At 37.5% G+C, this 72,089-nt stretch overlaps 5 protein-coding genes across 5 annotated transcripts in view; 4 read left to right on the forward strand and 1 right to left on the reverse strand.

Moving 5' to 3' along the window:
• The first annotated feature begins 641 nt into the window (after nt 1–641).
• Nucleotides 642–1,989, forward strand: LOC123658856 (B-cell receptor-associated protein 31-like). The gene has a single exon (XM_045594149.1). It carries the CDS (start codon nt 969–971, stop codon nt 1,596–1,598), a length of 630 nt encoding a protein of 209 aa, XP_045450105.1. The 5' UTR covers nt 642–968; the 3' UTR covers nt 1,599–1,989.
• Nucleotides 1,990–7,348: 5,359 nt separating this feature from the next.
• On the forward strand, nt 7,349–45,974 carry LOC123659195 (ral GTPase-activating protein subunit beta). Its single transcript, XM_045594447.1, has 31 exons — nt 7,349–7,384; nt 7,540–7,698; nt 7,975–8,212; nt 8,768–8,797; nt 9,001–9,235; nt 9,398–9,558; nt 9,784–9,926; nt 10,371–10,494; nt 12,890–13,051; nt 14,399–14,488; nt 18,830–18,955; nt 19,040–19,117; nt 19,203–19,368; nt 20,243–20,452; nt 20,971–21,137; nt 22,100–22,195; nt 23,100–23,234; nt 23,327–23,338; nt 25,394–25,615; nt 25,867–25,973; nt 26,219–26,381; nt 26,898–27,069; nt 36,749–36,878; nt 37,204–37,305; nt 37,622–37,827; nt 38,909–39,059; nt 39,610–39,734; nt 40,605–40,708; nt 41,820–41,906; nt 44,642–44,864; nt 45,519–45,974. The coding sequence occupies exons 1-31, from the start codon at nt 7,349–7,351 to the stop codon at nt 45,628–45,630; spliced, it is 4,272 nt and encodes a 1,423-aa protein (XP_045450403.1). The 3' UTR covers nt 45,631–45,974.
• A 1,322-nt stretch (nt 45,975–47,296) lies between these two features.
• Nucleotides 47,297–54,278, forward strand: LOC123659258. Its single transcript, XM_045594506.1, has 8 exons — nt 47,297–47,405; nt 47,710–48,711; nt 49,483–50,329; nt 50,422–51,530; nt 51,614–51,722; nt 51,841–51,971; nt 52,373–52,971; nt 53,203–54,278. The coding sequence occupies exons 1-8, from the start codon at nt 47,297–47,299 to the stop codon at nt 54,214–54,216; spliced, it is 4,920 nt and encodes a 1,639-aa protein (XP_045450462.1). The 3' UTR covers nt 54,217–54,278.
• A 13,001-nt stretch (nt 54,279–67,279) lies between these two features.
• Nucleotides 67,280–70,136, forward strand: LOC123659259. The gene is made up of 4 exons (XM_045594508.1): nt 67,280–67,303; nt 67,386–67,758; nt 67,855–68,067; nt 68,772–70,136. Exons 1-4 carry the CDS (start codon nt 67,280–67,282, stop codon nt 70,088–70,090), a joined length of 1,929 nt encoding a protein of 642 aa, XP_045450464.1. The 3' UTR covers nt 70,091–70,136.
• A 1,154-nt stretch (nt 70,137–71,290) lies between these two features.
• The window catches only part of LOC123659026 (mitochondrial import inner membrane translocase subunit TIM50-C-like), a 10,598-nt gene continuing 9,799 nt past the window's right edge, over nt 71,291–72,089 (reverse strand). Inside the window, exon 8 of the mRNA XM_045594306.1 lies at nt 71,291–71,413. The gene's annotated coding sequence lies outside the window, so the exon portion shown is untranslated. The remainder of the gene's footprint in view (nt 71,414–72,089) is intronic.

Consider the following 72,089-nt stretch of genomic DNA (forward strand, 5'->3'; position numbering starts at 1 on the left):
TTTTTAATCACATTATTACTTGTATACTTCTTTTAAACCTTTTTTAAACTTAAAAATTACAAATATTATCGGTCGTGTTGGCTCGATTTGTTTACCAACACAGGCCGCTCGCCCTCATACAATATGCGGATCGGTCGAGCGACTGATCGGAGTCTATTTCCGAGAAGCCACTGTCGCCGAGCGATAGTGTTGTTACCGGTTTGTTTGTAGATGGCTATCGATAAAAACGGCAAAGGCAAAAGAGGAGACAGACATTTTTGAGATTTTGATTTATTTAAAATATTATATTGCTAGCTTTTTTTAATAAACATAGTTATATAATAAAATTGCATTAAATTAAATATAATACACGTATTATGAGTATTAATACATTTTACTAGAACTACTTAATGTGAACTTCGACCATAATTTTTTTATATAAAAATTTGGCAGGTTTTCTAAAAATCCAAATTTAAGGGATACATGGAAAAAAATTCGAACTCATGATGACTTTGAATTATAAAGAGCTTCGAATTATCGCAGGTTTGAATTAATGAAAGTCGACTATATATACTTTTTGATGAGTACCTCAAACGAGGCACCTCATGAGTGAGGGACGCATCTCTGCTCTATAAGCTCTATTCCTCAAATGGCAATTCTTTAGTGAAATGTCAATCTGTTATCAAAAGAAAACTTTCCGAACTCGTTTACTGCAATTGAAATTCGATACGAATTCGATAAAAGTTGTCAAAGAGTAAAATACAAGTTGTACTTGTATCGAAATGGTAATGTGAATTGGGAAATATTTACGTACGTGTTCCAATCGCAATAAGTGAAGTAATAGATGTAGTACTTTCAATAAAGATAAAGTGTACAAATAAAGAGAAGATTGTGCCGAATCAAGTTTAATATCCGATATAATAAAGAGTATATAAAGTGCCGGTCGGAAAATTTTAATTAATTGTAATTTTTTTTATATAAAAGTCACCATGTCTATTCAATGGACATTCATTGCCGGATATCTTTACGTCGAAATTGCCATTGTTATTATTTTAATAGCTCCTATATTTAGTCCAAGAAAATGGTATCAATTCTTTCGATCAAGACTCTTTTCAGTTTTTCGAGAGAGAACGGCTATGTACTTTTACGGTCTATTGGGTATCTTGTGCCTGTTCTTATTTGACTCCATTAGAGAAATGAGAAAGTACTCTCATCCAAGTGAACCCGGCCACAACCAACTAGCGAGTGAAATGAAAGGAAGTGTAAAATTATTTCGATCTCAAAGAAACTTCTACATCACAGGATTTGCAATATTCTTATCATTTGTTATCAGAAGATTAATAACAATGATAATAATACAATATGAATTGCAATTAAAGGCAGAAGCAATAATAAAAAAAGCTGAGGATACTGTAAAATTAGCAAAAACTACAGTTGTAACACACAGTATTCAAAGTGATGACCAAAACTATGAAGTAAGAAAGCTAAAATTAGAAGAAAATGAAAATTTATTGGAGGAACAAAAGCTAAGGGTAAAAGACCTAGAAGAAGAAATAATTAAATGGAGACTTAAATATGAAGAAGCTATTAAAAACTCATCGGGACAAGGAGATAAATAAAAATAAAAAAGGTCATCTTTTCTATTACTAGTCGATTAATTTTGGTGCTGTAACTACTGAAAAAGATATACTGATATACTACTGAAAGAGACTTAAAATTATTGTGATACAGAACTGATATTGTAAATTTTTAGTTTTTTGTTACCTAGTTAGATGTTATGAACATAATTTGCTGTGTGATATTTTTCATTTACAAAAATTGTTGTTGTAATTTAAGTTGCATTCATGTATACTTTTACAGAAGTGTAAACATTAAAATAATTAGTGATTGTTAAATTCTTACATCTAAATAACTAAAATGTAAAACTTCAAATGTCATATATTTGCCTATGTTATAATTTGTATATTTAAGGTTAACATGTACTAGAAATATTAAAAGTTTTATACATTACTAGCTGTGTCCTACTGTTTCACGCCAGTTCATCTGAGAAAAAAAATAGTCTACTGCTATCCTTGGTAATTAGCCTATCCAACACAAAAACAACTCAAACCAGTAGTTCCTGAGATTAGTGACCTTAAATAAACAAATAAAAAAAAATAAACTTCAGCTTTATAATCTTATAAAGCTGAAGATCTAATGTATAAAATTCTCGTATCGCCGTGTTTGTAGTTAAACTCCTCCGAAACGGCTGTACCGATTTTTATGTAATTTTGTGTGCATATGGGGTAGTACCTCGACCTTACAGAAGATCACAGCAAAATAATACTGTTTTCAAGCAGTAGTGTGTTCCTGTTGGTGAGTAAGGTGACCAGAGTTCCTGGGGGGATTGGGCATTGGGTCGGCAACGCGCTTGCGATGCTTCTGGTGTTGCAGGCGTCTATAAGCTACGGTAATCGCTTACCATCAGGTGAGCCGTATGCTTGTTTGCCGACCTAGTGACATTAAAAAAAATATATTGGGTAGATCTGAGAATCGAACAACATCTATTTTTCATCCCCCTAAGTTATGAGGGGGGGGGGAGGGATTTAGGGGTTAATCACATATATGGCAAAACAACGTTTGCGGGGTCAGCTAGTCTCTATATAAAATTGTCATGTCACAATGTTAGTAATCATACCAGAACAAGTTATGAACAACACAGACATATCATCAGCACTCATATGTAAATTATACAATAATGTAGATAATTTAAAACAATTAAAATAGAGCAAAAAGGTTATTCGACATCACAGGAGACCGAAGAGCTGGCAGCTACTTTGGACTAAGAATTAGTCTAGCTATTCAAAGGGGAAACGCTGCCAGTATCTTCGGAACCTTGCCTAAAGGGACTCCTTTTAATAATATTTTTTAGGTATTATATAAACTTATGGTTTAGAAATTATGATTTTTTTTTAAAAATCGAAATTTCAATATTTTTGACACAAAACCACTCTGTTATGAAATGTACTGGACTGAATTGAATGAAATTTGGTATAGGTATAGCGTAATAACCTACCTATCGCGCTATATATGTAAATATGACTGCATTTTTTTATTTCACTTTTTCTGAAGTTTTTCTTAACTTTTCGGCAAAATATTGATTTTCGAAAAAATCCTGTGAACAAAAATGTACCGCTAAGGTGGTTGTTCTTCTTCTTCTTCTTCTTCTTCTTCTTCTTCTTCTTCTTCTTCTTCTTCTTCTTCTTCTTCTTCTTCTTCTGTTACAATGCGAGTGGCTTCCCACTATCCGCCACCCGGGGACGCGCCCAGTAGGAGGATCCAGCAGCTTCCCCTGGGTCGAGTTACCCGCCCTGCCTAATCAAAATAATAAATAATATACTATGTAACAATTAATTCGTTTGCACGAATTAACTATTGTAAGAGTCTAGGTTAAGTTAGTAGCAGAATACAACATGCACTGTGCCAAGCCAAAGCCAAGACTTAGCCGCGGTTGTTTCGGACGTTATACACGTCAGAATGACTCGAGTAATAGAATGAGTGAGGGTAGGTGAGTAGCGAACGATGTGTTAAGTGGCGTGATCGGTGCATCTGTTGTTTATAAATATCTTGCTCATTACCTACGACAGCACAAGTGCCGACATACACAAATCTTTTTCTATTTATACTGTTAGTAGTTTAGTATTACTAATTTTTTAATTACATAAGCTTACGGTCCTGATGATAATTGGTTATCATAGTCTAGGAAAGCTTGCAACATTAGGTAACAAGGGCGTTGCCAGCCTTACTCACCACAGGAACACACGACAAACACTACTTGAGGTAAATTTATTTCTTTTCTTCATCTACAGTTATACAAAATTCTCGAAGACAAACTCATCAAACCAAACAGTATTGAGGCCGGTTATACTTAAAGCATTCGAACATTTACAAGAATTAGAAATAATAAAGCCATTAAAAAAACACCGACTCCATATCGACCGACATTTTTACTGAAATTGTTTTTTTGCGCCATCTGTTAGCTTTATATCGTAATGATAGAACTGGCAACTTATTTTAACCAACAAAATTCACTAAGCATCCAAAAAGTCATTACACAAATACCTACTATCTACAGTGAAATAGTGTTTGGACCGCAATACCTCCTATTAGTTAATATAAAACTACTGTAAAAATAATAAACTTTGATTTTGAGTTCGTAAATACCATCCATCATCTTCCTGCCCTTATCCCACTTATGTAGGATCGGCACAACATGTTTTTCTCTTCCATTCCTCTCTATTATTCGTCACTTCAGTGCTTACTCCTTTCTTTCTCATATCCTCACACACAATCCATCCATCGCTTTTTCGGTCTCCCGATCTCTCTTCGTCCTTTGACTTTCATCCCTAACATGCTTTTATCAACATAGCGTTCATCCCTCCTCATTACATGCCCATACCACGCTAACCAATTGCTCCTCATTTTCTCTGTGACGGGTGCTACTTTCAAACTTCCCCTTATATCATCATTACAGCCTATACAGTCCACTGCTGGACATAGGCCTCCACAAGTTTACGTCAAAAATAACGTGAACTCATGTGTTTTGCCCATAGTCACCACGCTGGGCAGGCGGGTTGGTGACCGCAGTACTGGCTTTGTCGCACCAAAGACGCTGCCCTTATATACTCATTTCTAATCCGATCTTTCCTCGTTACTCCACACATCCATCTTAGCATTCTCATCTCGGCTGCGTGCACTCTTCTTTCATCTGTCACTTTTGTTGCCCAACATTCTGATCCATACATTACGACAGGTCTTATGATCGTTTTATAGATTTTCCCCTTAAGTTTAAGGGGCATTCGTGGATCACAAGCTGTTCCAGAGACCTGTCGCCATTTCATCCATCCCGCATTTATTCTATTTTTCACGTCTATAACCATCCGTAATTTTGTTAATATTTAGTTTTAATACCTATGTGGCTACCTACCACATCGAACTATTATTACTTAAGTAGTAATAGTAATTCAATGAGGCTACTACAAGACAACTTACCTGATACCGATACCTTTACCATTTAACCTTACCGATACCTTTACCGTAAAAATACCTTCACTGTTCATAACCTTAACCATTACCGTTACCAAGATACATTGACGTGTTCGTGAAACAGAAACTACATAGCTCTGAAAAGAACTGTTTTAATGTTCGTGAAACAAGATTGTTAGCTCTGAAAAGAACTGTTTGAAAGTAGCACAGCACACCATGCAAGCGGATGCACCAGCAATCACATGCACAGATCTTCACGGAAGTCTTCAAGCTAACTTGCACGTATTCTTCATGTATATTTTCACGAAGCACAATCACGCCGCCGCCGAGTGAAGTACACGTCAGAGATCCGTTCGCCGCGCCGATCGCCGCCGAAAAGAGCGAGCCGCGGGAACGTATGTTCTATATATAGATATCGCTCTGCGCTACCGTGCCTCCGACTCGCGACGAAGCGCATGAGTAATCGACAGCGGCACGCGCGGAGAAAGAGATAGCCACGTGCGGAAAAGAGACGCAAGGCTTACTAATAAAGATCTCTGATTGGTTATACAACTTCTTTACTATTGATATACTTAGTTTTTTAATGCTAATAATTTTATATAAATATTACCATTTTTTGTTTAAATATATTCGATCGACACCTTCTGAGAAGACTTTTATTCCGACACTACAACAGTCCCTAAACCTATCTCCTGTAAACTTGACCTCAAAGCACTAAAGAGGTATTGGCAGCTTACGGTCGTTAAACAATACAGATACACTTTTTATTTAACTGAGGTAGGGCACAGCAGGAATTTCCTGCTCAAAATATAGAGCAGCCCGACTGGGGTAGCACCTCGACTTTACAGAAGATCACAGCAAAATAATACTGTTTTCAAGCAGTATTGTGTTCCTGTTGGTGAGTAAGGTGACCAGAGCTCCTGGGGGGATTGGGGATTGGGTCGGCAACGCGCTTGCGATGCTTCTGGTGTTGCAGGCGTCTATAAGCTACGGTAATCGCTTACCATCAGGTGAGCCGTACGCTTGTTTGCCGACCTAATGACATAAAAAAAAAATACAACAACCAGTCGGGTACTTAAAGAATTGTTATATATTTTAGCGGTCCCGGTTGAAGATATAAAGTAAGCGGTGAAAGGGTTTAAGGCTCTGCCGACTGAAATCAATCATTGGTTCAATAATTCAGTTTTGTAAATAAATTTTTGTTTGGTATTTGTGTTTTGGTATGTGTATTGTATTTGGTATATGTGTTTGTCATAAACGTGAAGGTGTGCAGAGAAAGATATGAGTGAGTGATAGCAAATAGAAAGAGAAAATAATAAAATATGAAGAGTAGATAGTGAATGAACTGAGAAAGTGGACACAACCATTAACCGGCAGCACCGTAATACTACGAGTACATTCAGCTAAATTAGTTCAATTATTCAATTCAGTACAATTCGTTAATTGTAAATAATTTTGTGGTTGGTTACCAAAACAGAAAAAAAACGAATGTCCATTTTCAAGGGTGAAATATCGATTCATTGAATCGAGTCAGTAGGTACAACATATTGCTTTAAAAAACCGCTTTATTTGGTTTGAAAAATCGATTCTTCAATTAATCGATTTCAGATCGCTATGTATATTATAGTCAAATGGTCAAGAAGCTTATACTAAACACTTTAAGCATATTATAAGCTTCTTCTTCTTCTTTTACTTTGGCTCCCTGAAGGATTTGCCAATATCTGAGTGGAGCTTAGCTTATGTTATGAGAATCGTTAAGTTAGGGCAGAAAACTTTGCTTTGTGTAAGGCTTTGTGGGAGTGCAAGTCGTAAGAGCAAAATAAAGACTAAGAAGTGAATCAGAAAAAACGTCGGAGTCGGTGCCAGTTTTTCACAATTTTAAGTGCCGTTTAGTATCTGAAACAAAAGACAAACAAACATATATAAACATTGGTTAGTAGGGTTAATCAAGACAAACAGTGCTACAATCTAATGTTATTTTGATTAATATATGTACATAAAATGTCATTAAAACTGAGAGTGAACTAATGATAAAAGAGACCTCAGGTTATAAAGCTTCTTGATTATAGTCGACACTCGTCACCGTCAGCTTTGACGGTTTGACCGTCAGTGTTATTCTCATGTTATTCTGTCAATGTCAATAGGTGGGTGAATTTGTGAATTCTAATATATGTACCTATCTCGTTATAGTAAACTTGCGTTAGACAAATAAATAAAAAGTTTTTTTGACGTTCTTAGAAAATAGAAAAGCATCCTAACAAGTCGTTTAATACGTTTTACTACTACTAATTGTACGTAGATTCCTGATTGGAAAGTGTTGTATACCGTTAGGTATACCTTATTTATGAATGTGGGAATCTTTAACAGAGTCAACAGCAAAGTAAGTTTTTCTTTGTATACGTATTAGTATTTTAATGATAATGTAATCGAACTTGATAACTAAGGACGTATAATGAAATTTGGGTGAAATTATGTATCAGAGTATAAATGCTTATGATGAAGAATATAAGTGTGTAACTAGAAATGTACTTTTAGATCAAGGAGGGTGACGGAATGTATTCAGAATGGAACTCTCTACCACTGGAGGGTGGTGGACGTGGAGTGCTCGGTGCAGTGGGTGGCCGAGATGTGGTCTTAGCAGTTGTGAGGCAACTTGCCTCTCATCAACCTAGCCCACTTACTACTGATGCTGAGGTAAATTAAGGTTTAGGCCATAACATTGGTAGTAATATAGTTTAGAGATAGGTCTAACATAGTCCCGACTAGACAATATAGGTAAACATAGATAAGATTATAAAGTATAATTTTTTTACATCTTATTTACATTACAACTTCAATAAAAAAATTGAATTTTGCTTTAAAAACTTATGCATAACACATAAGCAAACTTAATGTGTAACAAAATGCTTTTGTTTTAAAATATTCTTTTACAGGTAAAAAATTCTATTTGACCTTTTTTATATATTTAAGGTTGAGTGGGTCCTGGAAGTGATTCGTTATGGACTCTCACTGCCTCTCTCTGAGCATGAAGCTCTTAGAGATTGTGTTCGTGTGTGCTGCTCATGGCTCTCAGCTTTGCTGCCTCCCGCTGCTCCAGCACAGCCACCCCCTCCTGCCGTGCCCCCACCCTTAGCTGCAGAACCACATCGATATGCCAATAAAATTCTCAACCACCTCCATAATTTGTTTGTGCCACGGCCAAATGAAAGTAAGTAGAACTAAAACATGATACTTTTGTGTTATTGGAACGAACTTCCTTACGGTAGGCTTGACATTTGGCTGGGCGACCGAACTGAAAAAAATATGATACTAAAACCGTAAGAAAAATATATAACGGAAGTGAATATCAGTCACACGACTGTATAATATGACGTTTGTAAAACTAAAATATTACTACTAAACTTTTTTTTTTAAATTATTTCATACTGTCGACAAAAATAAATAAAGACTTTTTTTTATTTCATTTAATAGTTTGATTTATTATTATTATTATTATTTTGTTTGATTTATTTTATTTTACGGTATCTGTTATTTTCTAAAATACTAAATTTCCTAAATACTTTTATGTTCTAAACTAGAAACCACACAAAAAAAAAATCAAGAACTAGAAAATATATATAAAATTCAACATTTTTATTTTCTAATTGTGTTGCTTCTATACTATCTGAAGAAACTTCGCTTCTACCTGGTGTCCCATGACAACACATAATTTTTATAAAAAATTGAGTAGATCATAAATATATAAGTATTGTTTTTTTACAAGCTCTCACATTTATTTATCAAACGGAATTAGGTGAGTATGATGTAGTATGTAGAATGTGTAATGCGTTATGTTAAAGAATAAACAAAAACCATACCTAGCATAAGTAGTATCATTTTTAATTTGCACAATTATTGATTGATGTCAAATAAGATTTTTTTCTTGTTTCTATTAAAACTATTCAACACTCAATAAATACTTTACTAGATTGTAAGTTAAGAATTTTTTTTTTGCAGGCGGAAATCTCATAAGCAAACAGGCCGTACTTTGCCACCGGGTTCTTCGTCTAGCACGTTCGTTAGCCGACAGTGCATCCCTTGGGCCACGAGAGTGGCGCTCTCTATTGCTACTATTGTTAGCCGCTGCAGCAGCACTGTTAGCGCCCCCTGCGCCGCTCTATGGCGCCGCCGAGCAGCTCTGCGAACGAGTCCTCTGTGTGCTCTTCGAAGTGTGGATACTAGCTTGCCACAGGTAATTAATTTATTTAATAGGCGCGAGGAAAGAATTTTTTTTAGTTGAAATGTGACAATGAATTTTAACATTTCTAGGGCTTGTTATTACAGACAGATCTATCTGAGAAATGGTTTTATTTTTAAACCCTTTTTTAAAATACTGTTCGTAAATATCCACCAGATGCTTCCCGTCGCCGGCGCTGTGGCGCACCCTGCGCGAGCAGTGCGTGCGCTGGCGCCACCGCGCGCCGCTCACCGAGCAGTGGGCGCGCGTGTCGCTGTGCCTCACGGCGCGCCTGCTGGCGCACATGTACGGCCCGCTCTACCCCGCCATGCCCATCGGTCGGTGCACTCTCATGTACTCTCATGTCTCTCGTACTTTGTCATTGCTTCATATATTGTTGTCCTATGTTTAATGGCTCATAAAATAAAGTGCGTGCGTACGGCTCACCTGATGGTAAGCGATTACCGTAGCTTATAGACGCCTGCAGTACCAGATGCATCGCAAACACGTTGCCGACCCTATCCCCAATTCCCTCCAAGAGCTATCTATATAATTTTCTGCAGGTGAAGAGGATGCGAATTTAGTCCCAGCGGACATGAGCGCTGAGGCGGTGATGCAGAGCTGGTACCGCATGCTGCACACCATTGGTAACCCTGTTGACCTCACCAAACCACACCTCATTAGTCAAACGCCCGAATTCCTACAGGTGTGTTATATTACAACGACTTTATACATTGATATTAAAAATATACTTCTTTGTTTTATTATTATTCGATGACGCGTTGGCGCAATGGTCACAGCACTGGTTTGTGGCTGTTACACTGGTGGTTGTGAGTTCGATCCCCGCACATGACAAAAATTTGTATTGGCCATACAGATATTTTCCGTGGTCTGGGTGTTTGTGCAGTCCTAGTGGGTCTGCCTATGTTATGCTGTCGGTCCCGGTTGTTATCATGTACACCTGATAGTGATTGTTACTCATAGTAGGGAATATATCTGCCAACCCGATCCGACCCGATTTGACACAGAAATTCTTTATTATTTTTTAACCCCAATGATTTTGGATTTTTTGATTAAATTGAAAATCAATTAAAAGTTATCTTGTGCGTCAAATGATAGTTTAGCTAAGCAATATTATTCCCTGGTGTAGTACTGGATGACGGCGGAGGAGGGGCGAGAGGGTCGGGAAGGGCGGGAGGCGTGGGTGGGAGCGCTCGCGCACATCTTCCACCGCGCGATGCTGGGTGTGGCTGCCCATGTTGATGCCTTCCTCGGTGAGTCATGTAGAAATATTTGTCACCTAAATTCTCTTAAACGGCTATGGTTGAAATTTTGTGTGTACATTTCAATGGGTTCAGAACACAATTGGACTAGGAAAGTGGCGCTCCTATCGGTATGTCATCAATGAAATTTGATAGCTGCTATCCTAGACAGCACTATACAATCTACTGAGTCCGTTTGTCTATTTATAAAGGTTTTTTTTTTATTTCCAAAAATTATCTTTAAAACTGCTGACAATCAACAGAATATATAAAGAAAATAACTGGGTAAAACTTTTTTGATAAATTATTTAAACGCAGCGAAATAATAACATATTTTATTAAACTTAAAGCTGAAATGAACACGTTTCGTTGTTTGGTGTGTGTATTTGGTAACTATTCTTTCGATTTAATTTTTCCCTGTGTGGGTTTTATCTTAATAATAATACTAATATAATATTTGTCTGTCTATATTGTTTCACGTAATGGTTCTGCTTATCGACTAAGGGTTGATTTGATTTGAATAAGTTTTCTTAATAGATATGCCTAATATTTGACAATTAACAGTTATTCAAGGTATAGATGAGAATCAAATCACATAATCTGTGCATTATTTCTAAACTATATACGAACTACCAATAGAATAGAAGCAAAAGTTTTAGTTTAAATTGAATCTTTTTTTTTGCCTAATCTACTTCCATTTATTTTTTTTATATTTTTGGTAAACCTTTAAAATAGTATCTAGTACCTGATTTAATTTAATGTTTCTCTCTTGTAACCAACCTGTGTTCACGTTTTGTTCGAGGCTGTTTCAAATTATACGAAACTGTATGTAGGTACATGTAGTTTTATAATCGAAAAACTTTGTTTATGAGTCGATAGTTAGTTGAGACTCATTTCAATCTGGATAATCTACACAACAAAACTAAGCTAATATTTACTTTGTTTTAATCATTAATCAGAAATATAGCATGATATCCTTTTTTTGTCGCTCGCCTCTTAATCTGTTTTCTGCAGAGGTTGTTAGATATACTTAGAATATTTTAATAATGTAAAATTTATTTCTATACTTTCAGCTAAATATTACGTACAACTATACATACTGTTTTATAATGCACACTATTTACTTAATCTTGGACTAACTTAGAAAATCATATCTTTACTTTTATTAAAATATCGTTAATATGTTGTCTTTGGATACTTCAGTACTATTTATAGTTAATGCTTGTAACTAAAAAGTAAACATATGAACAAATAAAAATGTCTCGATCCCGTCAACAGTGGTATGTCAAGGAGAAAAGTGAAATAAATGATACTTTTTATTTTATGGTGTTAAATATCTATTCTTGTTTCATTATTTCGTTTGAGTTTTTTAGTGACAAAATAAAAGTTTTACTTTATTTATTTTAATTTTGTTTGCAATGTTTTTTTCTGGTCTCAGTCTTTTTCATATGCCACTCTTGACGATTTGGAGACGTGGTAAGGTGTGTGCGGTATGTTATGTAATTAGTAATGCTAGTGCTGGGACTCCACGCGTTTTTTTTATCAATTTACCCGGGGTACCTACAAAATTCGTAATTTAATCTAGAAAGTCGATTTATAAAAAAACCATTTTTAAAATTGTCATTCGAGTTGCAGAGTCAAGTTAGAAATTAACTCTACAAGGCGTTGTACAGTTAATTTCTTTAGTATCAAAACCATCACTTTCAATTGATTGTATTTGTCTATTTGAGGTTATGATGCACTAAATACAATAACCAGTGTTTTGTCTTATCAATGCAACCTTCTCTACGTAGAAAAAGCGGCATATGGCCAGCAGTGGGATATTGTAGGTTAAAAAGTTCACAGCTAAATAAAACTCCTCTCTAGTGTTGCGTTTTTGCGGTAAGGTAGTCGGAGCTCTTGGAAAGGGTCGGAGGAAGGGTCGGCAAAGCGTTTGCAAAGCGTTTGCAATGCTCCCAGTATTACAGGAGTCCATAAGCTACGGTATCCGCTAAATATGGATTCAGTGTAAGGGTAAAGGGTGTTTAAAATATTGATTGGCCTGTCTGAGGAAGTACCTAAATCTAGAACACAGCTAAATAATACTGCTTTCGAGTAGTGTTGTGTTTTAGTGGTGAGTACTTTAGCCAGAGCTCTTGAAGAGGGACAGGAATAGGGTCGGCAACATGGCAACGCTTGCAATGCTAAATAATCCAGGCGTCCATAAGCCATCCAAGTATCCACTTACCATTAGGCAAAATCGTAGGCTTGTCACTTTTGAAGTATATAAAAAAATGAATATAAAGACTGGGTTGATTTGGCTCTGAAACTCGCGGACGAGTCGATCAATTGAGGTTCGATGTCGGAGTTTTGAGAGTGGAGTCGCAGCGCGGGCAGGGAGCGGTGTGAGTAGTGGTGTGCGGAACAGGGCGCAGCACGGCGCGCTGGTGCGTGGAGAGCGCGGGCGCGGGGGCGGGCGCGGGGGCGGGCGCGGGCGCGGGGGACGAGGGGGAGGTCACGCCGCCGGCGCACCGCCGCCTCGCCAAGTCCTTCAGCGCGGCGCGCCCGCGGGACAAGCCCAGCGAGAAAAGTATGACGTCGGACGTGTGGGGCGTGTCATGTACTCGTGTACTGCGCTGCCGTGCTTAAGTAGAAGGCAGTAAACTGTAGATAAATCTCGGAAAATTTCGTTGAAAGCTTTCGATTTGTTTGATTTGAAAAATAGTATTGTAGTATAATGGGTCTAGTAAAATAGGTTTAATGATATATTTTACAATTGTGATAATAAAAAAAAGGTAATGGCATCAAAATTTAACAAAAGCATTGAAAAGCGGTTTGTCTCTTTTACCTAAGCACAACAGCGAGAATTATTAGACGTTTAGTATCGTCGGTGTTCCGTGCTCTAGTAAAACTGGTGCTTAATAATAGCTCATAAACATTACTATCATCGCAGTACTTGAGAACACTGAATGTATACTGTAATGGTTCATGTTCATTTGTGTTAATTATAAAAATGAAATATACAAATTGATACCACACCGCGTCGTTACACGATACCACGTTGTACCGTAATGTTTTGGTCGAGACATGATGTCCCATGTGTCTTTTATTGAAAGTTTTGTCAAGATTAATATTTATTATGCCATAGTTCATTATTATGTCGACCATAGGCACAATACACTATTAGACCAGATGTTTTACTGAAAACGTCTTATTAAACAGACTCAACAAAAAAAAAAAAAAAAAAATCAAATATATTCATTTTGATGTACCTACGTTGAATTTGATGTCTCATCCTACCTAAAAAAATAATACTGGCTGGGCCAATTTTGAACATAAAATCAATCTCACAAATGATTATAACAATACCAGTTCTGATTTCGTTCAAACGCATTACCACGCTTTTGAGCGTGGAACATCGACAATACACGAACTTTACCTATATGTACATTTAAAATTTATTAGATAAAATTGTACAGAAAACGATGACAATTCCCACAGGTCTAATATTGACCCCCCATACCATTCTGAAGTTTAATCGCAATAATTCATTCAGTTAAACTATTATGTAGGTAATTATGCATGAGTCTTAAGTGGTTGATATATGCTAGTATTAATTTGCATTCTGTAGTGTCTCCTTTTTATTTAATTATTGTAGTGATAGTAGATCCTAATTTACTTTGATTAGTGGATTAATTTAATTCATTAATTGTATATTTGATGTACAGTCGTAGTTAGATATTAAACTGCACAAGGCTTTTTGCTTCCTTTTTTGCATTTCGAAAATATTTCACACTTTTAACAATGTCACATTTTTTTATTATACTAATTTTGTCATTTGTATGTTTTTCAGTCATTTAGAAGTTTCTATTTCGTTTTAGGAATCATAATCACAACGTTATTATTTTGGGGTTTTCATTGCAACGTTGTGTTATAGGTACACCCCGGTCATCCTTGATTGGTTTGACAAGCAGTCGACCTTCTAGCGTCGTTCCGGCCACTCCGCCGAATTCTATCAGTTCACAAGGTAAATTATAAGGTGTACTTGTTAAAATAATGTTACATTAATACGCTTCAGCCTGTACTATCTAACTGCTAGGCATAGGCCGGTAAAGCTTTAGATTAGGTAAAACCGAATTTGGGACGCTACCCCTGGTACTACTGTCACACTTCGAAACCCCTTGGTTATGGAGATATGGTTAAAGTTTTGAGATTAGAAAAAGAATTTCGCAGCTTTCACACGTAATTTTCACAACACAAGCGGGTTTTTTCACATTTCACACGTTATTTTCACATGTCACACGTTATTTTCCACATTTCACACGATATTTTCACATTCATAAGTTATTTTCACAGGCTATTTTCAAATTATGCATATTAGCTACTTTGATACATTTGAGAGCTTGTTGGAAAGGTATACTTTATGTGTAGATCACACAATTATTATGGGTGACTTTAACACTTGTATATTAAGAAATGATCACCGTGCACATCGATTAAAAAATATTATTAACAGTGCGAACCTTTGTCTTCTCCCTACCAACGCAACACATTTTTTTCCGAACTGTGTGCCGTCGCAATTGGACTTGATGATTGTTTCGGCTCCGGAACGAGTGCACTTACATGGTCAATTTCCTGCCGAGGGTTTTTCGTATCATGACTTAGTATACTTATCTTATAAAATTCGTGCACCCAAACCAAAGCCAACTGTTGTGATGCGAAGAAGTTTTAAGAACTTTAATACTGAGACTTTTCAGCGTGACTTGAGCGGCATTGACTGGACTAGTGTTTTAAGCACTCCAGCCGTAAGTGATAAACTTAATATTTTTAATTCTCTTCTAACTCAATTATTTGATATTCATGCTCCTTTACGTCCAGTCAAACTTAAACATCTCCCTGCACCATGGTTAACCGAAGATGTTAAGGCACTTATGGTTAAACGCAACACATCCAAGTCGAAATTTAAGCTTAACCCTACTGAAGATAATCTCACTAGATACAAAAAGCTACGGAATCGATGCAATAAAATCTGTAGAGATGCACAACGCAATTTTATAAATAATTCCATAAACAACAAAAGTACTTCTGATGTTTGGAAGTTTCTGAACACATTAGGGATTGGGAGGCAACGTGATAATATTTGTAAATCAACTGATCTTGACACACTCAACAACTATTTCACCACTGTTGATGTTTTGACTCCTAGTGTTAGAGACAATACTATTGCTGAAATTTCTCTTCGGTCAAAAATAAATAATACTCCATTCCGTTTTCATTCTGTCGATATAGAGGATGTCTACAAGCATTTCCAGGCTATTAAATCGGATGCCATTGGTTGTGATGGAGTAAGCCGACGAATGATCACTTTATCTATAAACACAGTTCTTCCTATCATTTGCAATATTTTCAATCATTCTCTTTCATCTAATACTTTTCCTGAGTTATGGCGTCTTGCTCATGTCATTCCTATTCCTAAGCTTTCCAACCCCTCCTCACACACTCATTATAGACCGATTTCCGTGCTACCATTCTTGTCCAAAGTTCTTGAAAGAATCGTTCATAAGCAACTAACGCACTACTTACATGACAATAATATCCTCAGTCCTTTCCAGTCTGGTTTCCGCCCTGGGCACAGCACTGTTTCGGCTCTTGCTAAAATATGTGACGATATGAGGCTTGGGATTGATAAGCAGCAGGTCACAATTATAGTTCTATTAGACTTTTCGAACGCATTTAACACTGTTGACCATGACATTCTCCTCGCAATTTTCGAAAACTTAAATTTCTCACCAGATGTTGTTAATTGGTTCCGTTCCTATCTTTATGATCGCGCACAAAGAATTCGAACCATTGACAAGCTCTCTTCATGCAGCCGTCTCAGAGCTGGAGTACCTCAGGGTGGTGTTCTTTCCCCTCTTCTGTTCTCCATATTTATTAATTCTTTAACTTATATTCTTTCTCTTCCTTTTCATTTATATGCTGATGACTTGCAGATCTATCTGACAACTCCTGTTGACGATCTGGCCACAGCAATTGGTCGTGTTAACCAGGAACTTGCAGTTATATGTTCTTGGTGTAAATCGTATGGACTGTCGATAAATCCTAATAAGTCGCAAATTTCCATAATAGGTAATTCTATACAGATATCCAAAGTAGATGTTTCCTATCTTCCTCCTGTCTGTTTTGGTGGCTCGAAATTAGAATTTCATGGTAGTATCAAAAATCTAGGCCTTATTCTAGACAGCACACTTTCTTGGAGACCTCAAGTTGCTGAGATCAGTCGCAAAATATATGCTGCAATCGGCACATTGAGAAAGTGGAAAAATTTCTTGCCTATCAAAACTAAGATATCACTTGCCCACACACTTCTTTTCCCTATTCTTGATTACGCTGATGTCTGCTATTCTGACCTGTCTGAAACTCTCCTTAGTAAACTTGAACGCCTTCAAAACATGATCATCAGATTCATATTTGGTTTAAGAAAGTACGATCATATCTCAGATTATCGAGCACAGCTTAACTGGCTCAAAATAAGAGAACGCCGCAACTTACATCTTCTATCTTTTCTCTACTCTATCCTTTTCCATCCCACTACTCCCCCATACCTAAAAAAATGTTTTACTTTTCTTGGCTCGGACGTGCCCAGTACGTTAGGCCTTCGTTCTCAGGGTGACAACAGACTTAAACATCCTATATCTCACAGTCAATGTTACAGCAAATCTTTTTGTGTTAAGGCCGTAAAACTGTGGAATGCCCTCCCGCGAGACATTCGCCAAGCAGAGTCGATTGATATTTTTAAACGACGTGTTAAAAAACATTTTCTATCTACATATCGTTAATAACATTTATTTTCATTCATTTTCATTCATTACAGCCTATACAGTCCACTGCTGGACATAGGCCTCCACAAGTTTACGCCAAAAATAACGTAAACTCATGTGTTTTGCCCATAGTCACCACGCTGGGCAGGCGGGTTGGTGACCGCAGTACTGGCTTTGTCGCACCGAAGACGCTGCTGCCCGTCTTCGGCCTGTGTATTTCAAAGCCAGCAGTTGGATGGTTATCCCGCCATCGGTCGGCTTCTTAAGTTCCAATGTGGTTGTGGAACCTTGTTATCCCTTAGTCGCCTCTTACGACACCCACGGGAAGAGAGGGGGTGGCTAAATTCTTTAGTGCCGTAGCCACACAGCACAACATTTATTTCCAAATATCATATAAATAAAATAAACATTTATTTATATGATATTTATATATTATTATTTGTAAATAATTATTGTTACTGTATATTTTATGTATCTAATTATTTTTTTATGCATATTACTATGTAGATATATGTATGCCTCAATGTAATTATGTATGTGTATATTATATGTATGTATGTATGTATGTATGTATGTATGTGTGTATATATGTGTTTCATACATTATATAGTAAAATATTTACTTATTTATAGGTTTTTTTTTTCTTTTTTAATAATTATGTAAGTTTATCATATCGTAGTTTTTATCTATTTATAATTGATCTTTACTCCTTAATTTGTGCACACCTTAACCGCTGCTACTGTATCGTGTCCTGTACCCAAAGGTTATCTGGAAGAAATCGCTATTTAGCGATAAGATCGCCTTTGTACATCTTCTATTGTATCTTTCTTTACATGTGTCTGTATTTCGGTGTACATTAAGAATAAATAAATAAATTAAAAAAAATAGGAGTACATAAAAACGATCTCGACTCCAAGATCAACAAACGATACAACTTACATTACCCAAGCTTCGTTCCATAGCTTTCACATGTTATTTTCACATTTCGCACATGATTTTAACATTTCACACGTTAACTTAACGTTTTCACACGGTTTTTTAACAAACGTTACCTATTATAGCTCCCCCCTACACCCTGCGCCTCTCACCCCCAAAAATCCCATAATTCGGTTTTACTTAATCTAAAACATAGCCCATAGGCCTCCTTTCTCATGTAGGAGAAGGATCAGAGATTAATCTACCACGCTACTCTAATGTGGGTTGGCAGATATATTCTCTACTATGAGTAACGATCGCTATCAGGTGTACTTGATAACAACCGGGACCTACTGCTTAACGTGCTCTCTGAGGCACGGTGGGGAAACCCACAAGGACTGCACAAACACCCAGACCACGGCAAACACCTGTATGGCCAATAAGTCCTTGGACTTACAGGCAGACTGGAAACAAATATTTTTATAAACATAAATATCCTCTCCAAACGGGAATCGAATCCGCGACCGTCGGTGTTTAGGCGCCGCTGACACGGCCCACGCATCATTCCATCAGCATCACAGTTAAAATAATCCTATAAAATTGCACGTTTTAATATATTACTTGAATTGCAGTTGGCGATACAGAGAAACCACCCTTGACGCCATTGCGGCCAAAAGTAAATTCTATTTTCCATCTTTTCGGCGAATGGCTTTTCGAGGCTGCCCTCGTAGGGACGACACCGACCAATAGTAACCAACGTAAGTTACACACAGCTCAATATGGCTACGAATAGATATTGTTAGCAAAACGAAAACTCAAATCTGGCAATCTTCTGATTTTAGAAAAAGCCGAAGGGACTCCTCCTCCGCCATCGCTGTCAGACGCGACTCAAAAATTGAACATGCTGAGCTATCAAGCAGGTTCGTAAAAAGCATTTTTTGTTATTTCCCGTGTAATAAAAACACGAGTAATAATTAATCGACGAATGAACCGTTCCGAGCGCAGGGCGCGCCGTGGCGCTGGGCACGCTGTGCCGCGTGGTGTGCTCCAAGCAGTGCCGCGAGGAGGTGCTGGCGCCGTACCTGGCGCGCACGTACGCGGCGCTGCAGCGCGGCCTGCGCGACCCCGCCACCGCCGCCGCCGTCGTGCTGGACGCGCCCGACATCTTCCGGTACGGGCGCCACACCCTGCGCGAAACGGACTTTCGACTAGCCCGTTGGCGCAGTTTGTAGTGACCCTGCTTTCTGGGGGGTTGTGGGTTCGATTCCCTCCCTGAGTCTGGGTGTAATGTATATATTTATTTATATATTTATATATGTATTATTTATAAGTATGTTTTTCAAAAAAAAAATGTAGCTATACCAGTCGGCTGTTACCTTTAACACAAGCATTAAGTTGCTTACTTTAGGGACAGACGACCGTGTGTGTAAAAAAAACAAAAAAAAAATAACAAAAAAAATAAAAATAAACGGACGTGCGTGCTTGTGACTGCGACGTATACATGTGAATGCACGCACACGTGCTTGTTCGCGTATGTGTACACGTGCTCACATGCGTACAAGATGCGCCATGGTGCGTACGTTTCGTCGACATTGCGTGTGCGCACCGCGTGAGCCACAGTTCACTTCATTTGTAAATATAATGTAACAAACATATGCAACGCATTCAGGCTGTAATATCCCACTGCTAGGTATAGGCCTCTTTTTCCATCTAGAAGAAGGATCCGAGCTTAATGCACCACGCAGCTCCACTGCGGATTGGTGGATATGTCCCTATGTCCCTACTTTGAATAACGATCGCTAACAGGTATTTGTTATAAAAACCGAGACCGATGGCTCAACGTGCTCTTCGAAGCACGGCGGGGAGACCCACAAGAATAAACATCAAGTCCGGAAAGAAATGTTTGTACAAATAGAAATATTCATCCCGAGCAGGAATCGAACCCGCAAATCGTCGGGTGCTTTAGGCAGACTATTCGCACCACTACACTAGAGCGGAACAAAAAAAAAAAGTAATAAATAATAGCGTCTAATTTATCTTTGTAGGCTTGATTTAGACGGCGTACTGGTTCTAGTACCAGACTTCATATCGGCACTAGATCGTATCCTGTCCGAGCGGGAACCAAAACTGGAATGTGGTACGATCGACAAGCGCGAGCTGCGTAAAGCTGCTATCAGTCTCCTGTTGTCTCTGGTAGCGTTTCCGTACCACTACAAGGGCTTACCCGTGCCGGAATTCCCCGGATGCAATGAGTAGTGAGTGATTTATATTTTACCTTTAATTTGTCTTTATTGTATATTTCAATGGCTATTGTGTCAACAACCAATAGTGTCAACAACCAATAGTTAGAAATTAAATATGTGCCTATAGACAAGATTAAGTGGGTCTGGTGCAAATGCATTATCCCCAAAGCAATCGCAAGCTATCGGTCGGACATCACGAGTATGGTCGTGTGCAAAGTATATTCCGTTAAGGAGTGCGTATGTGTATTATTTACTATATGAATAGGATAAAAGGTTATGTTATTTGTACTGATAAGTGTCTTGGAGTGTGTTTTGTCCATCTTGTCGTTGAATTTTCTCCATCTGTTAGTTTCAAAAAATACTGGACTAATTTTGATCGGACATCGTATAACAAAAGCTCCCACGCTCATTCAAAAGTGATATTTTTCGAAATCGTTCGAAAACCGCTAAAGTTTAAATATGTCAAAAATCGAACAGTTCCTGGGCAAAACGAATTTGAATATAGAACCCGAACTTTATTGAACGCTAAGTGCGGGCACGACGCTGGGCGAGTACGCGCGCGGGCGGCTGGCGCTCATCAGCGTGGCGGCCGTGCAGGCGGAGGGCTCGGAGGCGCTGGCCGTGCCGCTGCTGAGCGCGCTCTACCTGTGCGTGCGCCACAACGCGGGCCGCGCCGACCGCGCGCCCGACGCGAAAGGTACCGCCACTGGAACCCACTACACCCAGCGTGCCCTCGTCGGCAGGAATCGCTTCCGCATGCTACCGTGACGTCCGGCGGTCGGCCTGCCTGTGCGGGCCGTCGTCGTCTATAAAACGCCCACGGGTTCTGTGAGCGATATAATAATAATAACTAAGGCACTACAGAATGTGGCAACCCTAAGTGTACATATAGTCTATTCGCGTTAAGAATATTGGCCGACCGTGAGCATGAAAATATGCACGATGCGAAAGCCCAATGCGACCAAAATGTGGCAACTCTTAAGTGTATCTTTCGCCATGCTAAGTGAGTCACTACTGACTTGTTTTGGTATTTTAAATTTAAAGTTTTGCAAGAAGCCAGTGCCAGTTAATTTGTGATCACTATTTATTTTTTAAGCGTTTTGTGCTTAAAAATGGTTTTAAGTATTTAAAAAAATCCTGATTTCTTATATTTGTAAGTTTCATAAAAATGTAGATATTGATTTCATCACATTCAACGAAAATTCGTTTGTACAATATTTTGACATACTTTAGCTTTATCGCACCACATCACAGCTATACACAAAACATTCATACATTGAAATATTTCAAAAACGCACTATTTACATTTTAATTTGCTTAACACGCTGCAAGAATTACAAATAATGGGTCATTAAATTTTAAACAAACCATAACTTATCTTAACTTAACCTTATCTCAGATCTGAAAACTATGTTTTGACGTCACAAAACAAAAAGGTACAAGAACACATAACTTTCAATTCCAATCATTTTAATATGTCTCCTCATAAAGTATACCTCTTCCATCAATTACAACAATTTTGGAACAACAATGGATCAACAATCTTAGAAGCTACTACTACTCTAGGCCGAACTTTCTACATGTATGAAACATATAAATCGTTCAAGTTAAGATGAACCCTATTAGACATAAACCCCATAATGTTGGGGGGTGTTTTAGCGCGGTCGGATAGCAGTGTACCGGCTAGCGCGGACAGCTCGCAAGACGACTTCGCAGCAGATGTTAGGGAGCTAGACCCATCTTCGCCTCTTTTCGGTAATTTATACTTTAATTTGCTCGTAATAAGGATAATATTTGATTACAGACGAGTAAGATAAGAAAAATAAAACAAAATGACTTACATATTTAATTTGAAAAACTAGTTAAGTCTTATTGGTCTGAAAGTTTACTCTAGTTTTTCTATTTACTATACTATGTATATTTGTTTTCAGCTGAAGTAAAAAATTGACAATTGAGTTTTTGATGATGAGATAAAAAAAAGTGAAAATATATTTACTGCAATATATTTTTTTTTTTACTTTTATCAAATATTATCCTTTATTGAACAAGATTTCATATACTTCAATATGACGCATCATATGCAAATATGTGTATGAAATCGATAACATCACTATTTGGTTATGACAATAATATGCTTTTTATTTTATGTTCTGTTGTAATGCCTTGCTTGTATTTCTTTGTTATCTTAATAGAATTAATGATAAGAATCTTCCGTAACTTAAAAATTTGTATAATATTAATTTCTTTACAATTTCTTAAACATTTGTCAAACTTGTGGCACATAAATGCATCGGGTACTTAATTGAGCCACATTCAATAAATAACAATAAGTTTTCGGAAATGTTATAGATTATAGAAACTAAGAATAACTACAATTTCTCATATCTCATTCTCATTTCTCACCAAATTCTCTAGACAAATCAGTTTTTTATAAATAAAAAAATACATATGAGTGTCCTAAATAACAACTGAGTGGATGTTTGAAGCTAGAGTTATTTTGACATACCAGTGTTTTTTCTTTTTTTCTTTTCTGATTGACTTATTTGTGTCTGGAGCAAACCTTTATGAACTTGTGTGTATGGACATATATAAATTTATAAAATAAATAAATTTAAGCAAAGTGCCAATAAATGTTAGTACCGATTAAATGATTATATAGGATCAGCGTTAGTTGTTCGTGCGACGTACTTAGTGTGTCACCGCCTCATCTCCTCGTGGAAGGGTGACTTGCAAGTGTCTCTGGCTGCACTGGAACTACTCTCTGGACTTGCTAAGTTGCACTCTTCGAAACCAGGTCAGTATAATTATGTTACTGACCATTTTAATTAATAATTGGTTGAATTGGCTATTAATATTTATTTTCCTGTTTCGTTACACGCTGTCTAGAATTTATGATAGGTAAGATAAATTGAATCTCATTGAGTAATGATCGCTTCAGCCTGTAATATCCCACTACTGGGCATAGGCCTCTTTCCCCATGTAGGAGAAGGATCAGAGCTTAATCCACCATGCTGCTCCAATGCGAGTTAGCGGATATATTCCCTACTATGAGTAACGATCGCTATCAGGTGTACACGAAAACAACCGGGACCGACGGCTTAACGTGTTCTCCAAGGCACGGTGGGGAAACCCACAAGGACTGCACAAACACCCAGACCACGGCAAACACCTCTATGGCCAATACAAATGTTTGTCATGTGCGGGGATCGAACCCGCAACTGCCAGCGCAACAGGTACAATCCATGGCTGTAACCGTTGCGCCAACTCGGCGGCGTGAGTAATGATATATTATCATAAATATTTTTTTTTGAAACTCAATGAAATAATAACTAAAAAACCGACTTTAATTACATCGACAAGTACGAGAGGTGAGGTCCGATAAGTTCGTGGAATGGAAGGGTTTGCAATAAAATTAACCAATAAATCTATTTTTCCTTTTCAATATTGAAAGGCTCCGGTTATGGTCCTTCCCTTTTCTTTGTAATTAATCAGTAATATCCTCGCACAATCCCAAAACACAAGAGCCATCAACTTTCCAGCCGACTTCGACACTTTGAATTTCTTTGGCGGTGGTGTCCCCTTTTTATGCCATTGCATGGACTCTTGTTTGGACTCAGTCTCAAAGTGATGAATCCATGTTTCATCTCCGGTAACAATCCGCTCCAAAATATGAGCAGGTTCGTCTCCACACAACTCCAAAAATTGTTTTGACGCATCGACGCGTTGCTGTTTCTGAAGCGGCGTTAGCATTCTCGGTACCCATCTTGCACTGACTTTTGTCATACCCAGGTGGTCATGTAGGATTCGCAAAATGTTAGTATCTGATACTCCAACTAATGCAGATAACTGTTTTTTCTTCAAACGGGTGTCCTCCAGTACAATTTTTCCCACTTTTTAGATGATGTCTGATATGGTGGCCTCAACTGGCCTTCCCGAGCGAGGGTCGTATTCAATCGACTCCCAACCATGTTTAAAAAGACCATGCCACTTGTAAATCATTGATTTACTAGGGCACTGCTCGCCATAAACGGTTTCCATTTCATTCAAAATGGTCTGAACGTTCTTTCCTTGCTTGGTAAGGAATTTTTACACAGCACGGTGTTCAATTTTCTCCATAGTTTCAGTTTTCTTCCGGATTTACTTGTTTAGCAGGCGAGTGTTCGTAAGCGAATGACGCAATAGGGCTCAGTTTATACACTAATGATGAGTCCCCAATTAGTATGACACTAAGCGAGCTACCCTCCATCCCCTCCATTCCACGAACTTTTGGACCTCCCCTCATTATACAATGTAGATAGTCAAAAACATAGTCAAGTAAACACGCATTATTAGAGATAACTCAAAAAGTTTTCATCAGATCACAATCAAATTTAAACGGGACCATATGACAAGCAGCAACTTTCGATTGAAAAAGGAATCATTGAATTTTTTGATCCTTATAAATAATTTTTGAAATTTTTGAATTTTTCTAACTGACTTCAAATAAGGTTCCTCACTTTGACTCGATATGTATATAATATGTGTGATTTCATTGATGATTCTTTTTTTTTTAAATGGGATATCCCAAGGGTAGTATCATGATAAGGAAATCAAGATCGGCTCGGCTAGATTATTTTAAAATTATAGCTATTTAAAAATGTATTCTTTCTAATGTATTTCTCATATAAGTGAATTTTTAATTCTTATGAGAATAAATATCTTTGACCTGAAGATCTGATGATGGCATCCCAGAGAAATCGAGGGGAACCTTCGAAAATCGTAGTGGTGACTAGTGCGTTTGTTGATTTTTTTTTCGTCTACTTTCGTTATATTACTTGTCGATATAATTGAAGTCGGTTTTTTTTGTTTGTTAGCGAACACTATTATTATTGTACTGGACAAAACATTTTTTTGCAATGTTCGCGCGATGCGCAAGACGTCACCACTCTGTATTCAGTACCGCTACGTCCGCAGAGGCGATGGAGCGCAAGCGCGCCGTGCGCTGGGTGTGCGACTACATCGGCGTGCAGTGCGGGCGGCCGCCGCAGGCGCACTCGCGCGACCTGCACTCGTGCGTCGTGGCCGCCTACACGTGCCTGGCCGCCTGGCTGTGCGCGCCGCTGCTGGCCGACCCCGACTGCCTGGCGGCGCTGCTCGAGGTCGTCGAGCTGGGCATCTCCGGCTCCAAGAGCCACGGTACGCTTCATTGCATTACGGCCGTCCACTTGTGCATCAGTTTATAGCACATTACACATAATAAAATGTACAACAGGCAGTGCTATCGCTAAACAGCGATCTCTTGCAGACGACCAGCGTAGAGGAGATGATGTTCGCCGAATTAACAACGAAATTCAACGTTTTGAATGTTGCTATGCGACGAGTACATGACCGTATAAACAAATCAATTTTCAAAAAATTAAATAATGCATTCATTTCTCTATTTGAAGGTAAGCCCGGAGAGCCACCTAAGATGAAGGACGAGAAGGAACTGAAGCCCGTATCGATGAGGGTTAGGGACGCGGCCGAGGCGTTGTTGATGCTTATTTTGGAACAGGTAATTTATTTGTAATAGATTAATTATTCTAGATATAATTTATTATTATATTATTATTCTAGATATAATTATAACTTTCTATTCATATATTCTTCTAACTATTTCACTGGTTTGTGGATAAAGTTTATCATGCACTTAAGTAACGAATACAGATTAGATACCGTCATAGTTAGATAGACTTAATGCAATTGGTGAAAAAGACCTCAAGACTTGTAAATTTTTATTCTGCAAACTCTGTTTAATAGGTTGGCAACAACGACGGTGGTAAATGGTGTAGATTGGACGAACGTTGGTTAGCTGCCTTGGGTCATGGGAAGTTAAGACATTTTGTTGTCGATGGAAACACAATCCTTTCGCTTTTGGAAGAACCTCTTGCTAATAGTCAAGAACCACAGCCGACGATCGTTGGTAAGTCATTTGGTTTAACTCATTTATTTGTGTGCGGGAAAGTTTGGATAAAGAGAAGCCTATGTGTTTTTCTGGATCTCAAGCTATCTACGTATCTTCACTATAAAATCAGTAGGTTTTGCGTGAAAGAGTCAAACACCCATCCACCCTCACATATTTTTGCAATTATAATGTTAGCACCCTTTTCATACACGGAGAGTGCTCTTTACACATCATTGTCTCCGTTTAGTTAAAAAACAGAATATGTTAATTTTAAAACGCCATCTTTATAAGCGTATAGCTGCTGACACAGCGCCCTCTATCATTACTTTCGCTTCCTGGTTGTGTGAGCCTCGTCAAGGTTATCGATTGTATCTTCGATAAAATATCCTTTAAAAAACGGCATCAGTACAGACAGAGGCTTATTCTCAGCAGTGGTATGTTACAGGATGAACCAATACAAAAATGCTAGCAGGATTAGTAGTTGGATTAATGCGTAATATGTACAATCTATTATATCTTGAGCTCCGTTCCCAGCGATAATCCGCTGCGGTTGGGGTCGCTTCGCCTGGTCGCTAAGCAGCCGCGGCGCTCCCCGCTGTGCCACCCGCGGCGCCGCGGCCTGCGCCAGACCGGTGCCTATGTTGGAGCCTCCGCCCCGCGCGCCGCCCGCCTGTCGCCCGTTACCCGCTGCCCCGCCTTGCGCTGTGTTAGTGCATCTTCATTTAAACAGACACACACTCACATATGTACACTCTCACACGCACACACACACACCTACACGCACACACACACATGCACGTACACACATCATACACACGTAGTGGTCTTATTCCAGCGACCGGGGCTCTGCTGAGAGTGGACGGAAATTTCCCTAGGTACTCGTGGGAACAAATGATGAATAGATTAAATACCAATATGAACCAGAACCAAACGAAGAAAGAAGTTAGTGGAAATGGGCGCCATGCCTAACAACCAACGCTACTAGGGAGTGCTGAAATGCAAAAGACTCAAGCGCTGGAACGTCTTGAAAAGCTGACCAACGAGTTCCAAGAGTTCGTCCAATCGAAGATCAATATCCATAAGGAGATAAAAACTAAGACGACTGATGTTGCAAACGCCCTCAGAAAGTTCAAAGAATTGGACGAGGAATGGCGTATAATGCAACAGCGCTGTCTTTGTGTTACGCCGGAGGATGCAAGTGCCACAGCACTAATAGGCAGTCAAACTGATACTGAGTCTGTGGAAGAGAGGGACACTGAAGTCGAAGGTCAACATCAACCACTGCGATGCTGCACATGATCTGCTGATGCAGACTGTGGGCGAACTTAAGCTTGACCTTGTGCTTATCAGAGCCACATAAACATCTTAATGGCCAACCATGGGAAACGGACAGCACCAATAAAGCTGTCACTTGGTCCTGTGGCATACTTTCTTTCCAGAGTGTCAACAATGATAACGCCGGCTTCGTGGTGGCATCGGTGGATGGCATTCGCTTCTACAGCTGCTATGCACCAACTAGTCTCTCCGTTGCCGAATTCACTCATTTCCTGGATAAACTCACCGAGGACGCGAAGCAGCATCACCCAGTGCCGATAGCCGGCGACATCAACTCCTGGGCAGTTGACTGGAGCAGCAAACAGACCAATGTGCGAGGAATAGCAGTACTAAAAGCTTTCACTACATTGGATGCACATGGAGCACTACATGGAGCACTGTTCAACAGCGGTGACACGCCAACTTATATTAGAGGAGACGCAAGTTCCTTTGTGGACCTTACTTTCGTCAGCAGCAGCCTCATCAGAGGAAACTCCTACTGGGAGATGTTGAATATCTACACTGCCAGTGACCAAAACGTGATTCTCTGGGAAATATAAAACGACCAGAATCCTTGAAGATCTAATTTATTTATTTATTTATTTATTTATTTAATTTTGAGGAGGAACAACAGCTAAAATACTTTCACAAATATAAAATTTACATAGAGACATAAAGCCAATAATAGTTCCCCACATATAGAAACAGAAACTACCACAGAAATACATCACTAACCACATATCACATTTTATCTCTAAGACATATCTGTAGGCATCCTCCTACACATTACATTATTAAATATATAAATATATATACATAATTATATAGTATATACATTTACTACTTTTTTTTGTACTTATATCGATATAATATCGATATATCGATGAATTGGGTATCGACAGCCTTCACGCTCCGCACTAGTTTTAAAACCGGTTTGGCCGGCCCGAGTATTGCGTATGCGCCGGCCGCCCGCGCCCTCCAGTCACGATCCTTCGCTGACGCGAGACGCTTATGCTTTTGCCTATGTAAAAATCTTTTGCTTTCGTTTATCTTATATTTTTGTTGGCTTTCTAGTTACAATAAAATCGCTAACCTTATCTGTGTTTGGTACTTTCGTCCGTGCACCTTCTGTGTTCGTATATTTGTAGTGTTGTGTTACCCAATGAACTAAATTTAAATTGTGCTAAATTATCCCGGTGAGTGCATTTAAGAACTATATATTATAATTAACCTACTACACTGGTGACCCCTAATACGAACATGAAGGACGAATTCAGTGACGCAAGCGAGTCGACACCCGGCCGTAGTGATGGGCAAGCATCGAAAACACCTATCGATGTTTTTAAAGTAGGAGTACGAGTGCCACCATTCTGGGCTGAAGAGCCGGAGATCTGGTTCGCTCAGGTCGAAGGTCAATTTGCCATTTCCGGTATAACAAATGATCTGACCAAATTTAATTACGTTATTGGCCACCTCGACAACCAATATTCGAGGGAGATGAAAGATATCATTATCAAGCCACCGGCGACAGATAAATACGAAAAGCTAAAGTGCGAACTTATAAAGAGACTGTGCGCATCCAACGAAAAAAAGATGAAGCAGCTCCTAATGCATGAAGAGCTCGGGGACCGTAAGCCGTCACAGTTCCTGCGACACCTGCGTGACCTAGCAGGCCCTAACGTCCCAGACGACCTACTTCAGACTATTTGGATAAGTCGCCTGCCTCACGGTGTTCAAACAGTTCTCGCAGGTCAACCAGCTAGAACGTCACTGGAAGATTTGTCAGACTTAGCTGACCGTGTGAACGAGCTTGCTTCGTCAGTTCCGAGGGTTGCAGCCGTTGCAGAGGGCATTCCTAGTTCTGTTATTGCTGACCTTACTAGAGAAGTCGCAGAACTTAGGAAGCAGTTCCAGCAGATGACGTCAGAGAGAAGTAGGAAGCCGCAGCGTAACAGTAGGGGCTCCAGGCGAAACCGTAGCCGTTCTAGACAGCGATCAGACTCCAACTACAGGAAGCACCCATTTTGTTGGTACCACAGTAAATTTGGTGAAAAGGCCCATGACTGCATTCGACCATGCGACTACAAGTCGGGAAACCCCAAGGGCAGTCGATAATGGCGGCTGACGATTGCCCTTCCACGTCTTCAACTGGCCGCCTATTCGTCACCGACCGCGCCTCCAAGATGCAGTTTCTGGTCGACACCGGTAGCGACCTCTGTGTCTACCCGCGGTCGACGCTTCGAGAGCGCCGTGCCCGGACATCTTATACCTTGTGTGCAGCAAATGGCTCTAATATTGCTACATATGGCTACATAACTTTAAATTTAGACCTAAGCTTACGTAGAAATTTTGTTTGGCGTTTTGTAGTAGCTGATGTTACAAAGCCAATTATTGGCGTTGATTTTTTAAACTTCTATGGTCTTATTGTAGATTGTCGCAATAAGCGACTTATAGATAATTTGACATCTGTTTCAGCTATAGCCACTATTGCTAAATGTAAAGATGTGTCGTCAGTGAAGGTCGTGACTGGTGAGACTCGTTATCATAAGATACTTGACGAATTCCCAGAGATAACGCGACCAGCTGGTAAGCATCATATTACACCACACAACACAATACACCACATCCGCACCACACCAGGGCCGCCAGTTGCTACACCCCCCCGTCGCTTAGCCCCAGACAAATTAAAAATCGCCAAAAGAGAGTTCGATGCCATGCTAGCTAGTGGTATAGCTAGGCCCTCGGAGAGTCCTTGGTCATCACCCCTTCATTTGGCGCCGAAGAAAAATAACGGCTGGAGACCATGCGGTGATTATCGCAAATTGAATGCCCGTACCATACCTGACCGGTATCCGATTAGGCACATTCATGACTTTACCCACAATGTTGCAGGCTGTAAAGTTTTTAGTACCTTGGATTTGGAGAAGGCATACAACCAGATACCGGTCAGCCCGGAGGACATTCCGAAGACCGCTATTACAACCCCATTCGGGTTGTATGAATTTCCATATATGACGTTCGGTCTTCGCAATGCAGGACAGACATTTCAGCGTTTTGTTGATGAAGTTACTAGGGGCCTCGACTTCGTCTATTCATATTTAGACGATTTCCTCATTTATTCGCGCAGCCAGGGTGAGCACGAGGAGCATTTACGTGCCGTCTTCACACGGCTCAAGGAATACGGTATGTTAGTAAATACTTCAAAGTGTGTTTTCGGCGAAGAGGAGGTAACATTTTTAGGTTATCGTATTTCTGCGAGTGGATGCAAGCCACTGGACTCTAAGGTGCAGGCAGTAAGAGACTTTCCTCTACCCACGAACATCCGGCAGCTTCGAAGATTCCTGGGTATGTTAAATTTTTATAGGAGGTTCCTGCCACGAGCCGCTCAGATCCAGGCTCCACTTCATGCTCTGCTCACGGGTTCAGCTAAGGGTTCTCAGCCAGTTACACTTGCTGGTGACAGTTTGGCAGCTTTCAAAGCTTGTAAAGAGAGCTTATCTAATGCAGCGCTTCTAGCCCATCCCGAATGTTCAGCTAAACTCGCGGTAGTAAGTGACGCATCCGATAAAGCTATCGGAGCGGTACTACAGCAATTTAGAGATGGTGCTTGGGAACCTCTGGCATTCTTTTCGCGAAAACTTACGCCTTCGCAGACGAAATATTCGCCGTATGACAGAGAGTTGCTGGCTGTATATGAAGCCGTCAAATACTTCCGGCATATGCTTGAAGCTAGGCATTTTATTATCTATACAGACCACAAGCCGATCAGTTTCGCATTTCACGAACGAAAGGCAAACTGTTCGCCAAGGCAATATAGATACCTGGATTTTATCTCCCAGTTCACTACGGACATTCGACATATATCTGGGAAAGATAATGTTGTCGCTGACACCTTGTCACGTATTGATGAACTGGCAGCGCCACCGAGCTTCGAATCACTAGCCGAAAGCCAAACCTCCGATGCTGAGTTGCAAACCCTCTTACAAGGGGGCTCTTCGCTGCAGCTCCAAAAATTGCAGGTACCTGGTAGTCCGGTATCCCTGTACTGCGACGTCAGTACACCGATTACCAGGCCGTACGTGCCAAAGATTCACCGGAGATCGGTTTTTACCAGTCTACATTCCCTGAGCCACCCTGGTGCCAGCGCTTCAGCCAAGTTGGTTTCTGAGCGTTTTGTTTGGCCAGGAATCCGTAAAGACTGCAGGGAGTGGACACGAGCATGTACACAGTGCCAGCGAGCCAAAGTCACCCGTCACGTGACTGCCCCGCTGGGCACTTTTAACTTACCCCGCGCCCGTTTTAAGCATATCCACATCGATTTGGTGGGACCACTACCTTCTTCGTGTGGATATCGCTACTGCCTGACAGCTGTCGATAGGTTTACGCGATGGCCTGAAGTGACACCGATTGCCGATATCACAGCTGAAACGGTTGCAAAGGCATTGCTGTCCACCTGGATAGCTCGGTTTGGTTGTCCGGTGGACATCGTTACAGACCGAGGCACTCAATTCGAATCAGCTCTGTTTAAATGTCTGGCACAACTGACCGGATTTGAGCATAAAAGGACGACAGCTTACCATCCCTCCTGCAACGGCTTAGTCGAGCGCTTCCATAGGCAGCTCAAAGCAGCCATAGTGTGCCACGCAAACGACAGATGGACAGAGTCCCTGCCTTGGGTCTTGCTAGGCGTACGATCTGCATTCAAGCAGGATCTGCAGGCCTCCTCAGCGGAGTTAGTTTATGGGGAACCCCTCAGACTCCCAGGCGAGTTTTTCGTGCCAACTTCTGTTGGTACCACGGACATAGCAGATTTTTCTGCACGGCTCAGAAATTTTGTGCGGAATTTAAGACCCGTTCCATCATCCAATCATGGCAAACCAAGGATATTTGTTTTTAAGGAGCTATCCACGTGTAGTCACGTTTTCCTACGCGAAGACGCACCACGTGGATCCCTACAGCCTGCCTACTCTGGCCCGTACAAAGTCCTTTGCCAAGGGGATAAAGTATTTAAAATACTTTTAAATAATAAAGAAAAAACGGTATCTATCGACCGTCTTAAGCCGGCATTTACGTTATCCGATCACGCTGCTGGCGAACCTCCTACTCCCGTAATACGCCCAGATTACGTAACGCGTTACGGGCGTAAAGTTAGATTCCCCGATTTTTATCACCCATGACGGTCTCTGGAGGGGAGTGGTGTAGGCATCCTCCTACACATTACATTATTAAATATATAAATATATATACATAATTATATAGTATATACATTTACTACTTTTTTTTGTACTTATATCGATATAATATCGATATATCGATGAATTGGGTATCGACAGCCTTCACGCTCCGCACTAGTTTTAAAACCGGTTTGGCCGGCCCGAGTATTGCGTATGCGCCGGCCGCCCGCGCCCTCCAGTCACGATCCTTCGCTGACGCGAGACGCTTATGCTTTTGCCTATGTAAAAATCTTTTGCTTTCGTTTATCTTATATTTTTGTTGGCTTTCTAGTTACAATAAAATCGCTAACCTTATCTGTGTTTGGTACTTTCGTCCGTGCACCTTCTGTGTTCGTATATTTGTAGTGTTGTGTTACCCAATGAACTAAATTTAAATTGTGCTAAATTATCCCGGTGAGTGCATTTAAGAACTATATATTATAATTAACCTACTACATATCAATGTATCTTTAATAGTGTTGTTATCACAATACCAACAAAATTAAAGAGAGTTAAAGAATGAGTCGCTAATCAACTTTCTAACAGACGCACAGCTAGTGTCAAAGAGGTCTATATCAAATTTATTCGCAAACATATTGAATTTATTACCTGCTCGCCAGAGAAAAGTATTTTGTTTATAGTTTGAGGAGACGGAGGGTAGGTAAATTAAAGGATTTTTTCGCAATGTTTTTGATGGAATATTAAATGTAATTTGTGACAAAAGTTCAGGACAGTCTATTCGATTTGAAGTAATATGAAACAGATAAGTTAAGTCAGCGATTTCTCTTCTTAGTTCAAGAGGAAGAATATGGTATTTTTTACATAGGTTTACATAGTTACGAGAATCATACGGTTGATTTGATTTAAAACAAATGTACTTTAGGAATTTCTTTTGAATATTTTCGAGGCGTGCAATATAAGTCCCATACCTAGGATTCCAAATTTGCGAGGCGTACTCCAAGTGACTACGTACAAGTGAACAATATAATATTTTTAATGTTTTGATTCTAATAAAGTCCACCGAAGTACGCATCACAAAGCCCAAAGCTTTAGTGGCTTTACTAACTACACTATCAATGTGGGCATTGAAGAGGAGTTTGGTGTCATGTATTACACCCAGGTCTCTAATTGTAGAACTCCTAGGGAGCTCTTCACCTTTTAAAATATAATTGTGTGATATAATGTTACGCTTTCTTGTAAACGTGACGACACTACACTTAGCTGCGTTAAGGTCCAAAAAATTAGTATTACAATAGTGTTCTAACCTATATAGGTCAGCTTGAAGCTTTTCAGCATCCGCACTATTTCCTATTTTCGCAAAAATCTTCATGTCATCAGCAAAACAAAGTATATGGGACGAATGAAGACATGAACTAACGTCGTTTACACTGATCACAAACAGAAGCGGACCTAACAACGATCCCTGAGGGACTCCACTAGGAATGGTTACCCAACTAGATATGTAATTGTTAATGACTACTGCCTGAGAACGGTTATCAATATAGGAAGAGAACCACCTTAATAGATCACCCCTAATGCCTACTTGACTTAACTTTTTTAATAGGGTTCCGTACTGGATACGATCAAACGCTTTGCTGTAGTCAGTGTAAACTACGTCAACCTGGACACCATCCTCCATAGCATCAGTTATAAAGGAGTTAAGCAGTATCAGGTTCGTTACAGTAGAGCGGCCCTGTAGAAAGCCATGTTGGTAAGGGCTGAAAATAGATCGCAGAGCCTCTGATAATTGACTGTGAACTATTTTTTCAAGCATTTTAGCTAGTATACACAACTTGGAGATCGGCCTATAATTAGTTATTTTCTGCTTATCACCCTTTTTATGAATAGGGGATATATAAGCACTTTTCCAAATAGCTGGAACTACACATTCGTCAAGGGATCGCTTAAACAACAGAAAAATTGGTAGTGTCAGGGACTTGGAGCAGTTCTTTAAGAAATGAGCAGGTAATTTGTCCGGGCCTGCCGATTTAGAAGTATCTAAGCCAAGCAGTAATTTTTCAACCATATCGGATGTTACACATATTCCAGAAATATCCAATACGCTTGTGCTTGAAGTAACGGGGGAATGATAATCACAAGAAGTACCTGGTGTTAAAAAATTTGAATAGAAATAAGAAGAAAAGGCGTTGCATATAGACTCGCCAGTGTGATATACATTATTATTATATTCTAGCATATTAGGAATGGCGGATGATTTTGATTTAGATTTATAATAAGACCAAAAATATTTTGGGTTTTCCATAATTGAATCTTCAATAGATCGAATGTAACGATCAAAGCAATCTTTTTCCATATGTTTAGCAGTAACTCGTAATAATTTAAAGGATTCCTCGTCATACCTGTTTCCGTACGCTTTAAACTTCCGATGGTATTTGGCTTTTTCTTTAAGGACTTTAACTAGTGACCGCGAATACCATTTGGGGTATTTTTTGTTACCAGACCATTTTGTAGGTATGTATTTTTCGCGTACTGAGTCAATTACAGCATAAAAATACGCAATGGATTCATTAAACGTCATTGATGAGAAAGTTTGGTGCCAATTGACACTAGATAATTCCGAGTTAATTTCGTCATAATTAGCACGAAAATATAAATACTTTTTATAACTACCATGTCCCAGTACAGACTCACAGACAGACGCCAAATCGATTGTCAGTGCACCGTGGTGATGATCGATAGGTACAAGGGCCTCACTAGAAGCATCTAGTACTGTGACAGAGATACTACATAATACTAAGTCTAGTATTTTTCCAAATTTGTTTAAAATTCCATTGTATTGTTTCAAGTTTAAAGAATGTATTTCGTCTATAAATAATGTCTCTATAATAATAAGCAATCTAACGCAGTTGGTTGGAAAGTAAAATCTTTCGACGCAAGTGCATTGATGGTAGCCTTGGGTGGTGCCCCGATTGCCTCTGGATGGGCAAAAAAAAAAGACTAAGGACCTGATGAAGATAGTTACCCAGACTTGTGACGCCTAGTTTGTCTCGGAAAAATGACAGAAATCAAAGATCTTCGGTGCACTGGTAGAACGATCAGATCTCCGTTCGGAGTGTCTTAGAAAGAGAAAAATATCCCAGCGTAGCCATCGACGGAAGAACCGACATCATACCGCCCACTTTGTATGTTAGATACAGTCGGGAAGATATTCGAACGTATCCACCAAAGAATAGAAGCAGTTATCGATCCACTTCTGGCAGACAACCAGTATGGGTTTTGAAAAGGACGATTAACCCTGGATGCGACCAATCTAGTAGATAACACGGCCAGGGAGGCACTCGCAGGAACTAGATGGAAGAGTGGTACGAAGAAGTATTCCCTGGCATTAGACATTAAAAACGCCTTCAACTCTGCCAATCTTCAGAGAATCGTGGCAAGCTACTTCACGAATAGAGTCCTAAGGTACGACACGAAGAACGGTCCAAGAGAGTATCGTATCACTGGAGAAAAAAAAGAATATAATAAAACATATCATACACACACTTCTTAAAGAAGATCAAATGTATAATTTAGATAAGTATCCCAATCTTACAGAAAATCACGGCTAAATAACACTACACTCAAGCAGTGTTGTTTCGGGAAGAGATTCGGCATGCGTTTGCAATGCCCCTGATGTTGCATACGTCCATAGGATACGATATCTGCCTACCATCTGGCGAACGTACGCGTTTGCCAAATTTTGCAAAATAAAATAAACACACACACATTCAAGCGCGCGCACGCACACATATACAAACATACACGCAAAAACTCTTATTTTTTCCTCTGAGACATCATTTAAAAATTAAAATTACCAAAGCCATCATTCGGTACATTATAAATAAAAGTTTCTTTCAGCGATGCAGCGTTTCCAACACTCGACGCCGTGCTACGACAGCTGAACGACTCAGAAGCTCCCACGCTCTTTAAACTCTTGGAGCAACAGGCAGCAATCGAGAAGAAAGTACGGGAGAGCGAGGATAATGTTGTAAGTTAAACATAATTTTGGTACGCACTTCAAATCACGTAGCGACTTTTAATGCAAACTATAAGTTATAGGTTTCACATTTGGCAATTATGTCGCAGATAATTTTTCATTACTATTTCGTTGTCACTTTTGTAGGTATAATTATATTTTTTATATCGTTTTGATATCGTCCGATCAATACTTAAGCGCAAAGAACACAAAGGATGGCGATTTGGTGTGGAATTTTTACTCAGGCAGCTTATGCATTAAACAGAAGTGTTAAATTAATTATGTTACGAGTTGAGTGTAATTTATTTAAAGGTATTTTTTTTAAAATTAAATTCAGGTACCGGAAGAATACGTTCCGCCTGATCCAGTGACAGAGTTCCAAACCGCGAGACTGTTCTTATCGCACTTCGGGTATTTGAACATTGGCGGAGATAAGAAGGTACGTTGTTTTTTGACATTTCTATAATTTTATCTATTAAATTATTATTTAGAATAAGTAAAGCAATGCTGTGCGACTTTTCGCAAAGCACATGTATATGTTAATTATACAAAATGATTATTGATATCAATACTCTTTGTATTGCACTACGTGTGTGTGCGTGTTCATGCGTGCGCGCGTGCGTTTCTGGACTTGGGCGTGCGTATGCACGTGCTTGCGTTCATGGGTGCCTGCATGCGTGCGGGCAGGGTGGCGTTGGACTTGTATAGAGTGAAGGCTAATGAATGGGTCTGTTTAACCGCGAGTGTGGCTGCAGGGCGGCGCCGGGCGCCTGGTGGCGCTGGACGGCGGCGCGGCGGGGCTGGCGGGCGCGCTGCGGCGGCTGGACGCCACGGGCAGCCGCGCCGCGCTCACCGTGCACGTGTTCTACGCGCGCACCGCGCAGCGCCGCGCCGCCGACATCGTGGCCAACGCGCGCGACCCCGCCGCCGTGGCGCCCGCCTTCGTGCGCATGCTGCGCGGGTGAGCGCACCTTCGGATACACGGGCGGACCCCGAACGTGTCGGCTATCCTGGCTTGACTGTAGACTGTGTGTTGCTCATTTAGCGTACTTGTGTGCTAAATGATTATACGTAATTAGAACACAAAATAATAATAAAATGAAAATATACACTTAGATATTTTAAATTAAATTTGTTTAAGGTATAAGAAAACTTTATTTTACTATAAATCAATATATCTATACAATAAACGTGATCGCAACTGCTTCAGAAAATTTACCGTGACAAAGTAACAAAACTTTTACATTTGTAATATTAATTAGATTATTTGTCTGAATGACGGAATTGTGTGAAGCAGTTCAATAATTTAATAAGGCGAATTGAAAAACTAAATATGCAAAATCGTTTCTCTTTGACTTCATTTTATAAAAATAAGGGCGTGCGTACAAAGTACACATGTCAGTAGTGAAACTTCTTTGGCAAACTAATTTTTAAATCTCGTTTATATTTATACAAATCTAAAGCTTTAGGCTTCGTTCCCGCACCATCTAGTTAGTTTGCAATGTAATACTATCGATATTAATGTAACAAACTTTGTAGTTTCTATAGTACACGCTAGGTGTCTCTGCTGTTCAACATAAGCGTTGCACGTCGTCGTGACGTTAATATTATTATTATTGCGTTTCATCCGTAAAAATATTACCCTCATGCGTCTAAAAAAGTTTCACTTCAAAAGTTCTTTTATGCGGGCGTTACAATACCCCCCCCCCCTTGTAGTTAGCAAATAAGTGTAAATATAATAAAAATAATTAGTATATAAGAATATAAAAAAGCAATATGTAGAATAGTCTTGGTCAGTGGACTCGCGTCGACTTTTAGAAATTTGAAATTTTAAGACTAGTTATTAAGGCTTCTAGATTCTAAAGTTGCGGTGAAATACCGATGCATGTTAAAAAATAATAATGATAATATATGGAATAACAAAAGCACGGGCATAATAAGCCTGTGGATATATCACATAATTAAAAAAAAAATAACCCCCCCCCCCGTTTTAACCCAATATCACACAATATAACCTAAAGCCAATGCCCCGTCGCGCTCAGGCTGGGCACGCCGGTGCGCGTGTCCGGGCACGCGGGCTGGAGCGGCCACGTGCGCAGCAGCTACGACGCGCCGGGGGCCGCGCCGCGCGCCGACCGCGCCGACGCGCCCGTCGCGCCCGACGCGCCCGCGCGGTACGACGGCCGGGACCAGGTCGACGACACTTTCTCGTATACTTTCTTTAAAAAAATAAAACAAATTATAATAACTGAAAACTGTAGGTAGGTTGTTTGTTCACAAAGGAAAAAATCGACCTTAATTACATTTACAAGTAATACGACGTATGTAGACTAAAAGTTAAGTCAAGTACATATGCATTATTGAAGATAACTCCAAAAGTATATCAAATTTAAATGAAACCACATGAGAAGCACCAGCTTTCGATTAAAACAAAAAAAAAAAAAAAACATGAAAATAAATACACCCAGTTAAAATTTATGACACAAAATTAAAATACAGTGAAATTGATAACCTTCTCCTTTTTCGAGTCGCTTAAAAATAAAATAGATTTAAATAAGTCGATGGTGAGTAATCTCAGTCGCACTGTGTAAGCACTGTGTCATATTCATATAATGCAATAGATATTATTGCTCTTACTGAGTTTAGCAAATAGTATACAAATTGTAATCGATTAATTACAGCTACACATTAAAGTGTACAATAGCCATATTTGTGGCTTTTATCATAACAATTTACTTCATAGGTCCTGTACTGGTCAGACTCGACCGAAGAGATTGCATTTGTGGTACCATCGGGATACGAGCTAGACGAAACCGAAGATCAGAGTGAGAGCAAATCAGACGTTGATGGTTCATGCTTCTCGAACAAGTAAATATAAATCCATTATTTTCTAGTTAGGGTGCGTTCAAGTATTACGTAACGCAATTGGGGGGGGGGGTCTTATAAAACGTTACGATGCGTTACAGCGCCGGGGGGGTTCGAACAACGTGTTACGTATTATTGTTTCTTATTTAAATAAAAAAAACTAGGGTATTAAAATCCCCAGTAGGCAACCCTTTTCACTTATACCCTTTTTTGTGTTTATATATTTTTTTACTTACCGCAAATGCGATTTTTTTTAGCGACTGACCCGTAGTTTGCGCAACATAGTTGTGACATTTTGGTAGAAATGGTCAGTTGGGTGTTACGTAACGTTAGGGGTTACAAGAAAACGTTACGGCACGTTACATGGGGGAGGGGCAAAAATCTTCAAAATTTGGGTTACGTAATACTTGAACACCCCCTTAGTTCTAATAATTTTAAATTAACTTGAAATAACTTTGAAGTAGGGTGTTATTTCTACGTAAAATTTATTCAGTTATTAATTTTTTCAAATATTGACGTGAGGATCTTCATTCCGCCTTCATCTTTTTCGTTCTCATATTGATTTTTTTTTTCTCGAAACAAACCTTGTCCTGATAATAACGAAAACAAAAAAAAAAAGTAGATTCAATTCGGTGCAGTCATTCGGAAATTATGCACGATGATATATTTCGACGATTTCACCGACCTAGTTATATAAAAAGTATAATAATAATAAGATTTATTTATTTTCTCACCACAATATTGCTACAGGACATTAGATAGGTACATAATAACATGAGCACTAATATTGTGGGAGACTGGTGCCTAAGATAGGCTCGAGGCCTGTGTTTCAGGACACCAGTATGATTGATTAGTATTGTACGTCACAAACAGCCGCGGCTCGTGGTGGGACGTGTCGTGCGAGGGCGAGCGCAAGGGGCGCGCGCTGTCGCTGGAGCTGGAGCGCGCCGCGCCCGCCGCGCACCCGCCGCTCTCGGGTGAGGCCGACTGTCTAGGGGACTTTTTTTTTTTTTTTACGTGGGGAAAATCCATCATGGATACCCTCCAGCGCGGGGGCGCCAGAGGGTTATGTCAGACTCCTACTGACTAAAAACAGTGAGCAGTCGTCCGCCTGGGTGGGGCGAGATGGGGTCGCGTTAGCATTCGCCATCTCACCCCGGCGGTAGGCCCGGATAAAGCCTCCGGGACCCGGCACAATGGTTGGGTGGCCTCGCTCACAACAAGGCCACCCCTTAGAAGTGTGGGGCCGTGTCGCCCGGCCGGCCGAAGTCCCCCGACTATCGGCCGGCGACCCCAGTCTAGGGGACTTGCCTCTGTCCAACCGGGTCTCTTGCGATCCCGAATGTAGATTCTGCAGGAAAGAATTCTCGAGAAATTCTGCAGTTACTCTTTTATCATGTATCTCTGTAGCTTCGATGTATACCAAAAATCATAATAAGAAAAAAAATTCCCGGAAATTAATGAAACAAATGACGCAACGCCGCGTTGGCGCAACGGTTACAGCCATGGATTGTACCTCTTGCGTTTGGTGGTTGCGGGTTCGATCCCCGCATGTGACAAACATTTGTATTGGCCATACAGGTGTTTGCCGTGGTCTGTGTGTGCAGTCCTTGTGGGTCTCCCCACCGTGCCTCGGAGAGCACGTTAAGCCGTCGGTCCCGGTTGTTATCATGTACACCTGATAGCGATCGATACTCATCGTAGGGAATATATCCGCCAACCCGCATTGGAGCAGCGTGGTGGATTAAGCGCTGATCCTTCTTCTACATGGGGAAGAGGCCTATGCCCAGTAGTGGGATATTACAGGCTGAAGCGTAAGCGTAATGAAACAAAAGTTTAGAGTTGATATTTCTAATGATTTATAACATTTTACGGCAAATCATAAGTGATTAATAATAATTAAAAGCATATTTCGTGTTGTTTAACTGATTAATAATAAATAAATACGTATTTCAGCTTATTATCAAATCTTAAACCTTAATAGGTATAAATAGGTAATTTTTATCTAAACACGAGCTGGATCACGACTGACATATGGTTTGTAAATTAGGATTAAGTAAATACAAGTAATAAAAATTTCCTCTGCAGGGAGTGGAAGAAGAAACAGAGATTTTACACCAAAAATTCTTATAATTTGGTTAGAAGACTTCGAGGATCATCTTAATTTGCCGATCGGTGAGTTTTAAAGATAGCGTTATTTTATGGTGCATTTTTACATTTCTGAGTTACTGACAAAGATGTTTTCAATCTTGATACGTAGATTACATTTAGCCTTTAGCTTATATGTAGATGTTAGAAGAAATTAGTTACAAACTTTGGTTTTGTATTAATAGGTTGGGAAAAAAGTCTTCGTATTTTCTCATAAAAACTTGCAACAAAATATTTCTGGTTGTATTGTTTATAACTGACTTGTTTTGATATAATGAAACAATGGCATTTTAAAAATGAAATAAATGGTTTAAAGCAGTTTCCCGCCACTTTTCAATTGTTTTTATGTCCGCCAAAATGGGTGATATCAACAAGGAAATTCGGTACATTTTAGTTTTACTTTAAAAAGGAGAAAAAAGCCGCGAAACAACAGAAATTGGGACGGCTATGGACCTAATGCAGTATCTGAAAAAGTAGCACATAATTGGTTTAAGCATTTTTAATCAGAAAATTTTGATGTCAAAGATGCACTTGACTCTGATTGCCAAGTTACAGTTAAACATGAAGACATTTTTGAAAAAATGAAGCTAGATCGACATCTGCGTAGTTATGATATTGTTGGAGATCTGAGAATTGACCATAAAACAGTTTTGACCCATTTAAAATTGGCTGGCTATACAAAACGACAACGGGTTGGCGCTACGGTCATATCACTGGTTTGTGTCTGTTTCGCTGGCGGTTGCGGGTTCGATGCCTGCACATGACAAACATTTGTATGGGCCATACAGATGTTTGCCGTGGTATGGATGTTTGGCGCGGTAGGTCTCGCCACACACATTTAGCCACCGGTTCCGTTTGCTATCATGTACACCTGAAAGCGTGGTGGATTAAACTCCGATCTTTCTCTTACATGGGGAAAGAGGCCTATGCCTAGAGCAGTGGGATATTACAGGCTGAAGCGTATACAAATAAGCTCGATATACGGATGCCATATGAACTCAATGAAAGAAACTTAATGGACAGTGTACTCATTTGCGATTATCTCTTAAGACGTAACGACGTCGAACCATTTTTTGAAGAGATTGATCACTGGTGTCGAAAAGTGGATTTCCTTCGATAAAAATGTACGAAAGAGATCGTAGTCAAAAGTCGGTCAAGCTGCACAGACTATCGCAAAATCCGGTTTATTATTACTATTTATTAAACAGACACACACCATCGATACATCATAAGAACATTACAAGTAGTAATTCACAGTAAAACATACAATACAAAATGATTTGTCTTTTAAGGTGTATACAGCATTTATTATACAACAGTTAGTGAGCACATAGAGTTGACAGATATAAATCGATCAAAATAAAAGCATGGTTAAGTCTAATAAACAATCATACAATTCCAAAAATAGAGTACTGTTAATTTACCGATTTGTAAGCAACCAAACAAGTTTGACCAATTCTTTACAATCAATAGAAAAAAGATATCAATGTCGCCCCTTAACAATAATTCATTGTATGTTCCCATTAATCTGCTAAGAGCATCATATTTAATGTCTTTATATGCTCTCTTAACCAAATCGGAAACTTTCCAGGCAAGTGACGTAATTAAATCAGTGTGTTCTATAATTTAATTTTTTGGCTAGTATGACACCTAAATCACGTACAGACGGAGCAATATTTAGTATTGCATTATCAACTGCATAGCTCGAGCGGTTGATATTTCTCTCTTTTTTAAACTTTATATAGATACTTTGAAGCATTTATGTTCTGCATCAATGAATTACTGAGTCTAAGTCTGTCTGCAGTGACCCAACATCGTCCTGGGTACTTACAGTAATATGTATTGTTTTTTAGAGCTTTAAATCGTCTGCAAAAACAGAACATTGACTGTATTTGAAATGATTTGAGATGTCATTAATAAAAATAATGAACAAAATAGGCTCCAAATGAGATCCCTGTGGAACTCCCGATGTCGAGAAATAAGAAAATGACTTATAACCCTGCAGCCACCCGCTGAGTTCTGTTGAATCATTAAGATTTAATCCAGTTCAGAAGATTTCCATGAATTCCATAATATTTTATCGTGGCTCGCAAGAAGCTACCATTGCTGCGCCGCTGTGGAAGGGTACCATTCATTATGAGCTTTTACTGCCGGGCATATCATCGATTCAGATTTCTACTGTCAACAGCTGATGAGACTTAAGCAAGAAATTGAGAATAACCAGATTTAATCAACAGAAAAGGTTTGGTCTTTTATCACGACAACGCTCGACCAGATACGGCTTTAGCCACTCAAAAAAAAAAAAAATGAGAGAGTTTGACTGGGAAGTCTTAATGCATCCACCATATAGTCTCAATCTTGCATCCTTAGATTCCCATCTGTTTCGGTTTCTTCGATATTCTTTAGCTAATGTAAAGTTAACATCAAGAGAGGACTCTAAAAACTACTTGTCGCAGTTTTTTTCAAGGCAAGTTTTCGAACGAAATTTTACGTATATATTATAATCAATGTAAATAAATTCCTAGCAAAATCCTACCTTGACTTTCTATATAAAATACGAAGAAAGTTTTTCCCTAACCTAACATTACAACTACAAATCTTATAATGAAGAAATAAGTAATAAAAATAAATAAAATATTGGTTCGGTTCTGCGATCTCAGCAGAAAAACGCTAGTAATGATTGGTTAGTTATTACATTAAACCGGTCCGCTAGCTGTAGGCGACGGACTAACCGGATCGTAATGTTAACGCCTATATTGCAGACGATCTAGTCCGGTACTGCGAAACGGGCGTGCCGTGGCGGCGGCACGAGACGAGCGCCCTGTGTGTGAGCAGCGCGCGCGGCGGGCTGGCTCGCGTGCGCGTCCCGGGCGGCGGGGCGGGCGTGCTGGCCGATGGCGCGCTCATAGCGCCACGCCTACTGCCCGCCGCGCTGCGACGCGCCGCCTCCTTCCTAGCGAGACGCGCGCGCCTCAACACGGACCTGTGAGTATTGTGTGTGTGCGTGTACGTCTGTGTGTGAGCAGCGCGCGCGGCGGGCTGGCTCGCGTGCGCGTCCCGGGCGGCGGGGCGGGCGTGCTGGCCGATGGCGCGCTCATAGCGCCACGCCTACTGCCCGCCGCGCTGCGACGCGCCGCCTCCTTCCTAGCGAGACGCGCGCGCCTCAATACGGATCTGTGAGTATTGTGTGTGTGCGTGTGCGTCTGTGTGTGAGCAGCGCGCGCGGCGGGCTGGCTCGCGTGCGCGTCCCGGGCGGCGGGGCGGGCGTGCTGGCCGATGGCGCGCTCATAGCGCCACGCCTACTGCCCGCCGCGCTGCGACGCGCCGCCTCCTTCCTAGTGAGACGCGCGCGCCTCAATACGGATCTGTGAGTATTGTGTGTGCGTGTGCGTGTAAACGTATAAGCATATACATATATGTAAATACACGTACGTACGTGGACTTGGCGTGAACTCGTGGAGGCCTATGTTCAGCAGTGGACTGCGATAGGCAAAAGTGAGATTTGTTATTAATGTTAATGTGTCTTAGCACTATACAGAAATTATAATGAGAATTTGTGTGCATGTAACGGGCTCGAAACATGGCATTTGCGTATGACTTGCTCAAACGTGTATAAATTTATATTAATCTCTGTTTCAGATATCAGCCGCCGCACGTGCGACGTCGTCACCTCATACAGGACATAGCGCAACAATTTAAAAAGGATTTGACCGAACCGGAACTTTTAGAGTCGTTATTCAAGGCGCCGTAAATTACTTATTACCGTTAAGTTATGTGTTCTTATATGGCTATGATGTATGTATTTCTTGTTTGCGAGTACAGTCCCTAAAATTAAAATTTAACAATTTGATACAGAAGTGCTAAAGTATTTAAGTAATAAAAGACACAAGAAGTTGATTAATGTTGCTTACTAGGATTTGATGCACAAAACACCGCGTGCCAAACATGATTTATATGGATGTAAAAAACAAAATAGACCAAACAACAAACAGACAGACAGAAAGACAAAAATTGTTAATAAATGTTGTTTTGGTATATATAAGTATATCGTGTATACATCCATATGAATTTAGTAAAAAGCGGTTATTTTAATATTAAAAACAGACACTCCAATTCTATTTATTTGTGTAGAAGTAAAGTTCCACTTAGGTTTATACTTAATACTTTTATTCTAATTATTGTAACAGTAATGTAATTATTGTAACCTATTCATTATTTCAGTATTAATACATTATCACAGATCTGAAAATATTGTACCTAGATAGTAATGGAAAATAAAATTTAAATTGTAATCATAATTTTAAGACTGAATTTATTCTAGTTTAAATTTTAAAAACATTATTAATATAATAAAAATCTAACATTTCAATATGTATTATTTATTAAAATTTATGTTGTTGTACTTATTGAATTTATATTTATTAAAGCAAGTTCTAAAAGTTTGTACATTTTTTTTTTTCTATACTAAGCAAAGCCTCGTACAACTTTATTTGGTATCGTTTGCTTGATCTAAAAGAGACGCAAACAAATGCTAAGTGGATACCCAAGTGTAGATTAAGGTTGCTCTTATAATTTTTACAAAAAGTACTCCAAAAAGATCGAAATGAATGAAAAAAAAAATTTTACGAATACGACTTCTAGTAAAAAATATTTACTTGCAATACCTTATAATATACTGATAACTTTCCTTCTGAGCTAATCAGCTAAGTATCACGAACTAAATGTGCAATTTCCACGCGGTACCTTGCTTGGTGTGCACCCTATAATCATTTTAATTGCTGCAAACGATAAAAAAATACTTTAATTACACAGAAAAGTAATATGATGTAACTGGGTGATAAAACAGTCAATTAAATACGTAGAATTGGGGATAACCCAAAAATATTCGTCAGATTTCGATCGTATTTAAATAGGACCAACGTAACATCTTTTTATTAAAAAAGAATCATCAAAATCGATGTCCCAGTGAGAAGTCATGAAGTTACGACACATGTACAAAAAAAGAAACAGTCGAATTGAAAACTACTTTTTTGAAGTAGCTTAAAAATTTATAGTAATAGCGTGAGTAACAGCATTTCGTTCGGTAAAAGACAAATCATATCCTGACAATCACTAAACATATTTTTTTCGGAGTGTTTTTTTAAAACGACAAATGAGATTTTATAATTAATCAGCCTATTTAACCTTTGCGGCTACTTTAAAACCAATAAAAATGGACACATTCTCATTTTGATTACACTGTCAAAAATAAAATTCAACATGTCTATTTAAAATTTACAATTTCGTAGACGGTTTTGGCAATTTGTGTTTTTGTAGGAATATTCTATATTTTCCTTTTAAACTATTTGATTTTGTTTATATTAAATCTGTGGTTAGAACCTATGTTAATAAATCGTGTTAAAGAGGAACACGACGGAATGGTCCAAGGAGAAGAAATTCTAGACGTAGACGATAGTTTAGGAGAATACCACACTGCTCATGAGCTATTCGATATAATGGCCAAAAATCACTCACATAGTCTTGACGGTAAGTATAATAACTTTTATCTACCATAAGGAATGAAGGTAATTATGTACAATCGAGGAGTGTAATTTAACCCTAACCTATCTAACTTAAGAAGTACAACGTTTAACGACAGTTTCGTTTAACAAAAAAAATAAAAAAATAACCCTAACCTATCTAACTTAAAAAGTAAAACGTTTAACGACAGTTTCGTTACACAAAAAAAAAATAACCCTAACCTATCCATAAATTACACTCCTCGATTGTACAAAATATCCGGAATGAATAAGTTAGAATAAATAAAAGTAAATATTCATCGTACTTTCAGTCTTCGATAGTAAGATGTTCACACCGCGGGATTTAGTTATTTTGTACGAAAATATTGATCTGGGAACAAAACTGATGTCAGTTAACAATGATGCAAGAAATAAGGCTATTAATAAAGCACCAAATCAATATGTTGAAACGATAATATACAACGATGACCAATCTGACGATTCAGATATTTATGAAATTTACAGCAATGAAGATCTGCGTAACGTTTTTACTGTTAACAATGAAAGAATAAATCTATTAGGTGACATACCCTCGTTTGAAAATACACTTTGCCATAAATTTGGTAATATACATATGAAGAAATCAGATTTTTCAAATGGAAATAAAAACCATTATTTATTCAAAGATTCATATATTAAAGAACAATTACAAAGTTTTCATGCAATGACTAATTCAAAACAATCTGATAGTTCAGTACTTCCAACATCACTGTTAGATTATATATGCAGTAAACGCCTCGATGATAACTACAACTTTTATATGGACAATGTAATCAGTTACGTTCAAAACACTATTGAACAACTAAAACGTATAAGTAACGGAGATTATTTAACTGACAGAGTTAAAGAAAAGTGGAGAGAAGTTGAAAATACGAATAATAATACAAATAATATTGATAACGTTATAGCTTTATCAAGAACACAAAATGTCCCTTTACCGTTCGTAGGAAAAATAAGTGCTCTAAAGAGTACTTGGGACGAAATAGTTCATTCTGAAATGGACGTTAGGTGTCTGACAAAACTTTTAGAGAAAAAAATTATTGTGGAAGTTCCGAAAATACTTTGTGGTTCTTATGGATTTCTTAGTAAGCATTTTAAGGATAATCTCACTCTAAGTTGCAGTACAGTCAAGAATCTAACCACTGATAAGGTTAAAGATCGAAATGCCGATATGGTTGTCTTAAAATTACAAAAACCTGAGACTGGTCTTGTTATTCCTAATACTGATTCCCTTATAGTTCTGAAAACTTTAGCACCATCTATTGCAAAAAATGGTAACGTATGGTTTGTTTATAAGTTATTATAGAATTAAAAAAGTTCAATATTTAAATTATTAAGCGTATTTTAAAAAGGTTTCCTGGCTACCTATACTGGATAATATTAAATATAAGTAGGTACTAATGTAAGTATAGCTATGAATAAAAAGTATTAATGACATTTAATAATTACACAGTCCTAAAAAAATGTGTTCTGTACCTTTGTCCAGATACATCTAGGGTTATTTATTTCGATGCGCTGCTTTTGCGATTTCAAGAGGTTTTTTGCAATTTACTCTAAATTTAGAGGGCTGACAAGGCCACCCAACTTCGTATTTGGATTATTGCATACATCTATATAAATAGAAATCAATGTTGCTAAGCGCATAACTTGAGAATGACTGGACCAATTTGGCTAATTTATTTTTTGGTATGTTCCTTAAAGCCCACAGAAGGTTTTAAAACAAAAAGAAAAAATATTCTTACTATTACTACTAACTTTTGACAGAACGAAGTAAGCTAATAAAAAAAAAAAAAAAAAAAATTGCATTTTTTTTTTGTTATTTTAGTCATTTTTTGCGGTTTTTTGGAACTTGCATTAGGGGATGTAGAGACCAAACGAACCCTAAATTGAGATTCAACGCATCGAAATACATAACCATGAGTCTGTTCAAAGGTACAGAGAGCCTTTTTTGGGGTCAGTGTTATTATTAATAAATATTTTAATTTTAGATTCGCTTCAAAATAACATTTTTGCATTGCATTTTAACGAAGTATACGGTAATAAAGAAAAACCTAAAATTATTGAATTAGAAGGTAATGAGAAAGAAAACACTGAAAAAAATGTTACATCAAATCAGATTTCTGTTGTGGAAGAAACAAGTCAAAATCTTGGGCCGTATAATATTCGTGAGATAAATGAAGATTTGAACTTGTTACCTACAGACGAACTTGGTTACGCTATTCGTCAGTTAAACATACAATCGTCCGTATTAGAAGAAAGTGAAGTTTGTTCTTTTAAGAAAAAGAAATCCCCTACAAGAGTCAGAATAAAATCACCCTATGAAAATAAGTCACATATTTTAGATGAAAGAAAGAGGAAAAGACTGTTAGAGATTAGGGAAAAGAGAGAAAAGAAAAAGTTAGCAATGAATGAAAATTGTAAAATAACAAAACACAAATATGCTAAAGGTGCTGTAATGGCCCAGTCATCTAATTCTGTTACGAAATTATCAATCACAAATAAATCTTTCTATAATTCAATATACGGACAAACTAATACCGCTAATAAAAATTATAGAAACATTATTAAAGAACAAAAACAAGACAATATTCCTGGTATAGATTTTCAGCAGTGTGAAGAAGAATTGAAAAAAGAATCGTCAATAATATCATCAGGAAAAGATAGTATTAAATACATTAATCGAAGCTACTACTTAGATGACGCGGATACAGAAATAACACACCTACAAATGAAACCAAACAGTATTCAAGACGATATAAATGAGATATTAACACCATCAACGTCTATAATTTCAAATGATGCTGGTAACTATACAAGCATAAAGAATTTAATATATTCGTCTACAACAGATTTAAGTTGTACAGATACTTCAAGCTTGCAACAAAATATTTTGTAAGTAATATAAAATATAAAAATAATGCATCTTTATAAGTGAGGTACATATGTACATATGTTATAATAACATTAGGTTTAATTTATTTTAGGCTGGAAGATATAACTGAAGGCACTAATATGTATAATCAATATCAAACAACAACAACAAACCTAGAAATCGTTGTTCCTCGCAATACTCCCATACATAAAGATAGTAGCAAAAATGAAGAGAACAAAAAGGTAACTGCGTCTGTTGAATGCAGAAAAAATATTGACAAAATTTACGATTTGATGAACAAAATTACCGTATCTCCAATAACACACGATAATAAAAAAGTATATGAAATTGTTAATATAAATAATAGTATGGAAAAAACCCGGATTAGATTAAATGATGAAAATAATAGTCTTCGACCAAGCGATAGTGATACTAGTGTTAAACTTCAAATAACATCTTCAAATCTCAGTAGTTTTGGTACAGAGAAAGGAAGTCGTGCAGCTAAAGAACCAAGAAAACCCATGAGTAAGAAAACTGAAATTTCTACTGCTGTTATTCCTAAAGTGGTTATAAACTCAAAATATGAAACTGAAATAAAAGATAAAACTAAGAAAGAAAATAAGAAGGCTGAATTTAAAGTGGCTGACAATCCTTTAAAAGCTATATCTCAATTACTCCACGAATTCGACAATGTTCAGAAAACAAGATATATGAGTGTAAAAGACAAGAAGTTACTAAAAAAACCCGAAAATATAAGTGTAGGTTATAATAGCTCGAGACAGTTAGCAAATAAAACTGCTTCGCATGGAGCAAAACATTCAAAACTCAATGAAAAAGCGAATACACGTTATTTAAAGCCACTGAGTCCTACAAAAATGGTAACATTTTCTCAACAATCCCCAAAAGAAGTCAAACCTGTACACAAGAAGAAACTAGCTGATATTATTGATGAGGTTAAAGAGTTGAAAGGAGAAGCCGTACGTGGACCTTCAAAACGATCATCAAGGATAGATAACTTAGCACAGCCAAAGAAGTCATATATCCAAACACATCATGAAGATTTCCCGAATAGGCATAGCAAAAACATAACACCTAGAATGCAAAAATTTGTACCAATACAAGAAAAAAGTACACGAATAAATTATAAAAATAGGCAGAGGGAAGGTATGGAGACGTCATCAAATGTAGCAAAACAATCGTGTATAGTCGGATCATCTTTAGGTGTGTAAAGGTGAATTTTATTTAAATTTCATCAAAATAATGTAAGTTTTGTTGAGTTTCACTTTACCATAACATTATTTTAGAAAAAACTGTGAAAACTAAACGGTCAGCCAATAGTAGTCCAGTGGGAAAAGACAAGCTAGTGCCTGCTAACAAATCGCCGAAAAACATGGACAATGAAACGAATGCATTGTAAGAAAATGTGATCATTAATTTATCTACTTAATTTTACCTTTATTGTGAATAGAAGCCGCAATTTTAAAAACTAATAGGTAATGACATGTAACTATAATCTGTTTACATATTTTAGAAAGAAAAAAATGGTGGTTGTTGAAAATTACCTAAAAAGTCATTTTGGTGAAATATCAGCAACATGCCAAGTAGGCGAAAAAAAACAAAATATATCACGTGTTCCGTTGATTCCTACTGATATTGATATCGGTGAGTTACTTTAATTTAGCTGTATTTCAAAATATGTTACACTTTTGTGTTGTTAAATTTCTTAAAAAATACAACTGAACTGTTATTTAACCGACTTCCAAAAAAGTAAGTTCTCAATTTGATTGTATTTTTTATGTAGGTTACCTCAGAAATTTTGACTAGGTGGACCGATTTCCATAATCTTTTTAAATCGAAAGATGGTGCGTGTTATGTAGTCCCATTTAAATTAAATCGAGACCTATATAATGCATATTTACTTGACAATTTTTTCGTGTACTAACGTTGTATTACTCGTCCGATGTAGTTGATGATGATTAAATTGATATAGTCTATTATTACTTTTGTTTTTTATTCATTTATAATAACTATTTTAGATAACAAATTGTTACATTTTTTTTTAGCATCAATGACTTCATCTCCTCTAGCAGAAGAATCTACAACACTAGGAAATAAATTGCATAATATGATCAATTCTAAGATAAATACAAATACTCTAGCTCTATCTGCTTCTACCGAAAACAATAGTCTTAAAATTAAAATAGAGAGTGACGACGGGGTGGAGTCAGTTGAGCTTTCAATGAAATCAGACATAACATCTTCTATTTCTGATCATCCTGTTGATTTATTTGAAGATAAAAATATAATTACAGCTGTAGCGTGTATTTCTAATGAGAATAATAAAAACAAATTAGAAAAAGAACATAATGCAAATATGTTAAGACACGAAGTACAAGAGTTAGAACCTTGTAATGAAGTAGAGAAATTGGAAAATGCTCTATATCGCCAGCTATCGAAAGGCGTTTTTCAAAAGCGATTAAGAATGAAAAATTTAACTTTAACACCTAAACAATCTTTGGGGCATATGTTAGTTTTAGAGTGTAATGACGCTAAGTCATTAATTGTGAAGTCAACATTGTCGCAAAATTTAGACGTCTCCATGACAGATAAAATTTCCAAGATAAATATACTACCTTTTAAATTACCTTTGCAAATAGCAACGGTTGGTTATGTTTTACCGACGTATCAGGCATTGAATAATAACAATAACAACAAACATATTTTTGATGATAAAAATATTGACAACAATTTTCATTCAATCACTAATAATAATAATAAATGCGTCGATAAAACTGTCCAATGTTGTAACGGACATAATGAAGGCCAAAGCTTAAAACAAAACATGGAAACGAAAGGTACTGACATGTTTACTATGAACACAGTATGTACAAAGGCATTGTCTGAAATATCAAATTTAACTATTGATAATCAGCTAAGAACTTCCTCAAACGAGAAAATAATAGCTGATGCACAGTTGCATAATGACGTTTATAAATCTCAAAACGAAATAACAATCAAATCTGAAAATCAAGTAATGAAAAGCTCTGAGAATATTAGTAATTCCACATCATTAGACATTCTAGTGGGACTTTTGAATGAAATCGAGAGGATTACAACTTGTCAGTCAGATTTAATCCCATCTTCAAATGAAGCAGAAAACATTTCGGAAAGCAATGAGTTTAAAGTTTTTCTAAACAATGCAACTGCACCAGACAGTTCTGCTAGTCACAGTGTAAAATGCTCTATGTCAATTTCTTCTCTTGACAGTAAACAAAAGCATCCCAGTATTTTTTCGGTGCATTTACAATCCAATACTGAGAATCATATAAATAATTTTAAATCAATTAAAGACTATAAAATAATCGAAAACATGACGTATGTCAAACGGTTGCTTAGTGATAAAGAAATAAATGTTCACATTTCACCAAATGAGTATGTGAACAGATGTACAGATGTTCCATCTCTATTGTTTCCTATTACAGTTAACCGCAGTACCAACGTCGTAAAATCTGTAATTGCTCTTGTTAACAAAAAATCCAGTGATCCATGTTCTAATTGTGTTAATGTGCTGTATTCAAACGCTACATTTAACGAAGTCAATCTTTTATCAAACATAAATAATCAAATATCGTTCGCTTCTTTGAAACCAGATGATAAAAAAATACAAAAAAGTGTAACGAAAAGAAACGTAATACAAAGCGTTAAGATAACAACTGGTGAAAAAATGAAACCTATACGTAATACTGGACCAAAAAAAAATATACTAAATATGAATAATTTTAATACTCTTCAAGAATTTGATTCATTATTAAAAATGAAAAGAGACATATTAGTGACTGTATATTCTATTCTTGTATTTACTGTATTTGCGGCCCTAACTATGCCTGAAATTATTTTTCCTGTGTGAGCGTAAAACTAATTTATACCAACTTTTGTTTTATGTTTTGAAATAAAATACAAGTAAATTTACTTTTGATGTATTTTTTTTCTTATTATTTTTAATTCACCACATATCGACCAAAAATCTAAATGTATAACTGTAATAAAAAGAGTCTTACATAGTTTCTGAACTTACCTTTGTGAATAACCTGGAAAATCCTGGAATTAGACGTGAACAATTAACTTTGTTTTTTTAAATTAATTATCTTGGAAAACGTCTTTTACATAGTTTCTGATTCTGAACTTACCTTTGTGTATAACCTGGAAAATACTGGAATTAGACGTGAACAATTAACTCTATTTTTATTAATTAATTATCTTGGAAAACAAAGTCTAATTAAAACAGCCATCCGGTTTCTCGTACGCCAATGATACAATCGTCGTCTTTACTGTGAGCACATGATCACATATCTGTTTAGTTAAAGTCTTATTATCAAAGTTAAAAGTTCTGAAACAAATGATATAAACGTTAGTATTTGCAGTAACAATCCGCATGATAGCACCTTTACTCTAAAGCATGTGGTACCTTAAGGAATGACCATTTGTCAAAATGTATGTTTTGCTACGAAAACTTTACTCTTTGGAGGGAAAACATGGATTCCTTAGTTATTCTTAATTAGTAGTAGTTGCAGCCTAGAGGGATTTACTCATTCTGCACCCATATTTTATTTATTGACGCTCTTACCTACTGAGTCGGTAAGTACTTTCTCATATCATGAATTGATCCTTCTACTGGACAATTTTAATATTAAAATGCTAGATTTCGACAATAAAAACGTTTTAAAATGTGTCAATTTTCAGAATGAATTTAATTGAAACAAGTTGTTTCCGAGCCGACTCTTTACTGGCTCCTTTAGCCACGCAATGGTAAATGTTAAGTTTCACATTTAAAAAAATACCACCTAAACTTATACGCTATAGACCTATAAAAAATATTGTGCTTGAAGATTTTAATATGGACCTTTATGCCACTGATTGGCAGTCAGTTACTGAATTATCCTCTATAGACTTGGCAGTTGACAAGTTCAATATGCTTCTGATATCTCTCTTTGACAAACATGCCCCTGTAATCGCTTCAGCCTGTAATATCCCACTACTGGGCATATGCCTCTTTCTCCATGTAGGAGAAGGATCAGAGCTTAATCCACCACGCTACCGGGTTGGCGGATATATTCCCTACTATGAGTAACGATCGCTATCAGATGGACATGATAACAACCGGGACCAACGGCTTAACGTGCTCTCCGAGGCACAGTAAAAACTATCAGAATCCGGGAAAATCAATTGTTGCCTTCGTTAACTCCTATCTGTATATGAATGATAGAACTGCGTAACAAAGTTTTTGGAACGTATAGAGAATCTAAATTAGAAGCTCATAGACGATACTACAAAGACCTTAAAATACTTGTTAAAACTAGTATATTCAATGAGAAAAGGGCACACTTTAATGAATATAAATTTTACTATAAAAAAACGGCCATGTGCGTGTCGGACTCGCGCACCGAGGGTTCCGTACAAACAAAAATATTAAAAATATTTTTATTATATGATGTTCTTAAAAAATTTTTTTTCTTTATCCGTGCTATAAGATGTTGCTTCATACCAAATTTCAAGATTCTGAGTTCACGGAAAGTAGCCTGTAGGTTTTGATTACCATACGAGTGTCGAAAATTTTCATCATAAACGGCTGTATCTTTTGATTGCGTTTGCTTAGAAGGTTGATTTTTTCACAGCTCTAGGGGAGAGTGGATTTGAGTATTTAATACAACACAAGACAAGTGCAACAGTACAAGTATTTGATAACAAAATGATCCTATAAGAATTCCGTTTTTTCCTTTTAAGGTACGAAACCCAAAAAATAGTAAACCGTTTTGGCAAAATATTAAAAAGAAGATATTACAGATGAAATAAAAAGAAGATAATAATGGATCACATTTCGAAGAATCTATCCTTCGAAATGTGATTCTTTCAAGACAGTTTTAGTGATCCTCATATTATCAATAATAATTTTTTAAATATTCCTTACAGTAAAATTTGTCTACTTTATCATTTTTTAGGACTCACAATTTTAATAACAACTCTATTTTTGAATTATCTACCGTGAGTGATAATAGCATTGCCGCCTACATTACGTCGTTAACATCAAACGCCACTGGTAGTGACGGCATTATCCAAGACATGATTCTGCTTACTCTTCCTTGCACTCTGAATATAAATAGCCCATCTTGTAAGCAAATCTATGACGGATGGTGTTCTTCCTCTCTGCTGGAAATTAGCACTAGTTAATCCACTGCCTAAAGTTGACCGTCCAACAAATTTAAATGAGCTTAGAGTACTACTTTGCCATATTTTTTAAAATTATTAGAACTGTCTGTGTATAGTCAGTTAATGAAATATTTCGAAGAGAACAAGATGGTACCGGAATTACAGTCTTGTTTCCGAAGGGGTCGAGGCACGGTAACTGCATTGTTGGATGCTATTGATAAAATTTCAGCAGAAAGGATCTTAGGCAATGGTAGTATTTTATCTTTATTAGATTTCTCGCGGGCTTTTGAATGCCTTGACATTCAACTACTGTTAGCGAAACTGAATTACAGCAGGCTAAATGATCAAGCTTTGTCTTAGTTTGATAATTATCTTTCCCACAGACAGCAAATAGTTAGGCTAACATTAGATAGTGGCAATACCCTATTATCTGACCCTTTACCAGTCCCTCGCCGTGTTCCTCAGGGTTTAATATTAGGTCCTCTTTTATTTATAATTTAGATTTAACTTACGAAATTAAGCATTGTAAATTTCATTGTTATGCAGATGACGTGCAATCTTAAAATTCTTACATCAAAGTTCAGCTTTTTTAAGTTCGTTGGCCTTTGTTCGTTGAAATCTATCTGTTTTCTGATGGTGTGAAAAATATATACATTATAATGGTAAATTTTCTCCGAAAATACAAAGAAATAACAGGTAGTAAGGTCCGGACCCTGCTAGCCCCTTCCTCACTTCTTTATGAATCTTTGCTAATGATTGGCTAAAATTTTCCGCAGGTCACTCAGGTATATAAGTTATATATATAAGTGTATGGAACAGTCTATGTATGAGTGAGAGACGACATGTGAGGGAAGGTTACGAGGGAAACCAAACCCAATGAAAGTCGATCTAACACTAAATTTATTCAGATTATTTTGAGTATATATAGGCAGAAGTACAGACGTCATTTGACGTCAATCGTAGCAAACAAATATCAATTTCATTAGAAATCTGCATAAGAAAAATAACAATTTCGTAATAAATCAGCTAAATTATTTTTCATCATTCATCATCATTCATCTACGTATATAATTTAAAAATCATTCTACAACTTTTTCAAAATATTGTAGATCTATATTATTATAAATTACTTACTTACTTATTAAATATTATTTTCATTTTAATTTAAATTATAATTAATGAAGCTCCACAGCAACGCATGGCTAGATCAGCTAGTATATCTTATATATAAAATTCTCGTATCACAATGTTAGTTAACATACTCCTCCGAAACGACTGGAACGATTTTTATGAAATTTTGTGTGCATATCGGATAGGTCTGAGAATCGACCAACATCTATTTTTCATAACCTTAACCTGTGGGGGGGGGGTTAAAGAGGGTTAATAACATATATGGCAAAACAACGTTTGCGGGGTCAGCTAGTATATATTATTTATACTTATGACTTAATTTAATTAATTTACTCTTTATTTTACACATAAAAAGAAGTTTACAATTTAAAAAACGATTCACAAAAAGAAATGTACAACAGGCGGTCTTATCGCTAAACAGCGATTTCTTCCAGACAACCAGCTTGGAGGAGATAAGATGTACAGAATTAAAATGAAAGAAAACAGGAAAAAAACCAAATATACATACAAACATTCATACATACATACACATATTAAAAACATATTAACTATACAAAAAATTACTGAACGTATTACATAATAATATGTACATACACTACGCACATAAATACATATCAACATACACACATACATACATACATATACACATACATACATAATATTATAGATAACTAAGTACTATTAAGCAACAGTCGTAGAACAAATAAGAATATATAAATACATACAAATATCAGTGACTAATGACGAACTGGACGACAGCAATTTCAAAGTCTTAAGTAGTGTTTCTTAACCATTCTTTTATAAGATTCCAGTGATGTTGAACGTCTAATGTGTAATGGAAAAGTATTCCATAACCGTGCAGCCTCAATGCTAAAAGACTTGCTGAAGGCAGTAGAGTGATTAAAGATTTTCAAAGTTAGATTTTTACTAGAACGAAGTGATCTATTGTGCGAGTCACAGAGAAATTCAAAGCGTTCTTTCAAATAAGATGGAAGGAAGGGATTAAATAATAAAGAATGTAGGAGAGATAGTACATGAGTATTCCTGCGCAAACGTATAGAAAGCCACTTGAGCTTCGCACGGAACTCAGAGACGCGGTCATACTTACGAAGACCAAATATGAACCAAATATAGAGGTTTTTGAGACGCTCAAGTTTATTTAGTTGATCCTCCCTTAAGTCTAGATAGCAAGTGTTAGCGTAATCAAGGATAGGATACAGAAGATATTGGGTAAGAGCAACTTTAGTAGGAGTAGGAAGAAAATTACGCAACCTTTTTAATGAACCGACAGACGCAAGCATTTTTTCCAAGTTCACAAATCTGTGGATACCACGACATAAATTTGTCAAACATTATACCCAAGTTTTTTACTTTTTCACTGAAAGGAATTACAACACCGGCAAAAGTTATTTGTGTCAAATTCGGCCAATCAATTCGTGAAATAAGGTGTTGGCTTCCGATAATTATAGTCTGCGATTTTGATGGGTTAACCCTGCAGACCAAACTCTTTGCTTCAGCTATTGATACGTTCTAGTTCCTGATTTAAAGCGTTAATCGTAATAGAGAAGAAGTCTGTTTAGCTTGTGTGTAATATCATCAGTCATTTCAACTAATACAGAAGTCGTACTGTGGCCTACGCAGAATCCTGATTGAAATGGGTTTAAAAGATTGTATCTACAGAGGAAAAGGTTAAATTGATTATAAGTAAGACGCTCGAGAACTTTAGAAAGGAACGGTAGGATAGAAACAGGGCGAAGATCGGAGAAAGAGGTAGAATTGGGTTTTTTAGGCCAAGGGATGATTATTTCTTTCCAATAAAATGGAAATGTACCGCTACTAATAGAAAAATTGAAAATATTTGTTATTATAGGAACTAAATAATCTATAATAGGAATTACCATTTGACGACTAATGCAATCAGAACCAACACTGTTAGATGATACCGCTAAAATATTCTTCTTAACATCACTATTCGAGTTATTATCTAAGCAGTAAATAGAAGGTGGGGGTAAGGGGAGAACGCTGAACAACATCTAAACCGACCCAACTGTCAACCGAACCTGCACGCGTCGGTGGTTTGTAAGAACAGCCGACGACGGTACACAATATCGTGGTGCCCCCTGCTAGAGAACTAACGAGGCTCTGGCGACCGAGCAATGGCGGTATAACCATATACAGCCGATCGGAACTCCGCTCGGAAGAAGCTACAGCAGCCTGGGGGTTTTAAACGACCTCTAAAATGTCTGGTGCAGAAGGCAAGGGGAAACCACTGCACTTTTCTCCCATGAAAGTCATCATGAACAGCAATAATAAGATATCGAAGTGCCCATGCGATTCGCTCAGTCGGCGCCATACTGTGTCCGGGACAGATGGTGTGAAATCTGCTACCGGCCATGCGGACGTAGAAAACCAAGTGCCCCACGGAAATCTTGCTACTGGACTACATGGAATGTGCGCGGTCTCCTTCAACCAGGGAAGCTCGAAATTCTGGAAGACGAACTATCCAGACACAATAGAAACATCTGTGGTATTAGTGAGACGCATTGGAAAGATAATGGTCACTTTCACACGGGGACGAATGTCATATACTTTTCTAGAAATGCAGACAGTAGTAGAAATGGAGTTGCTTTTATTGTTCCAAAAAGTACCAGGGATTGTATGTTGGGGTGTGAACCTGTGAGCGATAGACTGATAAGTATCAAGCTAAAGGCTTCGCCATTAAACTTTAACATTATCCAGGTATATGCTCCGGCCAGCACCGCATGTAGTGAGGAAATTGAGTCTTTCTACTCAGACCTGGAGGCTGCCATCTCTAAGGTTCCACGGAGGGAGCTTCTTGTTATTATGGGAGACTTCAACTCCAAGACAGGTTTAGACTCTCACTTGTTAAGTCCTAGGTTCCACGGAGGGAGCTTCTTGTTATTATGGGAGACTTCAACTCCAAGATAGGTTTAGACTCTCACTTGTTAAGTCCTTGTGTTGGAAAGTATGGACTAGGGCAGCGCAACGAAGAAGGCGAACGACTAGTACAGTTTGCAGCCGATAACAGCTTGGTGATATCTAACAGTTTCTTTCAAAACCACCCCCGAAGACTGTACACTTGGACATTACCTGATGGCAACTATCGCAATCAGATCGATTATATTTTGGTTAGAGCACGGTGGAAAATATCTATTAGGAACATTCACACACTACCAGGAGCCGATTGTGGATCCGATCATCAATTTTTGATGGCTAAAATTCAGCTTAAACTAAGAGCAGCCCGAAAACTAGTTCAACATCGAAGGCTCGAAGTCAGAAATAAATCACTGTTTACAGCTGCACTGGAAAAAGAGTGGGATCAGTGGGTGTCTATGGATCATGATACCGAATGTCCGGGCAAAATGTGGGATCGTGCAAACAGTTTAATTAGTTGCGCCGTCAAAAATACAACGCCACCTGCAGGTGCTTGCAGAGGGCAACACTGGATGAGCGACAATACTTTAGCGCTTGTAGAAGATAGACGACAGATGAAGGCAACGGGGACTGATGTGAGGACTTTGAATGAAAAGTCTGCAAACATAGAAGCTGCTTGCAGGCGATATCTAAACGCTCATCTTTAGAACATCTACAAAGAAATTGAAGCACACGCTAACAAGCACGAGTCAAGAGACCCCCACCGAAAAATTCGTGCACTCACACGGTTATTGTCATCCAAGACATGGGCTATCGAGAACTCTAAAGGTGAAACAGTGACAGAGCTATAAGAAATATCGGAAACCTGGAGGAAATACTGTTAGTCGCTGTTTGAAGATCCGCAATCATAGTGTTTTGATTCAACAGAGCCATTGGATGAAAAAAAAGAGCCAAACATCTTAAAGGATGAAATAAGAGCGGCAATTAAACATCTGAAGAATGGAAAAGCCACGGGAAAGGATTGCATTTCCATAGAAACTATCAAAGCCTCGGAGGAGTATGATGTCCAGATCTTCCATTCACTGTGTAACAAGGTGCGGCAAACAGGTACATGGCCACAAAAATGGGCTCACAGTGTCTTCATGCCAATACACAAAAAAGGCTCTACAAAATTTTTGCAATAACTATCGCCTCATTGCACTCATACCGCATGCGAGCAAAATTCTCCTGCACATTATTAACGAGCGCCTCAAGTCCTACTTATCAAGAGAGATTGCACCTGAGCAAGCAGGCTTCGTCAAGGGCAAGGGTACCAGGGAGCAAATCATTTTTTCTGTTTCGTGGACTTTTCGAAGGCGTTTGACTCGGTCAAATGGCCTGTACTTTGGAGGACTCTAATGGACATGGGCACACCAAAACACCTTGTTCATTTGCTCCGGCGTTTATACGAGGGACAGACGATAAGCTTTTGGCTAACTTTCATCCTAGTGCCGGCGTCAGGCAAGGGTACATTATTTTCCGATTCTCTTCAACATCTACACTGAAATGATAATCAATCTGTAATACAGGTCTCCTAGTACAGTCGCCAGTCTCTCACACAGATTGTGTTTCGTTATGTTGAAATTTGTATTTTGTTTTGTGTGAGAGAAAATAAAATAAATATTTATTATTATTATTATTATTATAATGAGACGAATTCTTAAGAACTGGACAGATGTAGCAGCAATCGGAGGCTTGAAAATCTCCAACTTACGTTATGCGGATTATACCACCCTATTTCGCGACTAGTATCTGCCACATGGAAGAACTTCTCCAAAGGATGAAATCCATAAGTCTAGAATTCAGCCTCAAGATCAACCACAGCAAGACTAAAGTCATGATTGTCGACCGCATTAACAACAACTCGCCAGAAGTGACACAAATAAAGAACTGTGAGGTGGTGCAATCATAAGATTGAGACATAAGTCTATTTAGGGGCGTTGATCTAGAAATAAAGAAAGAAAGAAAAGAAAGAAAAAACGTTTATTTGATCACACACAAGAGACAAGAACAATAGTTTAAAACGACTATAGAAAGCAGCATACACATAATACTCTTACACATATTAAACAATCGTGTGTCTCAGGAATGCGCCAAATTGGTTCAGTTCGGCATTAGTCAGATCACCATAGTAAAAATGGTACTTGACACCGGTTTCCAACCAAAATATAGGACGAGTGCTGTCGCGCGCGTTAAAAAAAGTTAAAATTAAAAAAAATTGAATTAGATGGAAGTAATAAGAGAATTAATTTTTTCTAACGCGACGAACTAAAATCTGAAAGAGATAAAAAATATTTAAGAAATGGTTAGCTATTAAAAGTAACTAGTTCTAGAGAAAGATAAAAAATTAAATCCAGACCAACATTTGGAAAAGTAATTTAATACAAGTAAATCTAAAGTTAACACAAATTAATCTTTATAAACCAGGAATAAACATACATCCTTACACTGTTTTATAGATTAACAATATTATTTCAAACATAAAACATAAACTCGTTATATTACTGATTGATAAAAAAAAAATATTAAACTACTCGAAATACTACTAGCTTATATAAAAAATCATTTAAAAAACTAGACGAGGGTTCAATTTACTTCTGGCACATGGGTGGAGGTTAACAAGATCACTTATCTTTGTGAATCCTAGACACGTGACTAGTCCATAAATTCAAAGGCACCTTCCACCGCCGCGTGGTCTACCGTAGGCCGGGGCTTGCACACGCCGAGTTAAAAAAAATTGTTTTTCTTGCTAGAGAGTAAGATTTAAGGGTGCTAAAAGTGTTCTTGATGGTCAACGATGTTGATAGGTACTCTTGTAACTATTAGGCGTATAAGTTGGTTGTAAAGTTGGGGTTCTAGCGGCCAACTCAGCAGTCCGGCTACGTGGTATCACCAGCAACAACTACCCGCATGTGTCCACTACGCCAAGGACCCTGGAAGGTCACACAAAAAAGTGAGCCCTTCCGTAGTCAACCCCCAATGTCTCTGAGTTGACACGGAAATGGCCCACAAAAAACAAGCACATCCTAACATAATTTAATTAAAAAAAATACACTTTAGAGCAATGAAAAATAATCTTATAACAACCTGCACCTCCTTAACAATTAACACAAAAGCAAGCTCGATATTACAATTAAATAAGAGTGTGTAATATAACAACGACTCACCCAACCAAAACGCACCCCAAATTTCATCGAGGCTGAAGACAAGGGAAAAAGGAGGAGCCGCACAGCAACAGCGCTTAAATAGTGCAAGCCTAACCCACACCCACGAAACGAAAATAATTGTTTATAAAAATATATGTTACAGTGCGTCACTGACGTCAGTTGCCTACCAATAAAATCTATTAAATCTAAATAAAAAATAAATAAATAATATAAAATAAAAACAAACGTAACGTAAAAAATCAGAAATTATATAACCACCACCATAAATATATACACAGTTATACCACCACCACACACATAAACACGTGCTATATCTATATAGAGGACCAAATACAAGTATAAGTAAGGACTAGACAGTATAAGTTATGTGGGTGAGGCGTTTGCGATCATATTCATTGTCTGTTGCTCGACAACAAAGAACTGCTTCAAACACCGTCGGAACGTATCTACGGTATTGAGATCTCTTATTGGCGGCGGCAAGTCATTCCAGACCATCGTCGCCGAGGAGCGAAATGTTCCTTTAAACGCTGCAGTTTTGTGTGGGTGTATCGAAAGTTGCTGCGAGCACTGTCTGCGCGCAGTGAGCCAGCTCAACTTCTCATACAGATATGACGGAACCCTATATTTAATGACTCCAAACAGTAGACACGCAAGGTGGTATTTGCGCCGTGCCCTCATTTCTCGCAACTGTTCTCGCAGCTCCTCAGAGAGAAAAGGTCTTACGTACTGACTCGGCCACGTGTTTCTCATACCTAAGGTGTCTGTCTATCAGTAGTCCTAGATTTCTAGCTTCGTCAACTCTCTCAATAGGCTTCCCCAATAACATTATATTGAGCGATGGCGAAAATTTTCCAATCTGCTTTTGGGCTCCAAAAACTATATATTTCGTTTTTGAGGGATTCAAAAACAAGCCGTTTCTCTCCGACCATACAGAAATTCGGTCTAAATTATCATTCAAATCCTTTACTTATCTTTAACGTTGAAGGATATGTATAGTTGCACATCGTCTGCATACATGTGATAGCTGGATTTTTGGAAGCAATCAGTTATATCTGCGCAATACAAATTAAACAGAATTGGTCCCAAAATGGACCCCTGTGGTACACCCCTCTTCAACGGTGCCAAGACGGATGATTTAGTCCTCCCATCACCAAGTTTTAGTTCTACAAGTTGTTTTCTATTTGTCAGATAGCTATCAACCTATCGCACAGCTGCTTTATCAAAACCAAAATAATTCAGCTTAGAGAGGAGTAAAGGCACATTGATTGAGTCAAACGCCCGGGAGAAGTCCAACAAGATAAGCAATGTGCACATCCCTTTGTCCTGGGCAGCCAAGATATTGTCAGTTACGTTCAGTAAAGCAGTGGCAGTACCTCGGTGCTTCCTAACCTCAGACTGAAATGATGGCAAGATGTCATTTGTCTCCAGGTAATACGTCAACTGCTGGCAAACGACTTTTTCAAGTACCTTTGAAATACAAGGCCTATATCCATATCCATATCGGCCTATGATCTCTAACATCTACAGGGTCACTTTTTTTTGATATCGGACGACCCACAGCAATCTTCCACAAATCAGAGAATGTAGATGTTGCTATCGAACAATTCACGATTGCGGTGATAGCCTCTAAGGAGTTTGACAGTGTCAATAATAACATATTTAAAGTAATATGGTCATACCCTTCAGCATTTGATTTTAATTTATGGAAAACTCTAACAATATCCGTGCTTACTATTGGTTCAATTTTGAAACAAGCTGAGCTAAAACGATTGAACTCAAAGTATGTTAAAAGAGACATGTTGGTGGTCAGGTTTCCTGGGACGCTCAAAAAAGTGCTATTTACTGCATCTGGATCCGCAAAATCAGGAGGAAGTTCTTGTTTATGATTTTTAGATATAATAAATGTTCGTAAGTTCTTCCATAACCATTTTGGGTCTTTAATTTTGTTATTTATGTTATAGCGAAAATATGCTGATCTCGAACAACGAAGGCTGTATAGACGAAATCAAACGACGCATGGCAATATCCAGATCAGCTATGGATAAGCTGCAAAAAATATGGAGGAATCGTAATATCACCAAGACCACTAAGACTCGGCTAGTTAGAGCGCTAGTATTTTCCATATTCCTCTACGCTTCGGAGACATGGATCCTTCGAGAAAGTGAGGAGAAGAAAATAGATGTTCTCGAGATGTGGTGCTGCAGAAAAATTTTGAGAGTGTCCTGGAATCAATTCCGGACCAACAAGTCCATTCTGGAAGAACTCGGCATCAAGCAGCGTCTATCTTTCATCGTATAGGCTCGAATTCTCACTTTCTTTAGTCACGTGACGAGACGTGACAATGTCTCCATCGAACGTCTAGTCGTCCAAGGAAAAGTAGAAGGAATCAGAACTCGCGGCTGATCGCCTATGAGATGGACGGACCAAGTAAGGGCTGTAGTGGACGTTCCATTGCATGTGTGTTCCTGAAAAGCAGCTGCAGGCAGGATCGTCAAGCGTGTGACTGGCAAGTAATGACCACGACCGCTCTGACAAGAGCGTAACGAAAGAGATGATGAAATAGAATATGAATATTTAGAAACACACAGAATACGAGACATACATTTTATTTGATATAAGCGCATATTTTTTTCAATATGTTGTATTACATTCTTAAATATTATTTTATGAAATTCAACAATAAAAAAAAAAAATTAAAATGACTACTGAACCAGTCACTCGGACAGTGCTTTTATGAGATCGCCATTAGGCTAGTTAGCTATAATATTGATGTTTGAATTATCTACTTTTATTTATGTTGATTTGATCACATAATGCTAAAAGAATATAATTGAATTTTACGTCCTGTTGCCGCTCTTTTCAGTCTCCCGCTGGGTGTAACGCGGTGTGGGGATTTTCGACCCTCGAGTTCAATAATTTTTGGACGGAGCTTTCACTAAACGTCGAAGAATTATGGGTAAAAATGTATGATATAATAACCTCGATGATAAAAATATTGTTATTTAGTGACGTCAGAGGTAACGCTATTGGTATTGATATGATGATTATATTTACCGTTAAAAATGTTTCCGCTACTTAAAAATATTTAATGTTTAAAAATTGAACGGCATAAAAGTAATCGGAAAAAGGTAATGCTGTTTACCGGTATTTTATAATGGTAATTGGTAACGTTAATTGATTTATTGATTTTATGATTGGTAACGTTACCAAGCTCTGGCTTAATAATTCTATTATCTATGATTTCTTCTGATCAATCTCCCAAATGTGTCAATGTCAAAAGCACATGGTACGTCCTATGTCATTCGACTTCACGTAGACTGTTGTTGGTATTGACTATTATGGTTTCTCATAGTTTTTTATTTTAAATAATATCAGCTAATATTTAAATATTAAAACAAACAAAAAAAAAATTAAATCAAAACAATAATGGTAATGTTTTACCATAAAATGATATAACTGGAGCTTATGTTATTATAATACAGTAAATGTAAATAAATGTGGTTTTAAAAAAAATAGTTTAATTTATTAAACGAAATGGCTGCTAAAAATGTGTTAAAGGTAAGCTATTAATTTATTATTTTATTATAATAGACAAATGAATAATAAACAAAGAAGTTTTAACAAATACTGTTAATTTTAGCGGAAACAAAAAGTGACTGAATTCACTGCAGATAACATTGATAATACTGCTCCTGTAAAGAAAATATTAGACGAATTACATCATAAGAATGCTCAGGCGTACATGTTTTATTGTCAAAATGTTAAACAAAGACCAAAAACTCAGGCCTTGCAAAACTTTCACTTTGTTGTTCCTGGCTATCCATTGAATAGTTTTGGTGACGACTGGGTTGGAGACCTCAATATGGATTATTTTGAACCATTTCCGTATAAAAGTTTACCTCCAAAAATGATAAGTGATCTAAAATATACAGATAAAACTGATCCAGTTACTGATTACATGAAAAATAAAATTGAATGGCAGAGAGCCTGTCATAAACTTAAATTAACTGCCTGTAAGTATATTTAGACTTTAAATACTTTCCTAAATTAATAATTAAAACTGTTAATAGGTATGTTAAAAAAATGTTGAAAACGAATATCTTTCACAGCTTTTAACAACATGATGCAAAAGTATGAAAGTCTTAATGAAGAAGTAGTGCAATGTCCTAAGCATATTGTGGAAATGGCAGCTCATTTGGACAGCGACCCAGACCGTTATTTTAATAGCTCATATAATTGGTACTATGCTGGTAATGGAAATTTACAAATTGTGTGTATTGATTGGGTAGACTATTTGCTCTATAGTGAATTTACAACTGTATGTAAGTATAATATTATTTACCATGATCATAGCATTAATGTAATATACCTATTACCATTGTACATGGGTGAATTAGTACTGTAAATAAATAATATTCACATGGTTTTGCGAAGATTTGTCAAGTTCATGCAAAAATATCAGTTTTCTAATGTTTACGTGACTTTTACTCATTATAATGAAACAACTTTTTCGGATTTTATCGCAGTTTATTAGGTTTTTTAGATGCCCAACGTTTTGGATATTTTTAAGCAACTGTGGTCACGGAAAGACATCAAGGAACAACAATTTTCAGTTACAAATGTAATTGTAGCTATTGTAGGGGTTTTTGTATGTGTATATCCATAGTATGTTGAATATATGATTATTTGTTGTAAGCTATATACTTCTTTAATATTAATATATTGTAGTAATCATAACAGTCCACATTATCTTTAAAAATTTCAAGTGTCTACATAATTATGTACTTTATCTTTAAAACCTTATTATTAGTTTTAGAGGTTCAAACTTGTATAGATGTTGATAGACAAATAAATAGTCCTAGTTATAAAGCTATTTGTAATCTATGGGTACAGAATTCTAAAATTACTGTATCAATAATATACATTATTATTTCTTTTTTTAATGTTCTGTATATTATAATTACTTTTAAAAATGTCTACACAAACTTAGCAATATCATAATATGTCATAAAATTTTCTATTTCAGATTTATCAGAGTTCAACAGAAATGAGATAATTATTAAGTCTGATTATGTGGCATGTTTTAATTGTGACGACAATGAAATAATCCTCGAAACTATTTGTTCACAAAACATCATTGCTCTTAGGACCAAGTATAGGATATTCATACTAACAATAGTATCAGAGGATTTCAAAATAATAATTGAAAAAATTAAATGTTCTGATTCTGAATTGCCATATACTGGTATTGCTTTCGATGATCATCATAAAAACATACTATATGCTACAACTTTAGACAACAAATTGAGTATTATTAATTTAGACAGGCTAAAGGCAAGAAGTATCAAATTAAAAGGTAAAATCGCATCATTGACTGATAATTGGAATACTGTAGTTGGGTCTGGTCGAGGATATTACACACACGCTACTCGAAATTCTATCTCAATTTATGATAAAAGAGCCAATAATGTTGTTTATGTTTGGAAAGATCTGAAAAGTATAACAGATGAGATTTCATGTAATGATATTTCAGTAGTAAAACATCTTGAAGGCACTACATCATTATATTTTGCTACTGATCATCATCTGTTCTTAATGGACTTAAGATTTTACCAGGATTTGAAACCCAAAGTCGTACAGAGATGGACCCATGGAATGGAGTGTGTGCCTACTTACATGTCTTATTGTAACTTTGAAATAAATAAGGACATTATATGTCTCAGTAGCCAATGGTGTGAAGATATGTGTTTAATACCTAATTATAATGATAGATTAATTAAGGAAACAGACTCAGGCGGTGTCACAATACCATATCGGCCACCAAGCATACTAAGCACTCTTAAGGATGCTAAACAAAATATGTTATGTCATGATCTCTATAATCCTATAGATGGTAGGTTATGTACAGCCATCACTGGGGTTCTTATCATGGAGCAAAGTGAAAGATATGATATTCTCATGCAAAATTCGTTAGGAGACATATCCTGTCATGCATTGTTTCCAGAACATATGGAATCGTTTATTGACGATAATAGTTCTCAGAATTTACACAACTGGAGCAAATCGTTTAAGTTACAGAAGAAAGACTTTGAAATATCTTCAATAGAAAATATAGCAAGCATTTGGAAGCAATTAAAACTGTCCGATGTTTTAGAAGTGGAAGGTCTAGTAAAAAAAAAGAAGAAACTTAATGAAGAAGATATAAAAGAAATATTTGAAAATGAAGAAATAGATATTGGCCTTCAAGAGGTGTGGGAAAGGCCCTCAAATGAGACCGCGATTGATGAGTCTTCCATGGCTCTCAAGTTATTTTTTTCTGAAGATGAGGATACTACTATCCATTGAATTATGATAAATAATTCTAAATAAGCATAAAAACTTTATAAATAAATTTTTATTTTTATTTATTTGTATGTAAAAAATAAAACAGCGTGTTTTTTTTAACAACTCTGTAATTCCTACTATAACGTTTAACATACATTAGTTATTCATATAAATCGACATTCATACACATTTACACATATGAAACAAACAGCGACGTTTTCTCTAACGATAAGTACATAAAATACATACTTGAATAATGACACAGAAATAAATTTATTTGGCTTTCTTTACGCAGTATTGAAAGAAAAAAAGACTGTTGCAATGTAATACTATATAAATTTAACAAAATCGTCAAGTTTTGAATTTTGTAATTGTGTAGACGATTAAATATTGTAAAAAAAGTATTGACTTAATTATAGTATTAACAAATAGATCATATGTCGTGATCATTAAATTTGCACTGCACGTGCATGAGATGTGAAAGTAACATAAATATACAAAATTACAAACACATTCATAATTTTGTATTTTTTTTTTAAATTGAATTTTGTATAAAAAGTAGTTATGAGAGAGAGAAGAATCTACTATGAATGGTTATAACAACTACAAACTTAACACTTATTAAGATTCAGTCAATGTTACAGAATATAAATGATTTCTTTTAGGGAAAGGTAGGTTTATTTCTTCGACCTTAAGACATAGCGCATGTTTTTTAAATAATTAAAATTAGACATGATGAGTGCCTCACTTTGTTGAGCGTTAATCTCGAACAAGATTTTTACAACCCATGAACAGTAGATAAATAATAGAGCATTACAAACTTTCCATGCTGTGTGGTTACAGCATTAAAGAATATAGCCATCCCTCTCTTCCCGTGGGTGTCATAAGAGGCGACTAAGGGATAACACAGTTCCACTACTACCTTGGAACTTAAAAAGCCGACCGATGACGGGATAACCATCCAGCTGGCTTTGAAATACACAGGCCGAAGACAGGCAGTAGCGTCTTCGGTGCGACAAAGCCAGCCCTGCGGTCACCAACACGCCTGCCCAGCGTGGTGACTATGGGCAAAACACATGAGTTCACGCCATTTTCGGCGTGAACTTGTCAAGGCCATAGTGTGTCCATTAGTGGACTGCGAAAGGCTGATGCGATGACGTGACAAACTTTCCAAGATATCAACTTCATACGTTCGTAAGATATATAAATATAACTCAGTAATGAAAGCCTACATTTTATTTGTACGAAATAAATTTATCTACATACAGATTTATTTAAGTGTATACGAAGGTGTAAGACGTCTCCGAATATTTGCTACCGCTTTGAATTCGCCCATTCCAAAAACTGAAAATAAAAGTAAATTGGGAATATTAGATATACTATTGTGACTTTATTATTATACTTACTTATACACACTTAAGCTTTAATAACTAAGGTATTATCAATCCTGTGTTTAGAACACTGAAATCTTTAGGTATGAGGGGTATTTATCGACACTGGTATAAATACTCGTTACTTAAATAATAATAATATAAAAACAATAAAAGAAGATAGTAGTGTAGGCAACAGTGTGTTTCGCAAAAATGTCAGCTATATTTAGGACTAAAAGCCCTATCACTGGTTTTCAGGACTACCGTTGGTTTTCCCATTATGGCGGTAATAGGAACGAGAATAAAAATAATAATGCGAATTGAGATACTAAATATAAGTTTAATATAGTGTTATTAAAATTTATGTATAAAGGGGAATTCAATTATGTTTGAAAATGTACTTCAAAATGTTAATTTTGTAATATAAAGCCATAAAATAATTGTGTTTGCTCGCAAACGAAAAAAAAACAGACTTCAATTACTTCGAAGAGTAATAAATACAACGTCGAACGAACGATCGACGAAAAAGAGTCAAGTAACTACGCGTTATCAAAGATTACTCAAAAAGTAGTTATCAGATCTCGATAAAATTTATATGTGACCACATGATAAACACCAGCTTTCGATTAGATTAAAAATTATCAAAATCG

Source organism: Melitaea cinxia, chromosome 13, assembly GCF_905220565.1.
Source record: "Melitaea cinxia chromosome 13, ilMelCinx1.1, whole genome shotgun sequence".
NCBI lineage: Eukaryota > Metazoa > Arthropoda > Insecta > Lepidoptera > Nymphalidae > Melitaea > Melitaea cinxia.

What these genes read in the sequence shown, in the direction of transcription:
- LOC123659195 (XM_045594447.1), top strand. Translation starts at nt 7,349, where the DNA reads ATGAATGTGGGAATCTTTAACAGAGTCAACAGCAAA. An exon ending in CTCCGGCTCCAAGAGCCACG is followed by an intron (nt 25,616 to 25,866) that starts GTACGCTTCATT and finishes CTCTATTTGAAG; the next exon opens with GTAAGCCCGGAGAGCCACCT. An exon ending in GCTGCCCCGCCTTGCGCTGT is followed by an intron (nt 27,070 to 36,748) that starts GTTAGTGCATCT and finishes AGTTTCTTTCAG; the next exon opens with CGATGCAGCGTTTCCAACAC.
- LOC123659259 (XM_045594508.1), top strand. Translation starts at nt 67,280, where the DNA reads ATGGCTGCTAAAAATGTGTTAAAG. An exon ending in TAAACTTAAATTAACTGCCT is followed by an intron (nt 67,759 to 67,854) that starts GTAAGTATATTT and finishes TATCTTTCACAG; the next exon opens with CTTTTAACAACATGATGCAA. An exon ending in TAGTGAATTTACAACTGTAT is followed by an intron (nt 68,068 to 68,771) that starts GTAAGTATAATA and finishes TTTCTATTTCAG; the next exon opens with ATTTATCAGAGTTCAACAGA.
- LOC123658856 (XM_045594149.1), top strand. Translation starts at nt 969, where the DNA reads ATGTCTATTCAATGGACATTCATTGCCGGATATCTTTACGTCGAAATT.
- LOC123659258 (XM_045594506.1), top strand. Translation starts at nt 47,297, where the DNA reads ATGGTCCAAGGAGAAGAAATTCTAGACGTAGACGATAGTTTAGGAGAA. An exon ending in ACCATCTATTGCAAAAAATG is followed by an intron (nt 48,712 to 49,482) that starts GTAACGTATGGT and finishes ACGGTAATAAAG; the next exon opens with AAAAACCTAAAATTATTGAA. An exon ending in TCCTACTGATATTGATATCG is followed by an intron (nt 51,972 to 52,372) that starts GTGAGTTACTTT and finishes ATTTTTTTTTAG; the next exon opens with CATCAATGACTTCATCTCCT.